Raw genomic sequence first — 72,089 nt, forward strand, 5'->3', positions numbered from 1 at the left:
GGTCTTGCATTATCCTGCTGAAATGTAGGGTTTCGCTGGGATCGAATGAAGCGTAGAGTCACGGGTCGTAACACATCTGAAATGTAACGTCCACTGTTCAAAGTGCCGTCGGTGCGAACAAGAGGTGACCGAGACGTGTAACCATTGGCACCCCATACCATCACGCCAGGTGATAACGCTTCCAATGTGCGTTCACCGCGATGTCGCCAAACACGGATGCTACCATCATGATGCTGTAAACAGAACCTGGATTCATCCGAAAAAGTGACATTTTGCCATTCGTGCACCAAGGTTCGTCGTTGAGTACACCATCGCAGACGCTCCTGTCTGTGATGTAGCGTCAAGGGTAACCGCAGCCATGTTCTCCGAGCTGATAGTCCATGCTGCTGCAAACGTCGCCGAACTGTTTGTGCAGATGGTTGTTGTCTTGCGAACGTCCTCATCTGTTGACTCAGGGATCGAGACGTGCCTGCACGATCCGTTACAGCCATGCGGATAAGATGCCTGTCATCTCGACTGCTAGTGATACGAGGCCGTTGGGATCCAGCACGGGGTTCCGTATTACCCTTCTGAACCCACCGATTCCATATTCTGCTAACAGTCATTGGATCTCGACCAACGCGAGCAGCAATGTCGCGATACGATAAACCGCAATCGCGATAGGCTACAATCCGACCTTTATCAAAGTCGGAAACGTGATGGAACGCATTTCTTCTCGTTACACGAAGCATCACAACAACGTTTCACCAGGCAACGCCGGTCAACTGCTGTTTGTGTATGAAAAATCGGTTGGAAACTTTCCTCATGTCAGCACGTTGTAATGTGTCGCCACCAGCGCCAACCTTGTGTGAATGCTCTGAAAAGCTAATCATTTTCATATCACAGCATCTTCTTCCTGTCGGTTAAATTTCGCGTCTGTAGCACGTCATCTTCGTGGTGTAGCAATTTTAATGGCCAGTAGTGTATATTTCTGGAAAACGTATTTCACACATATGAGTGTGTATAATTCTAATTTATATACGAATATAGGCTTTTCGTCATTCAAGGAGATATATGGTAAAAAGATGCCAGCGCCATTCGATGTGATTAAACAGCAATGGAACGGGAACGAAGAGTCATTGCTAGATTTTGAGAGAACTGTGTGATAAATTTGCAAGAGGGACCAAAAAGCAAACACCGAGGCATTTGAGAGTCAAGAGGAGGCAGTGAAATGCAAGCGAAATTTGTCTCAATACAGGGTGGGTCAGTTGGTGATGTCAAGACGATATACTCTGAAAGAGAAAACAAAAACGTTTGTGACACAATACCAGGGCCCATAGAAAGTGACTGAAACCACATGACCTGTAAATGTGGAGCTACAATTGCAACAATGTCAGCAACCATACATGTCTGACGCATAGACCATTCAAAGGTGCCCCAGAATCGATACCAGAGCGAATATCGGTAGAACCAAAGAAGAGAGCAAAAAATAAGGAGCGTAAGAATAAGCAACAGTAGGCAGATGACCACACCTATCGTATACTGCACCCCTTAAGGCCAGTGAGGCAGTTAATATGTTGTATGTTTTATTATTCGTAAGACTTTTGTTGTGTTGATTGTTAAAGTAATTTTGGGTAGGATCACATGTATTTCTTATGGAAAGAATTATCAGAATTATCTTTAATTATTGTGAGGGAGATGCTGATATCACAGGCAGTACGCTTTGGGGGGAGGGGGGGGGGGAGATGATGATGATGGACCCTTTCCTCAGGTTGCTATTCAGCGAGGATGCAGAATAAAGGCTACTCAAGACAACATTTGCGACAGAAGATTCAAACGATGTGAGTGATATGAACAGGATAACGCAAGTCACAAGAGAGTTTCCCGGAGGAAATAGGGCAATTGTAGAGTAGCATGCCTCATGAATTATGAGTCTGGAGAGGACTGTGATGAACAACACGCACTAGCCCTCTAAAACAAACTTTTAGAGCAGTTCAATCACGATGATTGGATATGAGAAGACTTTTACAGTCAGTACAAGATAGTAATTGAGACGTAAGAGTGGATTTATGAGCTTGCAAGAATCCGTTCGTCAGCTACTGCATGGGCAATTGAGTCTCATTCTATCGTCATCCAAGCAGTATACTAAAGGACTGACAAAGGTACACAATGATCTGCCAAGCGAACTGCAGTTAATACCAGAGCCTAATAGTCAGACCCTGCCTTTCTGTTATAACGGAGCAGCAATGGAAGTGGGAACAGATAGTTCATAGTTGCATGTGTTGGTGAAGGTAACAGTGGCGGACAATCACACATTGTCTAGAGTTTACATGGAACACATCTGTTCAGTAAGGGTAGAAACAGTGGGGATGTTAGTGAAGATAAAAGAGAAAGTGTGTTACCAACAGTGGAAGATCGGTATCGGTATGAAGTAATGACAGTAAGAGAGAGAGAGCTACAAACAAAGCTAAAATGGGGTGGTCACCAAGTGTCCTACTCACGAGATCCAAATGAGAGGAACTGCATGTGTCATGCAATTGTTCAGAGGCAAGAGGGTCAGCCATGACAAAAGGAGGTGACAGGACTAAAGCCGTACTTCCAGTGTGTGGGTCTACACTAGGTATACGCAGTGTACGATGAGATGATAGTAGTGGCAAGTGGTTATAAACAAGAGAAGCTCATGGGAGTGAGACAGAGATAAGAGGCAGTGGGTTGTCAATTAAAGAATCCATATGTGATCTTATGGGATCAACATTTGGTTTACCAGCTACAGTGATGGGAGTTACTGTTTTAAATATAACATGACTCCACCTGTATCGGTTGGATAAACCATTGGAGATGTTTCCTGAACAAAATCTCACCTTCCTAAATTATACCTGGAAATCAAGTCCAGTTCATTCACTGACATGAGTCAGATGATATCTACCCGCTAAGTTGGCTGTGCGGTCTAATGCACGGCTTTCCGGGCGGCAAGGAGCACCTGGTCCCCATCACGAATCCGTCCGGCGGATTTGTGTCGAGGTCCGGTGAACCGGCCAGTCTGTGGATGGTTTTTAGGTGGTTTTCCATCTGCCATTGACGAATGCGGGCTGGTTCCCCTTATTCCGCCTCAGTTAAACTATGTCGGCGATTGCTGCGCAAACAAGTTATCCGCGTACGTGTACACGACCATTACTCTACCACACAAACATGGGGTTTACACTCGTCTGGTGTGAGACGTTCCCTGGGGGGGTCTACCGGGGGCCAAACCACACAATAAACCTGGGTTCGGTGTGGGGCGGCGGAGGGGTGAAGTGGACTGCGGTAGTCGTCGTGGGGTTGTGGACCACTGCGGCTGCGGCGGGGACGGAGCTTCTCCGTCGTTTCTAGGTCCCCGGTTAACAAACAACACATACATACAAAAACTTCCTGGCAGATTAAAACTGTGTGCCGGACCGAGACTCGAATTCGGGACCTTTTGCTTTCGCGGGCAAGTGCTCTACCAACCGAGCTACCCAAGCACGTCTCACGCCCCGTCCTCACAACTTCACTTCTGCCAGTACCTCGTCTCCTGCCTTCCAAACTTTTACAGAAGCTCTCCTGCGAACCTTGCAGAACTAGCACTCCTGAAAGAAAGGATATTGCGGAGACATTGCTTAGCCACAGGGCCGAAGCCAGCTATCCACTTACCATCGCCGGCCCACAGTGACAGTGTGTGGCGTATGTGCCTCACATTGACTACTACTAGTTGCACTTTCATTCTTCAGTTAAGTTTCCTATTTCAGCCAGTACATTAATCTCTACATCTGCATTTCTCGGATACTGGTGGCCTAACTTCCCTTTTCTGCAGTTTTTTTTAAATATTAACCAATGAGGAGCCATATTGAAACTCATTAGACAAGACAATGTTCACCCCCTGCATGACAGGAGCCACAAGAAGGAAGAACTTCTGATTCCTGTCCACAGTGCAGTGCAGCAGTTCATGAATTGCACAGATGCCAGTTTGTTACTGAGTTTCCCCGCACAGCATTCTTGGAAGGCCACATGTGACTGCAAAACAAAGTTCCTTGCCAGATGGCATTGCTTATAAAAACTAAGATTCTGAAAGGGAGGCAAGGTGACAGATTTTCGTTTCACTATGTTATACGACTTCTGTATATGTAGACCTGGACACCATATTACACAAAGCGCATTATGCGAAACACTGACAGAACGTAGCAGTCAGACCCCTGGTCAAAGCTTGGGTTGTAGCGTGCACCTGCCACTAGTACACGCTTTGTTCCATACTAATCTCTTTCTCTCTGAAAAGCAAGCGAAAACTCCCAGGTGGACCTGACCGGACACCAAGCCATTGCTCTCCACCTAATCCCAGGTGGACCTGGCCGGACACCAAGCCATTGCTCTCCACCTAAATTACAGTAAATACGAGGCGTGTTTTTTAAGTAAGTACCGTTTTGAAATTAAAAAAAGACGAGCTAATATATCTCAATAATTTTATTTTTACATGAAAGTCTGCACCTTAATCTACGCACTGACGCCATTACAGTCTGATTCTTTCTTGTTTACGCTGTGTACTGAGTGTTTAAGATGCCTCCGATAATCGTGAGTCCCGGCGACTGTGAAGTACGGGCTGTTATAAGATTTCTTAGTGCTAAAGACCTAAAAGCGATCGATATTTATCGCGAGATCTGTGCATATTACAGAGAAAACGTTATGAGTAATGGAATGGTAAGAAAGTGGGTGAGACCATTTAAAGATGGCAGCACAAATGTGCGTGATGAACAAGGAGTCGGCGTCCTTCGGTCGTTAATGAAAGTTTGGTGCAGGAAGTGGACAATAAGGTGAGAGAAAACAGAAGCTTAACGATTTCCTCCTTGCGGGATGACTTTCCTAATGTTTCTCGCAGTGTTTTGTATGACATTGTGACCGAGCACTTGAATTACAGAAAACTGTATGCACGTTGGATACCGAAAATGTTGACGGATGTGCACAAAACCAAACGTTTAGACGTTGCATTGACTTTCCTTGAGCGGTACCACAACGACGGTGATGATGTCTTAAGCCAAATTGTTACGAACGATGAAACATGGGTGGCGTACGTCACACCAGAGTCAAAGGAACTGTCCATGGAAGTTGAGCAAGGGCATCGTTTTGCTGCAACACAATGCCCGTCCGCATGTGGCTAATCAGACCAAAGATCTCATCACATGTTTTCGATGGGAAACTCTAGATCATCCTCCGTACAGCCCCGATCTTGCGCCCAGTGACTACCATCTGTTCCTGCACTTGAAGAAACATCTGGGCGGTCAGCGTCTTCAAGACGATGACGAAGTCAAAACAGTGGTGATGCAGTGGTTAACAAGTCAGGCGGCAGACTTCTATGAGGAGGGTATTCAAAACTGGTACAACGTTATGACAAGTGCCTCAATATTGACGGAAATTATGTAGGAAAGTAGATTAAGGTACAGGGTTTCATGTAAAAATAAAATTATTGAGATATCTTAGCACGTCTTTTTTTTAATTTCAAAACGCTACTTACTTAAAAAACACTCCTCGTAGCACAAGCTAAACACTCATTAGTAAAGATAAGGAAATAATATAGAAGCATACAGTTTAATCCTGGCAATCATTGCCGTTACTTGTTACAAGCATTAAATATTTTACGAATAGATGGGAACAGAATTTAGATAGTAACGATTTTATATGAATGTGTGGTGTCTGTTCTTTGGGACGCATGTTAAAGAACAGGAACCACACATTCATATAATTCGTCGTCTCGATGAGTAATAAATGAACCACCTTCAGTGTAGCTGCACACGTACATTCGACCTCCTGCGGGAATCTCAAAGCAGCGAGCATGGAGAGCATGGATGGGAACGGTGGGTAGGTGGCGCTAGTTGGGAATGTGGCTCGGACGAGAATGTGCCGAGACAGTCCGCGCAGTTGCGCTGAACACTCTCTCCGGGTGGCGCAGTTGTTAACGCATCTGCCTCGTAAGCACGAAATCCCTGTTTCGAATCCTGGTCCGGCGTACATTTTCACTTGTCGCCGCTAATTCTGCATAAAGTCCCGATGCAGCTCAGATCAATAGTCACTCTCCTCCATTTTCTCCCCTCTCCAACTCCAATTTAAATGATAGTGACTTTAAAGCAGTTATGAATGGTACATGAGCAATGGACTGACGCATATCACTAACCAAGGTAAATGATGCTGACGCATGTGTTACGTGTTAATTTCTAGTTTATGTATGTTTGAACACAATTCCTTTTTTTTATTGTAAACAAGCAGAATATTAGTTTAAGTTAGATTAAGTAGTGTTTAAGCTTATGGACGGATGACCTAAGCCATTTGGTCCCATACGACCTTACCACAAATTTACAAAAAAAAATTCCCAGCGGCCTCCGGTCTGAGTTAGTTTGTTAACTACGTAAAGCCCAATTTACGACGTAACCTCGTGCAGAGCTTGTCTGGCTGTGACGTCTCTTCGTTGCGTTGTTGCAGCTCCCTGAAGTGCACGCGCATCGCCATCCACGTGCAGCTGTTCCTGTCGTTCGCGGCCAACAACCTGGGCTGGATCGTCTGGTACCGCAGGGTGGTCGGGGACCCGGCCGTAGTCAGCGAAAACTCGGTGAGCCACGCCACGCCACGCCACGCCACGCCGCCCGCGTAAATCCCTGCCAAACTTGGTGGGGCTGCTAACTTTGCTGCTCGGCGTCGCAGGGGAACCGCAGGCGTTCCTGGTATAGTGGTTTTCCCCTAGCACAAGCCCTGATAACCACCAGCGCTTTTGCGAGCAGTAATTTCAGGCACACCCAACACCACGTAAGTCCACTGATAAAATTTGCCATTTGTATACAAATTAGGTCCTCAGAAGACTTACGCCAGAGTGCTGTACCGTTGGAGCAATCACAATGGAAGGATATCTATCGAGAGGCCAGACAAACCTGTGGTTCCTGAAGAGAGGCAGCAGTCTTTTCAGTAGTTGTAGGAGCAACAGTCTGGATGATCGACTGATCTGGCCTTGTAACACTAACCAAAATGGCCTTGCCGTGCTGGTACTGCGAACGGCTGAAAACAAGGGAAAGCTAAAGCCGCAGTTTTTCCTTAGGGCATGCAACTTATTGTTTTGCTAAATGATGATGGCGTCCTCTTGGGTAAAATATACCGGAGGTAAAATAGTCTGCCATTCGGATCTCCTGGCGAGGACTACTTAGGAGGATGCCGTCATCAGAAAAAGAAAACTGACGTTCTATAGATACGAACATGCAATTTTAGGTCCATTAATCATGCAGGTAGGTTAGAAAATTAGAAAAGGGAAGTGGCTAGATTGAACTCAAATGTAGTGGGAATTAGGGAAGATTGGTGGCACAAGGAACAGAACTCCCGGTCAGGTGAATAAGGGTTATAAATACAAAGCTCTGGCTACGACGATAATGAATCCGCACAGTTATACGAGACTTACTGCCAAGGAATGTGGAATCAACCAGACAAGTGTCATTCGCATCCTGCATCGACAAAAATACCTCAACTCTACGACTTATCTAAGAAGACAGGTTAATGGAATAAAAACCTACTTTTATAGCATTTTATAGACTAAGAGAAAACTTTGGACTCTGTTGGCTGGAATTCTCTCTTTGAAATTATGAAGGTGTTACGGGTAAAATACGGAGACTAAAACCAGCATATTCATTTGCCCTAGAAGTGCGAATCTAATTTTGTGGTGTGTCCTTTCCATGAGCATGTGACATGAAATTGCAACGTTTTCTACTCATATTGGATTACGGAATGATTGACATTTTTGAGAAAAGTAAAAGATTGTGTCGAGATGGCACTCGAATCCTGTTCGGAACAGGAGAGAGTGTATCAGCACACTGTCATTTACACTACAATAGTATCCGCCCATGAATCATAAGCAATGTTTCGCACCAGTCAGCCTAGTCCCCCCATCGAATGTTGGTTTCGAGTTTAATGATGATCGAAATCGGTATAGGTTACGTTTACGTGTTATTCACTACCCACATCATTTCGACTTCTATGTGTGCTCATTTACAGGTATTTTTGCCAGGTAGTCATAATATGTGTATCTTATTTGGTTGAAATTACTCTATGCATTCCACTATAAAGCACATCGACCAAGTATTCTACGTGACACTCAGGCGTCATCCTTTTACGTACGAATACTATCCAAACCGTGCGAGGAGTAACGCACTGACTCGTCATTTGAAGTGAAGACTGTCGTTCATCGGCGCAGTACCAATATAATGAAGTTGTTTAAATAGATTTTGGAGTTACTGACTACTGAACATTTTTAGGATATCTGTTACAAGCTCATGAGTTAAACAAGTCGTATTCATCAATGCTGCCCGTCTTCGTATATGCTCCATATCCCCTGCTAGATTGGCGTGGGGTGAGGCCAGCACACATGAAATGTATTTAAATTTTGCGTCTCATTCATTACTAATTACTCTGGTGGATCGATATCGTTCCCTATCCTGTCCCATGCGCAATGGATCTGCGTCTCTGACGGAGGCGTCGTTGAGAAACGTTAGACCTTACTCTTCATTTTCTTTTTTCTTTTTTTTCTTTGCCATCTTTACGTCTCCCAGAAAATTCTACAACTGCAAACTATGTGAACAGAGTATCAGAATGATACGGACGTTGTCATAATCCAAGAGAAAACGCAGCAGCAAAATGTAAAGAAATTAAAGAAACATTGAAAAGACCACGAGTTCGAAGGCAGTGGAAGGGAACTGAAAGTAAATGTACTCCATATACCTCAATGCACAGTTGAACAACAGTTAAGAAGGTGGAAAGCATAATACGCCGATGTTAAGTCATAAAATTATTCAAACATGTACCACATGGTACATCAGAAGCATTATTCGTTATATATCTTTAACGGGCGCATTGACTTATTTGCCTATTTTTTTTAAACGTGGCAGATATTTAAAGGAGGATAGGAACAGAGAGGGGAAGAGAAGCGTTACATTACATGATTCTAGGCGAATTACGTATCTCAGCATTTGAACAGTCCGTTTTCGTGACATCTTCTCTACCGACCAAACAAATGCTTCCATTCCCACAAGATAACTAACAGCATAGGAAATGAAGAGGTACCAGAGCACTATTCTTTAACCGTCACTAAAGGAAACGACATGTTAACGGAATATCTAACTAAAAAATCAGGGGATATGTAGACCTAAAAAGATTGTGTCGAGAAAGCACTCGAATCAGAATAAGGAAACAATGAATGGGCGAGAAATACATCTACATCTACATGGCTACTCTGCAAGTCACACTTAAGTGCCAGGCAGAGGGTTCATCGAACCAGCTTCACAATAATTCTCTATTATTCCACTCTCGAACAGCGTGCGGAAGAAACGAACACCTATGTAGTTCCGTGCGAACTCTGATTTCCCTTATTTTATTATGGTGATCGTCTCTCTCTAAGTAGGTTGGCGTCGACAAAATATTTTCGCATTCAGAGGAAAACGTTGGTGACTGAAATGTCGTGAGAAGATCCCACCGCAACGAGAAACATCTTTGTTTTAATGATATTCACCCCAAGTCTTGTATCATGTCCATGACACTCTCTCCCCTTCTTTGAACTTTCTCGATGCACTCAGTTAACCATACCTGGTAAGGATCCCATACGGGGCAGCAGTATTCTAAGCCAGGACGGACAAGCATAGTGCAGGCAGTCTCCTTAGTAGGACTGTTACATATTCTAAGTATTCTGACAATAAAACGCAGTCTTTGATTCGCCTTCCCCACATTTTCTAAGTATTCTTTCCAATTTAAGTTGTTCGTAATTGTAATTCCTAGGTATTCAGCCGAATTTAAGTTTACGGACTCTAGATGTGATTTATTTATCGTGAAATCGAACTTTAATGCATTCCTATTAGCACTCATGTGAATTACTTCACACTTTTCATTATTTAGGTCAGTTGCCAATGTTTGCATCATACAGATATCTTATCTAAATCGTTTTGCTGTTGGTTTTGAACTTCTGATGACTTTACTAGAGTGATCTTAGTAGATTATAAATGACAGTATGACCTGCAAACAACATGAGACGGCTGCTCAAATTGTCTCCTAAATCGTTTAAATAGATAAGGAACAGCAGGGGGTCTATAACACTACCTTAGGGGAACGCCAGAAATCATTTCTGTTTTAGTCAATGACTTCCATCAATTAGTATGAACAGTGACATCTGTGGCAAGGAATCACGAATCCAGTCGCATAGCTGAGACAATTTCCATAAGCACGCAGTTTGATTACAAGCAAGATTACGAAAGATGTTTCACGCAATAGGTTTGTAGAGAGGAAAGAATTTGCACAAGATACAAAGAAAGATTACGAGAGGGGACTATATCAAACTGTCTGAAGAGCCATGACTAACACAATTATTGTACCACATAGGCAGATGTGTAATATTTAAAAGTATGTGGAATGAATATCCTGTAAGCTACTTTTCTCCTGCGCGAGCTACACAGCCGTAATACCCTCCAAGGAAAGAAGGACGATAATAGAGTTTAGCGTCCGGTCGACATGGAGGTCATTAGAGACGAAGCGCCTGACCGGATTACGGAAGGACGGGGAAGGAAATTGGCCGTGCCGTAAGTCTGGCTAGCCGGACGGGGATTTGAACAGTCATCCTCCCGAATGCAGCCCAGTATGCTAACCGCTGCGCACCCTTGCCCGGTAATAACCTCCAGAGGACCACAGAGTAAAATTGTGCAGTAGTTTCCGCAGTGGCCTCGGATTCAGCAATCTGCCCTCCATGGTTTCCGTAAATACAGTAAAATTCGGGTACAAAACGGTCGGATACACATGGTATCCGGATAAAACGCGGCGTAAAAATCTTAATAAAGTGTGCGTGCAGCGCTTCTGTTGTATCATTTACCCCTGTAATCTTCAAACTCTAGGAACCCTGCAACTAAAATCAGCGTTGGGTTTGTGGTATTATCATTATATCAGGAGTTTTGCTGCACAGTAACCTGACGTCTCAAGGTTGCCAGATCCAAGAATAGAAAACCAGACTTGCCGTTCATTTTGCCCAAAACGATTTATTTTACGGGTAAATCGAAATAGAGTAAGTTGGATGTTTACAAACGTTTATTAATAACTAATTACATTCATTTTTTTTGGAAAACCAACCTCAGGCATGCTAAAACATAAGGAGCTATCAGTAAACACCCTAATAATTTGACATTTATGATAGCAAGGGGTCAGGCGAGTTATGAGCCATTTATGATTACGATCGCTGGTCGAGTCCATATGCAGAAACTTTGTTTTTATTTTCAGTTTTTGCGTTACACTGCGAATAAACTGAAATAATATTCAATTATTATGTTTATTAATATTTTCATAAAGGAGTGAAAAGAAAAGGCAAAGGAAAACTCGGGATGGCAAAGAAATTTCAGTGAAGGGGTTCTAAGGCCTACACAATAACATCTTACTAACAATTCGATACTTTCATTATTGTACCGTTGGTGACTTACATGTGCTGGGTTGATACTTATCGTAGAAACAGGGGAAGTAAATAATTCCTGAGCATCTTGCACTTGACGCATTTTTATAACTACATAGTTTTTTTTTAATTTCCATTGAAAAACGAACTTGGTTTATTTTCCTAAAAGGTTCTCTCTAACCGTACAATTTGGCAGCATACCACGCGTAACGCTTCACTTCACCGAACATTAGCGATGATAGCTGGTGATGCACAATGAACTCTATTTTTATGAAGTCTCCTCGGGAAGTTATTTCTTTTACTGTCTCTATGAGATAAGAGCAGTTCTGACGCTTTTTGATCAAATTCTCTACCTGATGATGAAAGAAGACCTCTCAGGGCTGCAGTAGCGGAGTGTATTTGGGAGGAATCACTTTAGTACTCCAAGGTGACAATCATCGTTCTTTGTCTTGAAAAATCTCGTCTTATAACAGTGGATTTGTTTCTCCTCCTCACAAGTCAATCAACAGAATAAAATTGTTCTCCTGCACGTAGGGCTGCATCAAATTAGTAAAAAAAAATTGTGTAAGGCTGTTGTAAGCTTCCCAGGTTTTGATGAAATAATGGCGACATTCTAATATTTTGCTGCATTCTCATCGACCGTTTTTGAATCCTCAGTCGAAAATTTTCGTTTGCCTTCTATGAAATTCTAACAGATACAATATACTGAGCATTACTGCAGTTTATTTGCATTATAAGCAACGCAAAAATTTAAAATCAAAAGGTTTGCACCTGGGGATCTTATCTAAAAACATTCAGTTTACCTTTATGGTATTCTTTCCGTTGTGTCAACCGCTGCCTTGGAAGCTGCGCTCATGCCGGCCCCAAACCGCACCAAAAATGTTAATTTTTCCAAACTCTGGTCTATCTGGCGCTCTTACCTCAGTCGCTTTCATTTTTCGAGATGTCTTGCACATACCGACACCACAAATTTGGGCAAAGTCAGTGATGACGAATAGGCACGGAAGTCTGGTAAGCGCTCAGTTTGCGTGATTGCTCAGTCTCCTTCTTAAAACAATCGTAAGTCAAAATAAGCCAAACGTTCTTCATGATTTAAATAATGAAAACTGCACCAGTTCATTATTCTTTTTCTGCTTAACACAACGCGTTTCGAGAATTTATTTCCATTTTCAAGTGCATTTGCGCATTTATTTACAAGAGTGTATTTGGTGATGTTTGTATGGGTGATTTTAGACCTCTCTACCGTCTTTTTGAGGCTATACTGCAATCGAAAAATCTGACAAAATGAGTCCTTAAGTGTTTTTAAATGTTAGTTTCAGAAATGATATTTTTCTTTGTCTATTTACACCTGTTGTGTCTCTTCCGTTTTATAGACTATCGCACACACGCAAATCATCACTTACACTGTTTGTTTTAGTAATCAAAACATTCTGTAAAAATATTACGGCAGTATGGTTTTACCAAGAGTTCAGAGGCGTTACAGTGTTTTTTAATTACTTTATATACATGTGAAAAGTTGTCAATTATTAAATGTATTTTTACCTCTGTTGGCTACTGAATTATCGATTATATTTTTTGTGATGAGTAAACGTGCAAATTTGTGAAAATTGATACAATTTTCAATGCAGGAAAGATATTTCATAAAATTAACTGATTCACCCCAAAAAATATTAGAAAAAATTCCCACTGACAAAGTAGACAGTCAATCAGTTAATTGTTTTCAAATATTTATCCTGCTTATGGTAACTATAACAATTTTAATAAACTTGTACATTTCCTCATCACAAAAAAATGTAATCTATAGTTCAGTAGACAAACAGACATTTTGCTGTTGACAGCTTTTTATGTGTATATAAAGTAATCAAAAAACACTGTAACACGTCTGATTGTGTTCAGCCTCTTTGTAAAACCATAGTGTCGTAATGTTTGTAGCATGTTTTGAATACTAAAACAAACACTGTAAGTGATAATTTGCGTGTGTGTGATATTATATATATCATTTCTAACAATTATCATTTAAAAACTCTCGATGTTTAATTTTTTCCGATTTTTCGATTGCAGTGTAACCTCAAAAAGACGCAAGAGAGGCATAAAATCAAACATGCAAACATCGCCAAAAATATTCTTGCAAACAAATACATAACTGCACTTAAAAATGAGAATAAATTCTCGAAACGATCCGTGCTAAGCAAGAAAAAATAATTAACTGGTGCAGTTTTGATTACTTAAGTTGCAAGCTTTCCTGAAACATCGGATACGATGAATAAAATTAGAAGTTCTTCACTGAACAAAATAAAAAATTATCTGTCTATCTGTAAGGTCTGCCGTTCACTGGTAAAGTGAACGCTGTCTCGAGCGAAAGCACGCGCCACACTTATAACCTCCCCCCCCCCCCCCCTCCATCTAATCGGTTAACCGGCAATTTTGACGATGATCGGGAGCACCTAATAGATATAATGAATTTTGACAATGTAATCGTTTCCGACGAAAAATTATCAGTTCGTGGGGAGAACTTATTCCACTCTTTCTCTGCTTGATTGAACTTAGAATAATGAATGTAAAGTAGTGCAATAACGTACACAGCGCGAAACGAAAAGGGGCAACACGTAACTCGAATAATCCACAACAAAAGCAAATGAAACAATTTAGATACAATTAATACAATTGCCAGTCCATTTGGACAATATTTTCTCGATACCTGAAAAGTAATGACAACGGCAGTGATTATGTGTGTGATTAGCTGAACGTACAGTAACAGAAGGTTCGCACACACTTTTCCAACACAACACCTTACAAACTAATAATGGGAAAATCTTATCAATAGTTTTGAATTGTTAACAAATTCTGCATCTACATCATACTTCAGGTACCATTAACTGTTCCTTCTTCCCTGCTCTACTCGCGAATGGGGAATGGGAAGAACGATTGTCGGTAAGTCTCTGCATTAGCTCTAATTTCTCGAATCTTCTCGTCGTTGTCATTTCGCAAAATGTATGTGTGGTGAAGTAATATCTTTTCCAACTCTTTCTGTAACGTGCTCTCTCAAAATTTCAATAGTAATCCTCTCCTTGATGCACAACGCCTCTCTTGTAACGTTTGGCACTGTAACACTATCGTGCCGACTAAACGATCCAGATATGACACGCACCGCTCTGCGTTGAATCTTCTCCACCTATTCTATCACTACTGCCTGGTAAGGATTCGCGCCTTATGCGCCTCTTCCTTCGTGGATGAGTTACATTTACCTAAGATTCTTCCTATGAATCTCAGCCGGGCATCTCCTTTACCTACTATTTGTTTTATGTGATCATTCCGCTTACGGTCGCTCTGTATAGTTAAACCTGGATATTTTACGGTATTTACTGTTTCGAACAGTTGGTCGTCAGTAGTGCAATCGTACTGTAGCGGATTTCTTTACTTATGTACGTGCATTATGTTACATTTATTTACGTTCAGGGTCAGCTGCCACAGCCTGCACCATTCATCAATCCTCTGCAGGTCGATTTGCAAATCGATACCGCCATCTGGCGTTGCTATTTTCCTACAGACAACCGCATCATCTGCGAACAGTCTTAAAGAGTTTACGACGCTTTCTGCTAGATCATGTATGTACATTGTTAACAGTAACGCTCCTATCACAATTGCTCTGTGTATTTCGGAAATTACCTTTACATACGTTTGTCGATTTTATTCCGTCAAGGGCGACATATTGAGTTCTATCCGCAAAGAAGTCACGGAGTGGAACAATTAACTTACTGACGCATGATTCAATCACAAATCTGTTCCGATAGTCGATAAGCTCGTATTTTTTCTATAACCGGCAATGCGGGACGGTGTCAAATATCTTCCTGAAGCCAAGGAATACGGTATCATCCTGAAACCGTTGTCGAAAGCGCTATAAATGTCATGGAAGACCAAAGCGATCTGAGTTCCGCAAGACCTCTGTTTGTAGAATCCATACTGAATTTTATAGAGGAATGTTTCGTTCTCAAAAAAGTCATAACTTTTAGAATAAAAACTAATAATTTGTAATGTATAATAAACACTCGTTACTGAAAACGACTGACTACTGAAAGCTTCTTTTGCTACGGTAGAAATCACATAACATCGCAGTAATATTTACTTAACTGGACAATATTTCTGGAATTTGCAAGGTAAACACGTTGAAATATTGTTACTAATTTGAAAATTCCTCAAATGAATAAAACATGCAAAGTTTGTAGCTTTACTTATAATGTGAATTTCCGATAATATAGTTTTTAAATTAACTTTGCTTTCATTTCAGTTTACATTTCAATAATAAACAGTGCCGCTAATTATTATCACAGAGTGGAACAATTAACTTACTGACGCATGATTCAGTCAGAATACAAACTGGTGTAATTATTCTTCCTTAGTAATGTTCTTTTAGCTTTAACCAACGACACTGGGGTATCTAAGAAAAGCCAGTTTTCAGACCCTATGTAGGTGATACTGACATAGGATACTAAACAGACAGGGGGTCAAAAATTTTAACATATAGTTCTTATTACAGAAATATAGTTCACTGAAAATATCCATGGGTGATGCCCCACAGTGTTTCAAAACCTGAGAAGAAATAAAACGATCTTACAGCTCGTCGTAGATACTGAGGTGCCGCTTTTACAGACGTCGACCATGCTCATTTAGCTCCGTGTATAGCAGGCACACTTTGGTTATCAATGACTAATCATGGGGCAGGATCCTGTTGTTCTTGGAGCCTCGTGCATATGCTCATACTTCTCAATCCCTTGAGCCACACAGTTAACAACTACATCTATCATAGGCAAATCGCACGTCCATTGACTTTTAAGAGTCACACACTGCAGTCCTCCTTGAGCCCGCTCGCTCTGACGTCACACCTGCCGTGTCTAGAGGCAGTGCAAGCTTCCTAACATCAGTCTCTGACAAACAGTATTACATTCTCTAAAATTCCCTAACGACGTTAACCCACTAAAATTATATCATATTACAGAAATAATTTAGACAGGTGTCACAGTATTTATACAGATAATAAAAACATATTTCATTTTATATTTATAAATGATATTTTGAGTCATCATCATCATTTAAGACTGATTATGCCTTTCAGCGTTAAGTCTGGAGCATAGCCCCCCTTATAAAATTCCTCCATGATCCCCTATTCAGTGCTAACATTGGTGCCTCTTCTGATGTTAAACCTATTACTTCAAAATCATTCTTAACCGAATCCAGGTACTTTCTCCTTGGTCTGCCCCGACTCCTCCTACCCTCTACAGCTGAACCCATGAGTCTCTTGGGTAACCTTGCTTCTCCCATGCGTGTAACATGACCCCACCATCTAAGCCTGTTCGCCCTGACTGCTGCATCTATAGAGTTCATTCCCAGTTTTTCTTTGATTTCTTCATTGTGCACACCCTCCTGCCATTGTTCCCATCTAGTAGTACCTGCAATCATCCTAGCTACTTTCATATCCGTAACCTCAACCTTGTTGATAAGGTAACCTGAATTCACCCAGCTTTCGCTCCCATACAACAAAGTTGGTCGAAAGATTGAATGGTGCACAGATAACTTAGTCTTGGTACTGACTTCTTTCTTGCAGAAGAGAGTAGATCGTAGCTGAGCGATCACTGCATTAGCTTTGCTACACCTCGCTTCCAGTTCTTTCACTATGTTGCCATCCTGTGAGAATATGCATCCTAAGTACTTGAAACCATCCACCTGTTCTAGCTTTGTTCCTCCTATTTGGCACTCAATCCGTTTATATCTCTTTCCCACTGACATTACTTTCGTTTTGGAGATTCTAATCTTCATACCATAGTCCTTACGTTTCTGATCTAGCTCTGAAATATTACTTTGCAAACTTCCAATCGAATCTGCCATCACAACTAAGTCATCGGCATATGCAAGACTGCTTATTTTGTGTTCACATATCTTAACCTCACCCAGCCAGTCTATTGTTTTCAACATATGATCCATAAATAATATGAACAACAGTGGAGACAGGTTGCAGCCTTGTGTTACCCCTGAAACTACTCTGAACCATGAACTCAATTTACCGTCAACTCTAACTGCTGCCTGACTATCGATGTAAAGACTTTTAATTGCTTGCACAAGTTTGCCTCCTATTCCATAATCTCGTAGAACAGACAATAACTTCCTCCTAGGAACCCGGTCATATGCCTTTTCTAGATCTATAAAGCGTAGATACAATTCCCTGTTCCACTCATAACACTTCTCCATTATTTGCCGAAAGGTAATGATATGGTCCTGACAACCTCTAAGAGGCCTAAACCCACACTGATTTTCATCCAATTGGTCCTCAACTAATACTCGCACTTTCCTTTCAACAATACCTGAGAAGATTTTACCCACAAAGCTGATTAAAGAAATACCTCTGTAGTTGTTACAATCTTTTCTGTTTCCATGTTTAAAGATTGGTGTGATTACTGCTTTTGTCCTGTCTGATGGAACCTGTCCCGACTCCCAGGCCATTTCAATTATCCTGTGTAGCCATTTAAGACCTGACATTCCACTGTATTTGATGAGTTCCGACTTAATTTCATCCACCCCAGCTGCTTTATTGCACTGCAACCTATTGACCATTTTCTCCACTTCCTCAAATGTTATCCTATTTCCATCATCATTCCTATCCCATTGTACCTCGAAATCTGAAACATTACTGATCGTATTTTCACCTACATCGAGCAACTCTTCAAAATATTCCCTCCATCTGGCCAAGCAATCCACAGGATTCACATATAAATTATTCCAATAATATTTAAAATTTACAAAATTCGCAAAACATTTAAGTGGCACTTCAGTGTTATAGTTTCACATACACTTTCCTAAGAAAGTCTTCGGACACTCGATCACACTTTCGTGGCTCGGCACGACTAGAAGCGACACACCGAGCATGGCAGGGCTGGATGGCTTCGGCTTATCTGCAAATCCTACTTTTAGTCCAGCCGAATGAGGAAAATTAGGTGAAAAATCGAGTAGTCACAAAATTTTTTACTGGGACAGGAGGGAGTGCTACGAACAAAATACTAAAAATCCCCAGCGGTGGGGTGTGATTGTGGAGGTGGAGTGGGAGTTTAAGGTCACTTCTTTTACGTTTTCCTTGAATGACACGAAAACAGCGAAAATGTTTCCGTATAAAAACTCGATCACACTTTCGTGGCTCGGCACGACTAGAAGCGACACACCGAGCATGGCAGGGCTGGATGTCTTCGGCTTATCTGCAAATCCTACTTTTAGTCCAGCCGAATGAGGAAAATTAGGTGAAAAATCGAGTAGTCACAAAATTTTTTACTGGGACAGGAGGGAGTGCTACGAACAAAATACTAAAAATCCCCAGCGGTGGGGTGTGATTGTGGAGGTGGAGTGGGAGTTTAAGGTCACTTCTTTTACGTTTTCCTTGAATGACACGAAAACAGCGAAAATGTTTCCGTATAAAAAATTGTCCCGCTGTCTTTTAATAACAAGTTCACTGTCTAGAGTGCAAACATTTTCCAGTTATTAATGTATTATATTTTGCACATCCCACACATTATCTTTGTTCTGTTCACATCCCTGATGATTTTTAAATGAATGATATCTCTGTGTCTTTACTTAATTATAGTCTTTGCATTGTAAACAAAAACATCGAGCGTATAACGCATGTGTGATGCTGAACACTCATTTTAAGAATATTGTGAAGTGTGCCACAATTATTTGGCCCTATTTACAATATCTTTTCTGCGTGTAATTCAAGAATGTATACATCGAGCTAGACAACACGGACCGCAATAAAACAAATCGCTATCTACTGGAATGTATGTAAGTGAACACAACTACACTCCTGGAAATTGAAATAAGAACACCGTGAATTCATTGTCCCAGGAAGGGGAAACTTTATTGACACATTCCTGGGGTCAGATACATCACATGATCACACTGACAGAACCACAGGCACATAGACACAGGCAACAGAGCATGCACAATGTCGGCACTAGTACAGTGTATATCCACCTTTCGCAGCAATGCAGGCTGCTTTTCTCCCATGGAGACGATCGTAGAGATGCTGGATGTAGTCCTGTGGAACGGCTTGCCATGCCATTTCCACCTGGCGCCTCAGTTTGACCAGCGTTCGTGCTGGACGTGCAGACCGCGTGAGACGACGCTTCATCCAGTCCCAAACATGCTCAATGGGGGACAGATCCGGAGATCTTGCTGGCCAGGGTAGTTGACTTACACCTTCTAGAGCACGTTGGGTGGCACGGGATACATGCGGACGTGCATTGTCCTGTTGGAACAGCAAGTTCCCTTGCCGGTCTGGGAATGGTAGAACGATGGGTTCGATGACGGTTTGGATGTACCGTGCACTATTCAGTGTCCCCTCGACGATCACCAGTGGTGTACGGCCAGTGTAGGAGATCGCTCCCCACACCATGATGCTGGGTGTTGGCCCTGTGTGCCTCGGTCGTATGCAGTCCTGATTGTGGCGCTCACCTGCACGGCGCCAAACACGCATACGACCATCATTGGCACCAAGGCAGAAGCGACTCTCATCGCTGAAGACGACACGTCTCCATTCGTCCCTCCATTCACGCCTGTCGCGACACCACTGGAGGCGGGCTGCACGATGTTGGGGCGTGAGCGGAAGACGGCCTAATGGTGTGCGGGACCATAGCCCAGCTTCATGGAGACGGTTGTGAATGGTCCTCGCCGATACCCCAGGAGCAACAGTGTCCCTAATTTGCTGGGAAGTGGCGGTGCGGTCCCCTACGGCACTGCGTAGGATCCTACGGTCTTGGCGTGCATCCGTGCTTCGCTGCGGTCCGGTCCCAGGACGACGGGCACGTGCACCTTCCGCCGACCACTGGCGACAACATCGATGTACTGTGGAGACCTCACGCCCCACGTGTTGAGCAATTCGGCGGTACGTCCACCCGGCCTCCCGCATACCCACTATACGCCCTCGCTCAAAGTCCGTCAACTGCACATACGGTTCACGTCCACGCTGTCGCGGCATGCTACCAGTGTTAAAGACTGCGATGGAGCTCCGTATGCCACGGCAAACTGGCTGACACTGACGGCGGCGGTGCACAAATGCTGCGCAGCTAGCGCCATTCGACGGCCAACACCGCGGTTCCTGGTGTGTCCGCTGTGCCGTGCGTGTGATCATTGATTATACAGCCCTCTCGCAGTGTCCGGAGCAAGTATGGTGGGTCTGACACACCGGTGTCAATGTGTTCTTTTTTCCATTTCCAGGAGTGTATTTTGCGTCATATATAAAAAATATAAGCACTTCAGCGTATTTTTATTAATAAAACAATTGATAACGTGGCACTAAATTCTCAAATATTATTGTGCAGTGTGGAGCAGACGACAAGCTGTTAATCAAAATATCTGTGTTACGAAAATTTTTAGCCAAGAAGGAGGGCATGCTGACCGTAATCCGATTAAGGTACTAAAATAAAACATGTAGAAAGTATCTGTGGCTGGTTGCATCATTCACTAACTATTAAAACTAGTGTTTTAATTATATAAAATTACTGTTTATTATTAAACGAGGTGAGTTAAGAACAAATATTAAATGTATGTATTCTAAGTGTAATAGATCCGTATTAAGAGATTAACTGTGTTCTGGAAGGGTAACATAATGGGGGCCGGGGGGGGGGGGGGGGTGCGAGGGAAGGCCGGAGTGTGGTCATGCAATTCCTTCATTCATAGGTCTGCATACTGGAGAGCGAGTAGGTAATTCCCCACTCTGTACACCCCACTATGTCAGAAGAACCAACTACGGGTGTTTCACAAAGTTATACCGACCCTCAGCACTAGGCCTTACGAGTCACTGGCGACGCAGTCTGAAAATATGCCCGGTGTGGCAGGGGGACATGGAGGAGAGGAATAATTTTACACGAAGTGCATTAGCACTACATGGAATATAGATATGAATTATTAATAATACTAATGCAGCACACGTGTATGGACAGAAACTGTGCAGATCTTTGCACACTGTTCTGCACTAGTGTGGAAATTGATTCTTGGCCGTCCCATATAGCAGCTGTAGCATTTTTTTGGGAATGGCAACTTTCCATACTGTGAGCGCTGCTTGCTTTTCATTTTGCAGGCAGACTATACCTCCCTAGCATTTCCTGTCCAGTTCTCTTATTCTCTTACATGGTCAGTCAAAGTAACTTAAGCCATCTTGTGTTTAGGTAGTCGAGTTATTTTCAGTTTATTAAGTGGGTTCTTAAATGCAGCTCTTGTTCCTATGTTCCTATAAACAACGGCTGAAACCTGCATAATTTTTGAGTGTGGTGTTGTCAGTGACTTTTGTAATGTTAGTGAGAGGGAGATTCGATTGGTAAATGTGACATTTTGCTGCTGTCTGTCGTTAACGGCGTATTGTAAGGCTTTGTGATTGTGTTGTAGTTACTTGGCGGTGAATTAATGAGTGCCTAGGAAGTTACTGCATTTCTCTCAGCATTAATTGTGTTACTGGTAGACAGCGTAAATCTCTTCCATTCGGGAATTGCTGGCACTTGTAGAGTAGGCTGCACTGACTGGCGCCACTTACCGTTCTTTCACAGTATGTCTTCCAAGGTGCACGCGAATATATATGATGAAAGGTGGCTGATCATTTTCGAGACTAGAACAGTATTCTACTGTAATGCGTTGCGTCACTTGGATTGAAATATCTGAAGTTACATCATACCAAGGTGACCTACTTCTGTTGCAGAGGAGGACAATTTAAGCTTCTGGGTCTCTTCAGATACTGGTATATCTGACGCTGGGGTGATGGCTTGATATCCCTCATCGTGTGAGAAAGTATTGCAGGCGGTTTTGGTGGAGAAAATGAAATCTATGTTATCGAGTATACAGGGTGAGTCACCTAACGTTACAGCTGGTTATATTTCTTAAACCACATCAAATACTGACGAATCGATTCCACAGACCGAACGTGAGGAGAGGGGCTAGTGTAACTGGTTAATACAAACCATAAAAAAATGCACGGAAGTATGTTTTTTAACACAAACCTACGTTTTTTTTAATGGAACCCCGTTAGTTTTGTTAGCACATCTGAACATATAAACAAATACGTAGTCAGTGCCGTTTGTTCCATTGTAAAATGTTAATTACATCCGGAGATATTGTAACCTAAAGTTGAAGCTTGAGTACCACTCCTCCGCTGCTCGATCGTGTGTATCGGAGAGCACCGAATTACGTAGGGATCCAAATGGAACGGTGATGGACCTTAGGTACAGAAGAGACTGGAACAGCACATTACGTCCACATGCTAACACCTTTTTATTGGTCTGTTTCACTGACGCACATGTACATTACCATGAGGGGTGAGGTACACGTACACACGTGGTTTCCGTTTTCAATTACGGAGTGGAATAGAGTGTGTCCCGACATGTCAGGCCAATAGATGTTCAATGTGGTGCCCATCATTTGCTGCACACAATAGCAACCTCTGGCGTAATGAATGTCGTACACGCCGCAGTACATCTGGTGTAATGTCGCCGCAGGCTGCCACAATACGTTGTTTCATATCCTCTGGGGTTGTAGGCACATCACGGTACACATTCTCGTTTAACGTACCCCACAGAAAGAAATCCAGCGGTGTAAGATCAGGAGAACGGGCTGGCCAATTTATGCGTCCTCCACGTCCTATGAAACGCCCGTCGAACGTGTACCTCACACCTCATGGTAATGTACATGTGCGTCAGTGAAAAAGACCAATAAAAAGGTGTTAGCATGTGGACGTAATGTGCTGTTCCAGTCTCTTCTGCACCTAAGGTCCATCTCCGTTCCCTTTGGATCCCTACGTAATTCGGTGCTCTCCGATACACACGATCGAACAGCGGAAGAGTGGTACTCAAGCGTCAACTTTAGGTTACAATATCTCCGGATGTAATTAAGATTTTACAATGCAACAAACGGCACTGATTACATATTTGTTTATATGTTCAAATGTGCTAACAAAACTAACGGGGTTCCATTTAAAAAAACGTAGGTTTGTGTTAAAAAACATACTTCCGTGCATTTTTTTATGGTTTGTATTAACCAATTACACTAGCCCCTCTCCTCACGTTCGGTCTGTGGAATCGATTCGTCAGTATTTGATGTGGTTTACGAAATATATCCAGCGGTAATGTTAGGTGACTCACCCTGTATAATAAGAGCATGCTGTACTTCGGACAGGCTCTTCAGTGTGGCAGACAGCTGATAGTAACAGCTGCTACACTTTTTTACGCAATTGTTCACTTAACTACAAACAGTACTCATTTTATAAAATGAAAATAGCTGCACTATATAAACACGATCTCACTGAATAATAAGAGAAATGAACAGGAAATTAGGGGAAGGTAGGGTCTGTCTACAAAAAGAAATGCGAGCAGCGCTCATGGAGGGAAAGTTGCTTTTCCTGGAAGAATGCTGCAGCTACGACATGACTAAGATTACATTCCAACTCCAGAAGTATAGAACCGTGAGCAAAAATTTACGTTTACACGAGGTGACAAAAGTCATGGAATAGCGGTATGCACATATACACATGGAGGTAATATCGCGTACACAAGGTATAAAAGGGCAGAACCTCCGCGGAGAGGTTATTTGCATTCAGGTGATTCATATGAAAAGTGTCCGACATGATTATGGCCGCACGAAGAGAGTTAACATAGTTTGAACGCAGAGTGGTATTTGGAGCTAGATGCATAGAATACTGTTGTTGTTGTTGATGTGGTCTTCAGTCCTGAGACTGGTTTGATGCAGCTCTCCATGCTACTCTATTCTGCGCAAGCTTCTTCATCTCCCAGTACCTACTGCAACCTACATCCTTCTGAATCTGCTTAGTGTATTGATCTCTTGGTCTCCCTCTACGATTTTTACCCTCCACGCTGCCCTCCAATGCTAAATTTGTGATCCCTTGATGCCTCAAAACATGTCCTACCAACCGATCCCTTCTTCTAGTCAAGTTGTGCCACAAACTTCTCTTCTCCCCAATCCTATTCAATACCTTCTCATTAGTTACGTCATCTACCCACCTTATCTTCAGCATTCTTCTGTAGCACCACATTTCGAAAGCTTCTATTCTCTTCTTGTACAAGCTATTTACCGTCCATGTTTCACTTCCATACATGGCTACACTCCATACAAATACTTTCAGAAACGACTTCCCGACACTCAAATCTATACTCGATGTTAACAAATTTCTCTTCTTCATAAACGATTTCCTTGCCATTGCCAGTCTACATTTTATATCCTCCCTACTTCGACCATCATCGGTTATTTTGCTCCCTAAATAGCAAAACTCCTTTACTATATTTCGGAAATCGTTAGGGAATTCTGTTTTCCGACATCCACAATATCAAGAGTGTGCTGAGAATGCCAAATTTCAGGCATTACCTCTCACAACGGAACACGCAGTGGCCGACAGTCTTCGCTTAACGACCGAGAGCAGCACTATCATCTTAGAGTTGTTCAGATGATTCAAATGGCTCTGAGCACTATGGGACTTAACTGCTGTGGTCATGAGTCCCCTAGAACTTAGAACTACTTAAAGCTAACCAACCTAAGGACATCACACACATCCATGCCCGAGGCAGGATTCGAACCTGCGACCGTAGCCTTAGAGTTGTCAGTGCTAACAGACAAGCAGCACTGCGTGAAATATCCGCAGTAATCAATGTGGGACGTACGAAGAACATATCTGTTAGGATCGTGCGGCGAAATTCGGTGTTAGTGCGCTGTGGCAGCAGACGACTGACGCTAGTGCCTTTACTAACGCCTGCAGCGTCTCGCCTGTGCTCGTGATCATATCGGTTGGATCCTAGACGACTGGAAAACCGTGGCCTGGTCAGAGTAGTCCCTAGTTCAGTTGGTAGGAGCTGAGGGTAGGTTTCGAGTGGGGCGCAGACCCTAGGAAGCCATGGATACTCTGCAAATCACATCTAAGTGCCTGGCAGAGAGTTCATCGAACCGCCTTTACAATAATTCTCTATTATTCCAATCTCGCACAGAGCACGGAAAAAACTAGCACCTATATCTTTCGGTGCGAGCTCTGATTTTCCTTATTTTATTATGATGATCGTTTCACCCTATATAGGTCGGCGTCAACAAAATATTTTCCCATTCGGAACAGAAAATTGGTGATTGAAATTTCGTGGGAAGATTCCGCCTCAACGAAAAACGCCTTTGTTTTAATTATGTCCACCCTAAATCCTGCATCATTTCAGTGACATTCTCTCCCCTGATTCACGACAATACAAAACGTGCTATCCTTCTTTGAACTTTCTCGATGTACCCCGTCTGACCTATGTGGTAAGGATCCCAAACCACGAAACAGTATCCTAAACGAGGACGGACATACATAGTGTAGGCAGTCTCTTTACATTTCCTAAGTGTCCCGCCAATAGAACGTAGTCTTTGGTTTGCCGTCCCCACAACATTTTCTATGTGTTCCTTCCAATTTAAGTTGTTCTTAATTATAATTCCTACGTATTTAGTTAAATTTACGATCTTTAGATTTGACTGAGTCATCGTGTAACAGAAGTTTAACGGATTCCTTTTAGCACTCATGTGGATGACCTCACATTTTTCGATATTTGAGGTCAATTGACAATTTTTGCCCTAAATCGTTTGTGTAGATAAGAAATCAGCAAAGGACCTATAACACTACCTTGGGGAACGCCAGAAATCACTTCTGACGGACTCGATGACTTTCCGTCAGTTATTGTACTGTGACGTCTCTGACAGAAAATCACTGAATAATAACTGAGACGGTATTCCATAAGCACGCAATTTCACTACAAGCCGCTGGTTTGGTACAGTGTCAAAAGCCTTCTGGAAATCTAGAAATACGGAATCAGTTTGAAGTCCCTTGTCAGTAGCACTCAACACTTCGTAGGAGTAAAGATTAGTTGTGTTTCACATAAACAATGTTTTTTAAATCTGTGTTGACAGTGTGGCAATAGACCGTTCTCTTCAAGATAATGTATAATGTTAGAATATAGTATCTGTTCCAGAATCCTGCTGCATATCGACGTTAACGATATGGGCCTGTAATTTATTGTGTTACTCCTACTACCTTTCTTGAATATTGGTGTGACCTGTGATACTTTCCAGTCTTTGGGTACGGATCTTTCGTATAGCGAAAGGTTGTATATGGTTGTTAAGTACGGACCTATTGTATCAGCATACTCTAAAAGAAACCTAAGTGGTATATAATCTGGACCGGAAGACTTGCTTTTGTTAAGTGATTGAAGTTGCTTACCTACTCTATTTCTACGTCACTCATGTTTGCAGTCGTTCTTGATTCGAATTCTGGAACATGTACTTCGCCTTCTTTGGTGAAGGAATTTCGGAAGGCTGTGTTCAGTAACTCGGCTTTGGCAGCACTGTTGTCGATAGTATTTCCATTGCTATCGCGCAGAGAAGGCATTGATTGTGTCTTGCCACTAGCATACTTCACATACGAACAGAATGTCTTTGGATTTTCTGCCAGCTTTCGAGACAAAGTTTCGTTGTGGAAACTATTATAAGCATCTCATATTGAAATCCGCGCTAAATTTCGAACTGCTGTAAAAGATCGGCAATCTTCGAGATTTTGCGTCCAGCTGAACGAACTGAGACTGCCTGTTATCACTCATGGCCTTCATGAAACCAAACAAAAATGAAATTTTAATGGATAACAGTGCACTATGTATGGGCCACAGCTGTTCGCAACTGTTTTGATGAACATTCTGGACAATTCTAGCGAATGATTTGGCCACCCGGACCACCCGACATGGATCCCATCGACCATTTATGATACATAACCGACAGGTCAGTTCGTGCACAGAATGCTGCACCGGCAATACTTCCGCAATTGTCGACAGCTATACAGGCAACATGGCTCAATACTCCTGCCGCGGACTTCTAACGATCTGTTGAGTCCATGAAACGTCAAAATGCTGCTCTACCCGGGTAAAAGCAGGTCCGTCACGATATTAGGTGGTACCCCGTGACGTTTGACGTTTGTTACCTCCGTGTATTTTGTCAATATGCGTTTCTTGCGTTAGTATGATTAGTAGCTCATCTCTGCATTCCATGTAGCATTAATGCGCTTTATGGAAAATGGATACCCTCCACGCATGTCAGCACAGCGCATCGCCAGTGAATCATAAAACGCGCTGTATCGGGTGGTATAATAACTTTGTGAAAAACTCATTCATTTGGCCTTGTGACGTAGTGGGGTCGATAGAGTGGCGAATCCCCTGGTAGCTCTTCCGTTTGCAGCCCTACAAAGGACGTAAGTGCTTGACCAAAGTCCGGCGACTTACACTATGTGACCAAAAGTATCCGGACACCTCCAAAAACATACGTTTTTCATATTAGGTGCATTGTGCTGACACCTATTGCTAGATACTCTATATCAGCGACATCGTGAGAGGCCAGAATGGGGAGCTCCGCGGAACTCAGGGACTTCGAACGTGGTCAGGTGATTGGGTGTCACTTGTGTCATACGTCTGTACGCCAGATTTCCACACTCCTAAACACCCCTATGTCCACTGTTTCCGATGTGATAGTGAAGTGGAAACGTGAAGGGCCACGTACAGCACAAAAGCGTACAGACCGACCTCGTCTGTCGACTGACAGAGACCGCCGACAGTTGAGGAGGGTTGTAATGTTTAATAGGCAGACATCTATCCAGACCAACAAACAGGAATTCCAAGCTGCATCAGGATCCACTGCAAGTACTATGACAGTTAGGCGGGAGGTGAGGCAACTTGGATTTCATGGTCGAGCGGCTGCTCATAAGCCACACACCACGCCCGTAAATGCCAAACGACGCCTCTTTTGGTGTAAGGAGCGTAAACATTGGACGATTGAACGGTGGAAAAACATTGTGCGGAGTTACGAATCACGGTTCACAATGTGGCGATCCGATGGCAGGGTACGGTTATGGCGAATGCCCGGTGAACGTCATCTGTCAGCGTGTGTAGTGCCAACAGTAAAATTCGGAGGCGGTGGTGTTATGGTGTGGTCGTGTTTTTTATGGAGGGGGCTTGCATCCCTTGTTGTTTTGCGTGGCACTATCACAGCACAGGCCTACATTGATGTTTTAAGCACCTTCTTGCTTCCCACTGTGGAAGAGCAATTCGGGGAAGGCGATCGCATCTTTCAACACCATCGAGCGTCTTTCATCATGCACCGCCTGTGGCGGGTGGTTACACGACAATAACATCCCTGTAATGGACTGGCCTGCACAGAGTCCTGACCTGGATCCTATAGAACTCCTTTGGGATGTTTTGGAACGCCGACTTCGTGCCAGGCCTCACCGACCGTCACCGATACCTCTCCTCAATGCAGCACTCCATGAAGAATAGGCTACTATTCCCCAACAAACCTTCCAGTAACTGACTGAACGTATGCCTGCGAGAGTGGAAACTGTCATCAAGGCTAAGGGTGGGCCAACACCATACTGAATTCCACCATTACCGATGGAGGGAGCCACGAACTTGTAAGTCATTTACTGCCAGGCGTCCGGATACTTTTGATCATATAATCTTCCTTCCTTCACCCTCCTGCCCTCCAACACTCCCCACAAGCCCCCCACCTTCACCCTTATTTAACCTCCAGAACACAGTTTATCTCTTAATACGGCTCTACTGCACTTAGACGTGTTACACAGACTTGTTATTTGTTCTTAACCTACTTTATTCAACTGCAATAGTAACTTTATACCATTAAAATACTGTTTTATTTTTAATAATGTGCGATTTTACATCCACTGCAACGACCAACTATTATTAGTTCTAGGATAAACATGAATATAATCTTTTTTACAATATTTAACATAGTTTAATTTTATATCGGGAAATATTTTTTGTAGCAGCCACGGTTTTCAAGTTATTCAAGAAAAACTTTAAAAAATGGCCTCTAAACTTCCCCACATCCATTTTTAGTATGTTGTGCATGACCTTACATCCTGTTACTGCACAAAAACTTTCGACTAAAAAGTTTTTGCCCCTATTCGACCTATTTTGGTGTTAGTTGACTGAACTATTTGCTTCGCTCGCTTTGCCTGTAGCGTGAAAGGCGTTGTGTGTTAGGTCCGTTCGACCCACGAAGGAAAACGTGGTACATGAACATAGGAACCACGCTGGTTGTTATACCTGTATAATGTAGTATCTCTCCTTTTTCCTCGCACTGACATTAGCTTAGACTGTGCGTTCTCTACTTCATCACTAAAAAGCGTGTCAAGGTCGGACTTGTCTATATATATCTCTGGACGACATCGTAAAAAGCCGAATATGTCCGGCTATGGCTGGACACCTAGGAACCCTAGACGGAATCAGTAGCGTGGCTATATAACAACGCTTGACAATATTCGAAATGAGCGCAGTCAAAATGCACATCATCCTTTACTAATTCAGAGTCTAGATTTCTGTGTAATTTTTACCACGTCATAGAAACAAAAAATATTTTTCATGAGTGGTATAGTAAAAATTAATGCTCGTATGAAGAATGGTGGTACATAAAGAAGTTAAGCACATGGGTATGGTTTACCTGAAGGAATAATGAAGGGTTAGATGAAAGAAGAGCATAACTGCAAAATTTCATTTTGCTTTAGATGACAATAAAGATTTTATTGTTGAATCTCCTTTAGAATTTCCTGAAGTTCTAAACAAAGTAAAATGAGTGATTATGAGGTGTATAATCGTGATGAAACAACCGTTTATCATCGACTGCTTCGAACTAGTACACTCGATATTCAAAATTCAAACAATAAAGCAGGATTCATAACTAATAAAGACAGAATTACTCTGATTCCCCGAGCGTACAGTTGACGAAATTATCTTTAGCTTTCTTCGGGGTGGCTACGTTGAAGTTGTTCTACGCCAGAAGATGATGGGAGTGACATCGAAACGTCGCGGAATTTCAACGCAGCCACCTGGAGGGAATCTAGAGAAGATTTCGACAGAATTACTCTCCTCTTTGCCACAAATAAATCGGGTAGCCACAAAGTGAAGCCCTTTTATTGGCAAAATTAAAAGCTCTAAATGTTTCACACATGAAAATATGTCATAATTACAGTTCACTTACACACATTCAGAGAATGTTTGTATGACATGTGAAATATTCATAAATTTATTTCGAGAAGAGTTTTTTGCACCATTGGAATGCACTTGTAATGCAATAATGATTATCAAGACTTGAACGCAAGTAAGTCGTCGACGACGTGGAACCAATTTCAGAGGTCGTAGACAGCAAAGACATTACCGATGCTATACGAAATGAGAGTGAAGAAGCGATGATGATGAAGAAGAAGAACAAGAATGTATAGAAGATGTTCCCAGTACACGTAGCCGGCCTGGGTGGCCGAGCGGTTCTAGGCGCTACAGTCTGGAAGCGCACGACCGCTACGGTCGCAGGTTCGAATCCTGCCTCGGGCATGGGTGTGTGTGATGTCCTTAGGTTAGTTAGGTTTAAGTAGTTCTAAGTTCTAGGGGACTGATGACCTCAGAAGTTAAGTCCCATAGTGCTCAGAACCATTTGAACCATTTTGAACCCAGTACACGTGAAATGCTGAACAGAGTTATTTCGTGGATGGAGAGGCAAAGTGAACCACGCCATATCCAGTATTTGCACCAAACGTAAATAAAACAATACGCTCAATAGCTATAGGTGAAATGATCCGTCAGATAAAGCTGAGTTTTTTAAAGCAGTAGGAAATGAATCTACGGTAGTTTGCAGATAGTTTTGCAAACAGCCGTGTATTTTTTAGTGTATTTTACATTCTGTAGTACAGTACAATATTCTACTTTATTGTTATTGTTTGGTCGCCGTTTCAGTGAAGTTTATGTGGCTGCTGTATTTTGTAAGTTTTTAGAATATTTCCCTCCTAATGTTTCTTAAATCTGATTACTATATATGGTTGAATAACACACAACATCATGTGCTTTTCCAATCTTCCCATGTGTAGTTTCTCCATTCCACAGCTGACTCTCGATCCACGGCGACTACGCCGTGATACGGGGGTGAAGCATGTCATCAGCGTTATATCAGGCTGCTACTGTACTTTAAGTCTAATACTAGGATGGTTCCTTTGAAAAGGATGTGGTACATTTGATTCACCTTCCTTGCGTTATTCTAGTTTGTGGTGCGTATCTAAATAACCTAATTATTCAGTGGATATGAAACTAAAATCTTTCGTCCCTCTTTCCAAGAGTCAGTCTGACTCAATTCACCCACACGTTTCGAACCGTTAAGGTGGAACTCATTAGGCAGCTGCCACCTTTCTGGATGATTCGCGCTGTGCCTGTCGTTATCTGGAGCACACTACGCGATACCGTTAGGAACAGCCAGCGTTCGTGCTGTGAGCCACTGTGGGTGAAAGTCATGCATGCCTGCGAGGCGAGACAACGGGGGACCGAGATAGCGAGCACGGGGGATGAAGGCCGTAGGCAGTTTCACGTCTGATGACGAACCACACACTCGCACTAGCAACATCGGCCACAACCTTTCCGCAGCGTGCGGCAGACCTACGGTGCGACGTTTCACATTACTTTCCTTTCTGGTTCCAGCACAACAGTATTTTCATTCTGTATAACATAAGATTTGAAATTAATGTACTATCATTATTAAATAAGGTTAAGTGGGTCATTTAAGAGAGTAGTGCTAGGATTATAAAAGACGTAAGGCGAGTGTCTTCTTTGTCCTCTGTCGTTCAAAACATGTACATCGAAGAAGCAATGATGGAAACAAAAGAAAGGCTCAGTAATGGAATTAAAATTGAAGCTGAAATGATATCAATGACAGGAATCATCGACGATATTGGTGTCCTCAATGAAAAGGAAGAACAATTACTGTACGAAATTTAACAGAATGAATAGTCTAATGAGAACAGAATATGGGTCGTGTAAATCAAAGACAGGCGACAGTAATCAGGTCTAACGAAAATGTGATTACCGATTTGCGCTGAACTTAACATCAAAACAGAGGACCACCCAGTACACAAAATGAAGGCCTTCGACTACCTTGGAAGCAAAATATCGCATGAAAGGCGAAACAATTAATTGAAAAATTCGCATTTTGAATCTCCTAAATTGACTAGGTTCAGCAACTTTTGCAATCAGAATAATTGCCAATTTTGAGGATATAGAAATTAGTAAGCTAACATACTTTGCATACTTTCACCCTCTTATGTCATACGGAATAAAATTTTGAGGTAACTCAAAACTTAGGCAAAAAGTATTCACTGCTCAAAATAAAGTGGTTAGATTAACGTGTGGGGCTCACAGTCGCATATCTTGTAGGCATCTGTTTAAAAGGTTAGGAATTCTTACAACACCCTCACAGTACATTCACTCAGTAAAGAAATTTGTTCTCAGCAACATGGACCAGTTTAAAAACGACAGTGACATTCGCGATTATAATACCAGAAGAAAGAAAGACTTACACTATCCTCTAGTTAACCTTTCTTTGACACAAAAAGGGGTAAAATATGCTGCTGTAAAACTTTTCGATAAATTTCCAGATGTAACAAAATGTCTGACAGACAGCAGTAACAGTTTTAAAATAAATTGAAATCACGTCTCCTGGACAACTCCTTCTATACCACAGATGAATTCTTGAATAGGAATAAATAAATCTATAGGTGTAATGGATGCATTTAGTGCCATTTAAGAGAATGGGATAGGTAATAAAAATTTTAAGTAAAAAAACCTTGATTCATGTGTACATTCTTATACATTTGACACGTTTCACGTCATAACTGTTACTGTGAGACTGATCAACGGAGCGCATAACGAACTAAGAAGAAGGATATAAGACGCACACAAGAACAATCAAATAGAGAATTCCAGGCTGAAATAAGTATACTTTCCATTCAGTCTAATGTTTTCTCGGTGTAGTCCTAACTTTTAAAATTCTCGGAAACCACCTTAGATTAGCAACAAGTCTGTCTGCCGAAAGATCGTGGAAATTTTATTGGACAAGGGCGGACATCCGAAAATTCTACAAGTGTGCATGGTGTTTATAAATTACTTGTACAAAAGAATCCTTTAATTTTGAAAAGGGTGAATAACTTATTGAAATGTTTGATACAGCACTGGATGCATAGTACATCTTCAAGTTTTATTCCCACCTAGCACTGTTGGTTCCCGACCTTCCCCCTAGATGGCAAGCGCAAACGAGTTATTCCAACTGTCACCATGCAGTTGTATAAAGGTGCAGAGCGTGCCCAGTGTGGTTTATGGTTTTATCAAACCAAATCCGCTACTACAGTTCAAAGAGAATTCAGGACTAAATGTCGCAAGCCACCACCTCAAGGACAAACTTTTATTAATTGGTACAATAGTTTCACCAAAACTGGCTGTGAGTCACATAGGACGCCAAGTCAGGGTCAGCCAGCAGTCTCTGACGCAGCGATTGAACGAGTTATTCAATCTTACATTCGTAGTCCGGGTACGTCAACGAGACGAGTCAGCTTAGAATTGAATGTGCCTAGTGTTACAGTGTGGAAGGTATTACAGAAACGTATGTCATTTAGACCCTAACAACTGAAAATTTGGCAAGCTTTAAAAGAAAGCGACAAAGAAAAACGAGCTGAGTTTTGTGTAGAAATGTTTGACAAAATGCAGAATGATGTTGATTTTCTCAATAACATTGTGTAAAGTGAATTGGCAGAGTGAATCCGTGTAATATTCGGATATGGGGTAAGCAGAAGCTACGTCACTTAAACGAGCTTGTACGGTACTCGCCTAAGATAAAGCAGTAACAAGATCTACAATACTTTCTTTTTCGCCAAGTCAACTGTCACTAGCATATCGTACCTGGACATGCTTGAACATTATCTTATGCCTTAATTACAACATGATACGGGCAAAGAATTTGTTTTCCAGCAAGATGGCGCTCCACCACAGATCATCGTGAAATTGTCGCGTATCTCCGTAGGAATGTGCCGACTTGGATTGGACGTGTTGGAAAAATATCCTGGCCACCACCATCACCTGATTGAACTACTGTGGGCTTGGGTTACACTAAAGACAGAGTATTTGTTCCTTCGCATCCGGGAAATGTCGCCGTGCTGCGACAACGAATAACACAAGCAGTCGCCACCATACATGAACACTTGCTTTCAAGTATTTGGCAGATAAGTGAGTACAGATGGGGATTTGTCGTGTTACTAAATGTAGTCACACTGAACATTTGTAAATAAAACTTGAAGATACACTGCATCCTGTGCCGTATCAGACGTTTCTCAACGGTATTTACTTTTTTCGCAATTAAAGGATACTTTTGTGTAAGTAATTTATAAACACCCTGTACTTGTGTCAAACAATCAAATATGGATCTTAATTTGAGGAAGAAATGTCTTAGAATGTAAGTCTAGGGCACAGCATTATATGGAAATGAAACAGAGGCTGTGAGAAATTCGGTAAAGAAGAGAATCGAAGCGTTTGAGATGCGGCGCTACATAAAGGTTTTGGAAATTACGTTTACTAATCAGATACAAAATTAATGTATTTTCCGCAGACTCCGCATAGACAGAAAATGTGGTAAACATTGACTAGAAGAAGGGACAAAATGGTGATTGAGAACGTTGGGTGCAAGTGGTACTCCGAGGTAAGAAAGTTCGCGCGGGAAAGATGCATCGCATCAGACTAGACAGGAAATTTATGCCGTCCGCCTAATTTCACTATTCGTTTTCTTTTTCATCCAAAAAATTATATGTCTTATTTTGGCACTGATGTATTTGGCGTTCTCAGATGTGACATAATTGGCATTGTCTAGATTTAGCTACTTTGTGCTATGGGAACGCATTCATAAAATTTGAAGTAGCGACTGGTGTACACTATGGTGACGAAAGTCATGGGCTACCTCCTCTTGCCCTACGCAGTGCAGAATCACAACTTGGCATCGACTCAACAAGTCGTTGGAAGTCCACTATAGAGATATTGAGCCATGCTGCGTCTACAGCTTTCCATAATTGCGAAACTGTTGCCGGTGCAGGATGTTGTTCACGAACTGATCTCTTGTTTATGTCCCATACATTTCGATGAGATCTATGTCGGGTGTTCTGGGGAGCCAGATGACTCGTTCCAGTTGTCCAGAATGTTCTTCAAACCAAACATCTATGGCCGGGTGACAAGGTACATTCCCACCCATAACAATTCCATCGTTGTTTGGGAACATAAAGTCCGTGAATGGCTGCAAATGGTCTCCAAGTAGCTGAAAGAAACCATTTCCGAGTAATGATCACTTGGACCAATGGATCCAATCTATTCCATGTAAACACGGCTTTCACCATTATGGAGCCACCACCAGCTTTCACACTACCTTATTGACAGCTTCGGTCCATGTCTTCGTGGGGTCTGCGCCACAACCTAATCCAGCCCCTTACCAACTGAAATCGGGATTTTTCTGGTCTCCAACCGATATGGTCACAAGCCCAGGAGAGGCGCTGCCATATCCCACTGAAGGCGAATTTCGCCGCTCTATTCTAACCGATACTTTCGTCGTACTACCCACATTGATCTCCACGATTAGTTCATGCTTGTCTGTTGGCACTGACAACTCTACCAAAACGTCGTTGCTCTCGGTCGGTATGAGGAGGCCATCGGCCACTGCATTGTCTGTGGTGAGAAGTAACGCCTTAAATGTGATATTCTAAGCACACTCTTGACACTGTGGATCTCAGAATATAAAATTCCCCAAGCAATTTCCGAAATGGAATTCCCATACCTATAGCTCGAATTATCATTCCGCACTCAAAGCCTGTTAATTTTTGTCGTGCGACCATAATCAAGTCTGAACCTTTATTACATGAATCATCTGCTACAAATGACTGTTCCGTCAATGCATTTCCCTTTTATACCTTGTGTACGCGATATTACCGCCATCTGTATATGTGCATATCGCTATGCCACGACTCTTGTCACCTCAGTGTACAAATAGATCGATAATATTGAGAGAAAGTTTTAAAGTTGCCTGAAAAATGAACGTCAGGATAACGCAATGGCATAAAATATAGATAATGCTATTCTGACAAGTAACTGTATCGTGTAGCCCTTTCCGTCAAAAATTAAACGAAATCCTTCAGCGATTAATTATCAGACATACATACACTCTGTGTTTTTTAGAGTTTTCAGTGCGTTGTAGTCGTTTAGTAAATTTCGTGCGATAGTTTTCAGCTGACGTTTATTATTGTTTCTAGTGAAATATTTCAGTAAAATTTTCATTCACTGTTTTAACTTCGTTGAGTGTTCCAGTGGCCGATTGAATTTTTGGTTTTAGCTAATAAATTTTGTAAAGTTTTGTTGGTATTGGTATTCGTTGTCATTTAGCATTATTAATAAAAGTTGTTGATTTATTAGTAGAGAGAGAATTTCGAGACCACTATTGTTAGTTCTATAAATATATCTACTGGTGTAACTGAACGGTAACGTAGGCGTTTAGTTTTTTTCAGTAAATGTAAAATTTTACCACGTGTGAGAAATGTAGGCTCTGTCGTAGGTTTGTCAGTAGTGGGTTACGATGTGGGATTTGTTCAAAGTAATTTCATTGGGGCGAATGCAGTGGGAAAACCAGTTGGCACTCTAGCGAGATCCTCTCCTGGGAATGCAGACTGTGTAGTAGAAACAAGTTGATAGAGGAGCAGGAGCGTAAGATCTGTGCCCTTCAGGTGCAATTACAATAAGCAAAGTAGGAACTAGATAGGTTGAGGAGGGTGAAGGGTGGTGGGGAATGCGAACTGGCATTGGCAAGAAGGCAGCTAGGAGGAGGAGGTATTCAGACTGTTGTACTTTGCGTATATGCAATAGATTTGACCAACTGTCAGAGTTGAGTGGAGAGGAGCCTCTTGTAGCTGTAGATGCAGGAAACATGCCTAAGGAGGCCTAAGTCAGTTGCAAAGTCTAACAGAAAGAAGAAGGTTCTGCTTCTAGGTAGTTCCGGTAGTTCACACGGTAGAGGTGTGGGCCAGCAGTAGCAGGAAGTACTGGGGAGTGAGTACCAAATTACTAGCATTATGAAGCCTAGTGCAGGGTTGGCTCTGGTAACTGACAGCATAGGGGAGTTATGTGGTAATTTTACGAAGGAGGGTCAGGTAGTGATAGTGGGTGGAGCAGGGCATAGTCTTAACAGGCATGCAGAATATGATGTAAGTGGTGACCTGGTATAGATGGGTACTCAAACTGGTGGCACTAATGTGCATTTCGTGCAACTCTTTCAGCATCATGATCGGCCTCATCTTACTGCGGCTATTAGGCGTGTTTATGTAGGCCTGGGGAGGGCGCTGGTGGCAGAGGGCATGGGTCACATTGCAGTGGTGCCAGCTGAGTCTATCAGTAGATCGGGTTTCACTAGGCATTGCCTGCACGTCAATAGGTATAGGAAGGGGAGGGTAGCAAATCTTATAGGTGATAGTGTAGTGGGTTGTGGTGGCATCACTCACGGAAAAATTCCTGTAGTAGTTGGTGTTAGGGCTGCACCTTTTTTTAGATTGAGGTCAGCTGATAGGCTTATCTGCTTAAAGAAAGTTCCTCTAACTAAGGAATCACCTTCAGAGGACGTCATGTCTCCAAGGAGAGAAGGAATTAGCACATTTCATCAAAATATAAGAGGTATTAGAGATGAAGTTAGTGAAACGCTTGTTGATATTGACTCTGTAGTTGTTGGTGCAGTATATCAGAGCACCACTTAAATAATTTAACAATTCAGAGACTTCCTTTACCAGGGTACAGATTAGCTGGCTGTTTTCCAAGAAGTTCCCTGCGTAGTGGGGGAGTGGCCATGTCCATAAAAAACAGGATTTCGTTTGAGTCCATAAATGTATCACAGCACTGCGCTGAACAGATATTTGAATGTTGTGCAGGGCAGTTGAATTTAGTGTTTATAGGTCCCTTAACTTCAGAGTATTTCTGTTCAAGCTAGAGAGGGTTCTTGATTCACTTTATAGGAATTACCAGAAATTAGTTATATGTGGTGACTTCAGTATTAATTTTGTGTATGATTGTGCAAGAAAAAGGATGCTGGTACATCTCCTAAATTCATATGACCAGGGTTTTTTCCAACTAAGGTGAAGGGGGACAGTAGCACAGCCATAGACAATAGTTTTATTCATTCGTCATTATTAGATGGGCATTCTGTTAGTAAAAGGGTGAATCGCCTTTCAGACCGCGATGCAAAAACTTTAATACTGAATGTCACAAGTAATTACAAACTATGTGGGAAAGCTAATCCAACGGCAATAGAGAGCTTTACAGACGCCATCGAGGAACAAGAATGATAGGAAGTTTATAGTTCCAATAACACAGATGACAAATATAATGCTTTCCTTAACACATTTCTCATGCTCTTTGACAGTCGTTTTCCAGTAGAACGTTCTAAACGGGGTACCAGCAGTAAAAGGCAGCCTGGGTGGCTAACTAGTGGGATAAGGATGTTGTGCAGAAAAAAGCAGGAATTACATCAAAATGTTAGGTCACAATCAAGCTACCATAGCGCATAACAAACAGTATTTTAAGGAGCTTAAAAATGTTATTAGGAAGGCAAAAAGTATGTGGTACGCAAATAGAATAGCTAATCTACAGGACAAAATTAAAACCATATGGTCAGTTTTGAAGGAAGTGTCTGGTCAGCAGCATAATGTCGACGATATAAAGCCAGTTCATAGTAAAAATATTTCTGTTGTGGATAAATCAGATATATGTACAGTATTCAACAATCATTTTCTAAGCATTGCTGGTGAATTAAATAAAAATTTAGTTTCTACAGGGAATCATATAACTCTCTTGGCAAGTGCGTTTCGGAGATTGATGTCTGAAATACTACTCTGTGCTACAGAGAAGGGGGCGATGAGTCAATAATTAAATCACTGAAGACTAAAGACTCTCATTGATATGATGGAGAGCCTAACAGAATGTTAAAGTATTGTGTTGCACGTGTTACCCTATAGTTAGCCATATTTGTAATTTTTCCTTTACGAATGGTCAGTTTCCTGAACGATTAAAGTACTCACTAGTGCAGAAGATTTATAAAAAGGGAGAAAGAGATAATGACGACAATTTTAGACTTATTTCTATGCCATCAATGTTTGCTAAAGTTATTAAAAAAACTGTGTATGTAAGGACAACTGATCATTTTATGTCACATAATTTTCTATCAAATGTACAGTTCGGCTTTAGAAGTCGTTTAACAACTGAAAATCCTACATTCTCTTTACTCTGTAAGGTGCTGGATGGATTAAACAAAAGGTTTCGAACGCTAGGCATATTTTTTGATTTAACTAATGTGTTTGATTGTGTTGATCACAAAATATTGCTCCAGAAGTTGGACCCTTACAGAATACAGGGAGAAGCTCACAATTGGTTCACCTCTTACTTTAACAGCAGACAGCAAAAGATCATTGGTCACAGTGTTGAGAATGGCTGTGATGTGGGGACTGAGTGGGGTATGGTCAAGTGTGGGGTGCCCCAGGGATCAGTGTTGGGGCCACTCCTGTTCCTTATTTATATAAATGATATGCCCTCTAACATTACAGGTAACTCTAAAATATTTCTGTTTGTTGATGACACTAGCTTGGTAGTAAAGGATGTTGAGTACGACATTGCCGCGCGGGATTAGCCGAGCAGTCTAGGGCACTGCAGTCATGGACTGTGCAGCTGGTCCCAGCGGAGTTTCGAGTCCTCCCTCCGGCATGGGTGTGTGTGTTTGTCCTTAGGATAATTTAGGTTAAGTAGTGTGTAAGCTTAGGGACTGATGACCTTAGCAGCTAAGTCCCATAAGATTTCACACACATTTGAACAGTTTTTGAATACGAAATTGGCTCGGTTTCAAATAGTGCAGTTCATGACATAAGTTCATGGCATGTAGAAAATAAACTAAAGCTAAATCACAGTAAGAATCATGTTTTACAGTTTCTAACATACAGTTCAACCAAACCCGAGGTTTTAATTTCACAGAATGGGCATATGATTAGTGCAACTGAACAGTGCAAATTTCTAGGTGTTCAGATAGAAAGTAGACTGTCATGGAAAGCGCACGTTCAGGATCTTGTTCAGAGACGTAATACTGCTATATTTACTATTCGAACGGTATCTGAAGTAAGTGATCGTTCGACACTAAGTCTACTTTGCTTATTTTCATTCGCTTATGTCGTATAGTATTATATTTGGGAGTAACTCTTCCCATTCTAGAAGGATATTTTTGACTCAGAAACGGTCTGTTCTGACAATAAGTGGTGTAAGTTCGCGAACCTCTTGTCGATTCCTGTTCACTAGTCTGGGTATTTTGACATTGGCCTATATATATACAGGGTTATTACAAATTATTGAAGCGATTTCACAGCTATACAATAACTTTATTATTTGAGATATTTTCACAATGCTTTGCACACACATACAAAAACTCAAAAAAATTTTTAGGCATTCACAAATGTTCGATATGTGCACCTTTAGTGATTCGGCAGACATCAAGCCGATAATCAAGTTCCTCCCACACTCGGCGCAGCATGTCCACATCAATAAGCATCGTTGATGCGAGCTCGCAGTTCTGGCACGTTTCTTGGTAGAGGAGGTTTAAACACTGAATCTTTCACATAACCACACAGAAAGAAATCGCATGGGGTTAAGTCAGGAGAGCGTGGAGGCCATGACATGAATTGCTGATCATGATCTCCACCACGGCCGATCCATCGGTTTTCCAATCTCCTGTTTAAGAAATGCCGAACATCATGATGGAAGTGCGGTGGAGTACCATCCTGTTGAAAGATGAAGTCGGCGCTGTCGGTCTCCAGTTGTGGCATGAGCCAATTTTCCAGCATGTCCAGATACACGTGTTCAACTGTTTCTTCGCTCACTGCAGGCCGACCCGTTGATTTCCCATTACAGAGGCATCCATCGCCGAATGGAGTTAGCAGTTGGTTGATCTTTGTTGAACTTCGTCCTGAAGTGTCGTTGCACTGTTATGACTGACTGATGTGAGTGCATTTCAAGCACGACAACGCTTTCTCGGCTCCTGTCGCCATTTTGTCTCACTGCGCTCTTGAGCGCTCTGGCGGCAGAAACCTGAAGTGCGGCTTCAGCCGAACAAAACTTTATGAGTTTTTCTACGTATCTGTAGTGTGTCGTGACCATATGTCAATGAATGGAGCTACAGTGAATTTATGAAATCGCTTCAATCATTTGTAATAGCCCTGTATATATATATTCTTTACTTTTGTTTCTTGTTAACATAAGCAGCTTATTCCCAAGAGTTAGCAGCTTTCACTCAGTTAATACTCGGCAGGAATCCAACCAGCATTTGGATCCGACTTCCTTAACTCTTGAACAGAAAGGTGTGCAGTATACTGCTGTATCCATTTTCAATAAGCTACCACAAGAATTCAAAACTCTTAACAGTAATCGAAACTGAAGAGTTTCCTCACGGGTCATTCCCTTTATTCTGTTGAGGAGTTCCTTGAAAACTTAAGCTGATTCTTATGTTATATTGTTGATTCCGTTTACTTAAACTTATGGCTTGACTTGTTTTGGGTTCATAAACATTTTATTTTTATCTGTTGTTACTTTTATGTTGTAATTTATGTACTGATTCGTTCCATGAACTTGGAGATTTGATCCTCAATTTGGTCCTAGGGAACAAAGAAAAGGACGACTCACCACGAAGGAATTATGCAAATAGGAGAGACAGACAAACAAATAATTACAATTTGAGAAAAAGCTGATGATTTATTCAAGAGAAAGAGCTCCACAAATCTGTTGTTACTTTTATATTATAATTTCATGTACTGACCCGTTCCATAACCTTGGAGATTTGATCCTCAATTTGGTCCTAGGGAACAAAAAAAGGACGACTCACCACGAAGGAATAATTCAAATGGGAGGGACAGACAAAAAAATGATTACAATCTCAGAAAAATCTGATGAGTTATTCAAGAGAAAGAGCTCCACAAATTGAGCAAGTCAATAAAGCGTTGGTCCACTTGCGGCCCTCATGCAAGCAGTTGTTCAGCTTGACACTGATTGACAGAGTTATTGGATGTCCTCCGGAGGGATCCCGTGCCAGATTCTGTCCAACTGGCGCTTTAGGTCGTCAAAATCCCGAGCCGGTTGGAAGACTCTGCCCATTATACTCCAAATTTATCAAATATGAAGTGATCCAGCGGCCCTGCTGGCCAAGGCGGGTTCTGACACGCACTAGGACAAGCATTTGAAACTCTCGCAGTGTGCGGTCTGGCGTTATCTCGCTGGAATGTAAGCCCAGGATGGCTTTCCACGTACGGCAACAAAATGGCACCTAGAACATCGTCGACGTATCGCTATGCTGTAAGGGTGCCGCGGATGACAAACAAGTGGGTCCTGCTATGGAAAGATATGGCTCCCCAGACCGTCAATCCTGGTTTTCCGGCCACATGTCGGGTGACATTCAGGTTGGTATCCCACCACTGTTGAAACAAGTCTTCGTTGGTCATCTGGACTCAGTTCGAAGCGGTATTCATCACTGAAGACATTTCTACTTCAGTGAATGAGAATGCAGGCCGAAGACGTGTCTCGAGATGCGCCGGACAGTGATGGAACACCAACCTGAATGTCGCCCGCCATATGGCGCGACAACCAGGAGTGACGGTTTGGGATCCCATTTCTTTTCGTAGCAGGAACCCTTACAGCTCTGCGGTTCCTTGGCGATATTCTAAGCCGCGAATTGTTGCTCTGCATGGCCATCCATCCTGGGTTTACATTTCTACAAAATAATACTCACCCGCACACAGCGAGAGTTTCTCCTGCTTGTTTTCGCCAGCAAGGTCGCCGGATCTCTCCCCAATCGAGAACGTTTGTAGCATAATGGGCAGGACTCTCAAACCAGCTCGGAATTTTGACGACCTGAAGCGTCGGTTGGACAGAATTTGGCACGATGTCGCTGGAGTGGACATCCAAAAGCTCTATCAGTCAATGCCAAAACGAAGATCTACTTGCATAAGAACCAGAGGTGGACCAACTCCCAACTGACTTGTTTAGTTTGTGAATCTCGTTATCTTGAATAAATCATCAAATTCTTCTGGAATTGTAATCATTTGTTTGTCTTACATGTACATCACATATACCGATTTCAGTCACATTAGGATGATTTCTTCGTGGTGCGTCCGCTTTTTTCCCCTCAGAATGTATGTAGCTTGGAAGCATAGAGATATCAATAATGCAAAAGACACGACGCTTCAAATTGTGCAATAGATCTTAATGTATAAGAGAACCAGATATTTACAACAGTAGAAACAAATTTATATTTAAACCTAACAATTTTTGAAGGTTATATGTATGCACCACAACTGATCGTTATGTGTGATTGTTAACCCTATGCATTAATTTAGTGAGTGCTAGTACTCATCATCAGGCATCAAGTCGTACATATCATTCAAATACTGCCCACGTTTCTATTACTGTTATCTAGAGTTCCGCTAATTTGTTGAGTTGCAAGATTGTTAATCAGTTCCAGAAGATATACTTCACGACATATAAATGGAAAAAATAATGGTGCATTTCTTGACAAAAAGCACATCATTGAATTATTATGTATTAATACACTGTGCACTTTCAAAACATTTCAGAAAGTTAAAAATTATATAAAACAGAGCGGGAAAGTACTACGAAAACGAGGACAGATGCTAGACCAACCCAGCAGTCAGTGGACATACATGCAGCAAGTCATAAGTATAGCAATGCCAAAACATTTACATGGGAGCACGTCTTGTGACAAGAAATACACCACACCAATTTTCCGTTTACATGTAGGGAGGCATACGTTCTGGGCCTAAAGAAGAACCTCGCAGTTCAACAAATTAGCGATTATCTAGTTACTAATATTAGTAGTGTAAGTAATTTTTGAGTGATTTTTATTCCTCTGTGCCTGGTGATAAGCACTAGTGTCGTCAGTAAATTAAATCATAAAATTAACAATCCTGAAACACTGAGACTAGTAGTGATACATATATATAATTTTTATTATAAAACACACCGGAACCTCATCTGCCAATATGGTACAATTTATTTTCGTGTGAAACCTATGTTGAAGACCAGCGTGACAGTTTTAGATCTCATAACTTCTGTATGACCTAATATCTCTGCGTAGTCAAAGTTATTACATCGTCGGTTGTGGCATTAGTTTCCGACCAGATGAGGGCCTAAGGAAAGAGATTAGAGAGTAAATAAGAAATTACAGAGGTCGTGAGTAAGACATTTAGTTTCTCTTTTCTCTCAGCGTACAAAGTACCCGAGTCGTCTCTACTTCCAGGAAACTTTCCGCCTTGTCCGCTAATATGGTCCATGTTCGTGGAAAGGCCGAACACCCAAACAACACAATAAAATATCAAATTTGAAAGAAAAGAAAAATTAAGGGTGACAGTACTCACTGATTACCTACAAAGTTTCACAATCTTTTAAGACAATGTGAAACTCATTTAAAAGTCATGATTAAACTGATGGCCAACTGTCACAATTTGTTCAATAATCAATTTATTTCTCACTTCAGCAAGTGACAACATATATACGTCTTTTCATTTCTTACGAACTCATTGCTATATGGATTTGTTGTACATGCTATCGTTTCTACGCACGTGTTCTGTCACAACCTTGTGAACCAAAATGATTAATCCATCGCAGCGATTGAATGTTGTGAATGTGAAAACAGAATCAACCATTTCAGTGAAAAAAAATTAACCTGTGAATGGAAGTTCTAACCTGACACAGTGCATTGACTGTTATGTCTCAGAAGAGCGAGTCTCTATTTTCTCGCGCTAGTAGCCTCAAGTACGATGATACGTAACGTGGCGTGTTGTTGTTATTGCTGCCAGTGGTGGTGAAACAGAGCGACAGCTTCTGTGATTAACGGCGTTGAGTAATATCTGTGTCCGTTGCGTAATTCAGCGCAGAATTTATTGCCCATTCAAGTGATCTGTACTCATCTAAGCATTCGGGGTGAACCGACGGATATTTGTCCCGACGAGCATCAACCTGATCAAATGCAGTAGGTGTCCGTTGTTATGTTGAAGCAGGACGTTACCATATGAAAAGCAAGAGAAGCCGCAGCTAAACTACAAGACACAAGAAGTGCAGAAAACTGAATTTTATGCGCGTAAAGCAAAGCTAAATCAGCGAAATACATCTCTCCTCAAAACCATTCGATTTAAAACTCCGAAACGTTAATGAGAGGACATTTAACAGTACTCGGTCAAACCGAAATGAAGAGTCCAATTACATGTCACGGAGAATTGTGTACTGTAGTTGAACCGTAATCGTGCGTATACTCTGCAAGAGAACATACACAAAAAGCAATGTCCTGACTGTCTAACTCATCATCGTCCAACACAAACCGCTAAGGCCAGAAACTTGAAGGTTGGAGGAGGTGTTGATCTTATACTGTAGGCGACGTTTAAGAATAGATTTTTCGAAATTCCAACCCTAAGCGGGTGAAATAGAGGATGAAAGGTTTTATCAAAAAATGTCGCTAGTAAGGCAATTTTGAAGCTAGACCTATGAAAATTGATATTTGGTTTCTAGATCAGAAATAAAGAAATACAAGTTTCAGCATTTTTCGAAATTTAGCCCTATGGTGATCGAATAGTGGGTGAAAGTCTTTTTTAAGTATATCATAATTAAAGAACTACTAAAATATTTTAAAACCACAGCTTGGTATTTCAGTTCTCGGTTACCAATTAAAAAATAGCTGTTTCAATGCTTTTGGAAATTGAACCCCTAAGGCAATGAATAGGAGATGAGATTTTTTATGAAAATATTTTATTATGAAAGCATTTTTTGTATAAATCTTTGAAAATTTAAATTTGGCATGTCAGTTGTAAATACAAAAAACATGCGATTCACTATTTTTGGAAATTCAACTCCTAATGGGGTGAAATAGGAGGTTAAACGTTTTATGAAAATATTTAATTGCGAGAGCATTTTTATAGCTAAATCTGGTTTCCCGATTAGAGATGAAAACGCACGTGTTTCAATGTTTTTGAAAATTCAATCCCTAAGGGGGTGAAATAGGGTCAGACTGATTCGCTGACTGCCCAAACCGCTAAGATAGAAACTTGAAGTTTGGAGAAGGAGTGGATTCACTGCAGGCATCGCTTAAAAAGGGAGTGTCCTAAATTCCACTTCTAAGGGATTGAAACAGGAAATGAAAGCCTTCTTGAAACTATCACTCTTACTACAATTTTGAAGCTAGAACTACGAAAATTGGTATCTGATGTCTCAGTCAGAAAATAAAAAAACAGGTGTTTCAGCATTTTTTGGAAATCAGTCACTAAGGGGGTAAAATAGTGGGTTTTAATATTTTGAAAATAACTAATTAATAAAGAATTACTAAAGGATTTTTGTGGCTACATCTATGAGAGTTAGTATTTGACTTCTCGGTTGGATATAAAAGTGTTTCAGTGTTTCCGCAAATTCAAACCCAAAGGGCGTGCAATAGGGGATGAAAATTTTTAAGAAAATGTTTCGTTACAACAAAAAACTTTAAAGCTAAATTTATGAAACTTTGCTATTTTACTTCTCGGTTAGCTATAAAGAAATATTTGTTTGGGGATGAAAGTTGCTATAGAACTATCTCCACAGGAACGCAAAAGGCGTGATTAACCAAAATTTTGGACTCCAAACACCAGAATCGCATCTTGGTCAGAACTACATTCGGAGTAGCATTAATTAGCGTGAAAATTTTAGAAGGTGTTACAGTTTATGAATGTGATGTTGTGGTCTTCAGTCCAGAGACTGGTTTGATAAGCTCTGCATGCTACTGTATCCTGTGCAAGCATCTTCATCTCCGAATAACTACTGCAACCTACATCCTTCTGAATTTGCTTAGTGTATTCATCTCTTGGTCTCCCTCTACGATTTTTAGCCTCCACGCTTCCCTCCAATACTAAATTGGTGATCCCTTGATGCCTCAGAACGTTTCCAGCCAAACAGTCCCTTCTTCTAGTCAAGTTGTGCCTCAAATTCCTCATCTCCCCGATTCTGTTCAGTATCTCCTCATTAGTTATGTGATCTACCCATCTAATCTTCAGCATTCTTCTGTAGCACCACATTTCGAAAGCTTCTGTTCTCTTCTTGTCTACACCGTTTATTGTCCATGTTTCACTTCCATACATGGCTACTCTCCATACAAATACTTTCAGAAAAGACGTCCTAACATTTAAACCTATATTTGCTGTTAACAAATTTCTTTTGTTTCGAAATGCTTTTCTTGCCGTAGCCAGTGTACATTTCATATCCTCTGTACATCGATCATTATCAGTTATTTTGCTCTCCAAATATCAAAACTCGTTTACTACTTTAAGTGTCTCATTTCCTAATCTAATAGCATCAGCATCACATGATTTAATTTGACTACAATCCATTACCCTCGTTTTGCTTTTGTTGGTGTTCATCTTAAATCCACCTTTCAAGACACTGTCCATTCCGCTCAACTGCTCTTCCAGGTGTCGGCAAAGCTCAAGTTTTTATTTCTTTTCCATGGATTTTAATTCCCATACTAAATTTTGCTTTTGGTTCCTGTACTGTTTGCGCAATATACATACTGAATAACTTCGGGGATAGGCTACAACCTTCTCTCCCCCCCCCCCCCTTCTCAATCACAGCTTTCCTTTCATGCCCCTCGACTCTTATAACTGCCGTCTGGTTTCGGTGCAAATTGTAAATAGCCTTTCGCTGCCTGTATTTTACCCCTGCCACCTTCAGAATTTGAAAGAGAGTATTCCAATCAAAAGCTTTTTGTAAGTATACAAATGCTATAAACGTTGGTTTGCCTTTCCTTAATCTGTTTTCTAAGATAACTGGTAGGGTCAGTATTGCCTCACGTGTTCCAACATTTCTACGGAATCCAAACTGATCTCGCCCGAGGTCGGCTTCTACAAGTTGTTCCATTCGTTTGTAAAGAATTCGTGTTAGTATTTTGCAACCATGACCTATTAAACTGATAGTTCGATTATTTTCACACCTGTCAACATCTGCTTTGTTTGGGATTGGAACTATTATATTGTTCTTGAAGTCTTATGGTATTTCGCCTGTCTTATATATCTTGCTAACCAGATGGAAGATTTTTGTCGTGGCTGGCTCTCCCAAGGCTATCAGAAGTTCTAAAGGAATGTTGTCTACTCCCAGGGTCTTGTTTCGAGTTAGGTCTTTCATTTTTCACGCAGTATCATATCTCCCATTTCATCTTCATCTACGTCCTCTTCCATTTCCATAACATTGCCCTCAAATACTGTACATTGCCCTTCCATGGACCTTATATGTTCTCCTTCCACCTTTCTGCTTTCCCTTCTTTGCTTAGAGCTGGGGTTCCATCTGAGCTCTTGATATTCATACAAGTGGTTCTCTTGTCTCCTAAGGTCTCTCTTACTTTCCTGTAGGCAGTATCTCTCTTATCCCTAGTGATATATAACAAAAATCTCTGCGGACTAAATAATTTACGCGAGCGAAGCAGCGGACTGTAATCTAGTCCCAGATATATACAATAATAGTTTTGTAACTGACTCCTCTCTGACGATGGTGCCAAACTTAGCATTTTAAGCAACTCATATGTAGTGACAACTGAAAATTTATAACAGAATGGCATTCCAGTCTGTATTTCCTGTGTATTCCGAGGAGTTTACTTTTCCACAGAAGCACGTACAAACCATGCGCTGATACTGCTGACGCTTGCTCTCTCTCCTAGCACACGTTTCGTTTACAGGTAAGAGCTTTTTCAATCTAAAATGTTGTCGGGGCATTTCTTTCTCATTTGGAATGATAAAAAAGTAAACTTAACTTGTAAAGAAAATGGTCTTTGCTGAAATACGTTGCTTTTTAATTTAAAGGAAGATCCCCCCCCCCCCTCCCCTTTTAGTTGGTGTTTAGTATATGTTTAGTATCACAGATTGGAAGTAGCTGAGACCTGCCGCGTCGTCCATATTCTGATAGAAGTTGGGCTTAGAGGCAGTGCTCTGAAGAACGGCCTGTGCAACATTTAGTGTAAGTAAGGACATGAAGCTGTGAATCTCACCCACATATCACTGTAAGAAGTGGAGCTGAGATACAGAATAACATGTAATAAATTACACATAATTTGCATAAAGTGGAGGACGACGGTTCAGACCCGCGTCCGGCCATCCTGATTTAGGTTTTCCGTGATCTCCCTAAATCGCTTAACGCAAGTGCCGGGATGGTTCCTTCGAAAGGGCACGAACAACTTCCTTCCCCAACCTTCCCTAATCCGGTGGGACCTATTACCTCGCTATTTGGTCCTCTCCCCCGAGTTAACCAACCAACCATGAAGTGGAGGAAAGGAACAGTTCCCTGGCTATAGTCGACGTCCTCGTAGGGCAAGAACCCAACGTGCGAAGTTTCTCCCTGCAGGGAGCGTCCGCTGAAATGAACCGTTTGTGGGAGACAAATACGGGTATGATCGATACTTGAGCTCAATTCCGTACTTTCACTAGCTCTACATGCTTCATTTGTCCAGTGCCGCTCAGCTTATCTATGCAGATAATGGCGCAATGGTTACGGCAGTGCACGCGTGTTTGGGAGGAACGGCTGGTGTCACGCGAGTTTCGTTTAAACGACAACCCAACGAACAACGATAAATCGGCAGTTTTCAAAGAAATGATGAAAAACCTGAGATTTTTAGCGACGTGATGCAGAATCGGTTGTTTTTACGAAATTTTGCTACAAGTAGCAAATTTGCTGTTTCCAGGTAAAAAACATCGTACATCGGAGGACATCATTGACAAATGATAGCTATGAAATGTTTAAATTAGATACTCACTTTTTTAGTGAGGAATGATAGTTTAAAGTAATCGGTCGTTTCCCGTGTTAAAAAATGAGACCGGATATGTTTTGTGTCCGCTCGCTGCCTGCCAGCCTCAAACAATATTTCGCGTAATAGCATTGTGATAACCATGGTGAAAAGTAGTGTTTCATCAAATCTAAAGCGCATTTTTGTGACAAAAGTACACTTAATGAACATGTAATTACACTGTGCGATCTAAATTTCGATTAGACACAGAATTTTATCATTCATCTTATGGGTAAAAACTCTGCATCTGTCACAGTGTAAATTCAGCTTGTAGCTCGCACTAACTTACAAAAATTTTCATTATGCCACCATAACTGTTTGGATATTGTGTCGAAAAGTCGTTTGATGAGCACCCGCATTCAGGGAAAAATCTGTACAACTGTTTATAGAGTCGTAATATTAGTTTTGCTACTCGTTTTTTGGCCGTGTAGGTGTTTCACATGGATGTTCGAAATTTCCTGCAGTACAGCGCTATTGGTATTTTCTCCAAAATAACTGTGAAATCTCGAGTGAGAAGAAATTGTGTCTCTTTTCATTCTCCCCTAAGCTCGGCGACGGACACTTCCGCTAAAGCAACTAAGACTGGCAAAACACAGAAGTCTCCAGTGACTCCTAACGACAGGGCACAGGAACTTCAAGCCCTAGGATTTTATGCTTCCGATAATCCGGCGGAATTTCATGGAGGCATAGAACTGGTTTTTTTTTTCAAACACGTGCAGAGTGAATAGCATACTGGCAACAAAATTCATTAGTCCACTTTGCCAGTAAAGCAGCAGTCTTCAGTTGGTAGCACCTCTGAAGCTGCGAGAAATAACAAAAAGTGACAGTGAATATTTAGCCCAAATGATTGTGGAAACATTTTTAAAGGCCAATATTGCAGTCCACAGACTGTAAAAGGAAATTGTCGGCAGCGGATGGGCGAATTCTTTGAAGGTGAGCAGCGTTTTGTTAACAGTATGAATACAGTTTGAACTTCACGCTATTAAAAGTTAAAGCACAAAATTTAACAAAGTGTTATTATAATATCAAATTATTTCTAAAAAAATCAGACAACTAATAGAACAATCGTTCCTTTTTGGATGCTCATAACATCCCAAACGTAAAAATTGGAAGGGAGACTCTCAACCTTCACTACAACGACGACAAAAAATGATGTAGCTGAGCAGTTATCAGGAAAACATGTCGTTATATTAACCAATGAGGTCATTGACAGAGGAGGCCATTCCATTTTTGCTTTGTTGTTGAGAGTCGTTGAAGCGTGGATTAAGCAGAAACTTCTTGTGACAAGTATACAGGATCCCGAGACCGCAAAAGTATCGCACTGTGCTCGCAAAATTCTTCATAAATATAATACACACTACGATCATGTGAAAGCAGCAGTGAGGGACGGTACTAGACACAGGAAAAAGTTTTTGACTCTTTTATCATGTAAACCTTGTTCACTGCTGGGCATGTAAACTGGATCTGGCTGCGAATGTTTTTCCGAACACTGCGACAATTAGTTTAAAGGGTGTTTTCTTGAACATCAGGAAAAGGAAAAATTTGTAATTGCAGTTTCTGGAGCAAAGGATGAGAGGCGCAAAAGCTTATCCTCTTCCAGTTTTAACACGATGGAACCCATAGCTGTCCACAGCCGCTTACGTTATAGAATATTTTGAAGACATGAAGACTGTGATAACATGTGCGAGCTGCCAAATGCTGGCACTGCCAAAGGAAATTCCCCATCGCACCCTCCTCAGATTTAGTGTTGGGATGGCCAAGCGGATAGCGCGACAAAAACTAAACTCAGATCAAGCATGAAAACAGAAAGAAAAGTGTAATTAACTGTGAAAAAAGAAACAAAATAGAAACAGTGAATGGCCCAAGCTCAAGAAGTGCACCATCGAGCATCTTTGCATCGCCAAAGTGTCGTGTTTATATGGTAACAGTGTTGGGCTGGGAATGGGAAGTTCCGTGTTCAAATTTCCAAATCTCCCTTGTGCCACCCCCTCTCCCTCCCTCTTTTTTTACACAAAATTATGGTCATTGATGAGTCTGTTCACTGTATTCAAATTTTTGTCTGTGTCATGGACTTCTAAATGTACGTACCTCCTATTTGTTCTACACAAGTACCACATGTTATGACTCTTTTTCCGGCTTTGACCCTTGAATTTCTTTGTTGATACATAGTTCACAACCATTTATATCTTGTTTTCTTTTCTGTGACAGGCCTATGTGGCATTTCGCCTGCTCTCACTATTCATCACATATACTTACGACGTTAATGTATTCTTATCACATGACTCATATTCTGTAATCAACAAATAGTTCGATAATTGTCAAGACTACAGAAGGAGAACAGACACGTCAATGAAAGGACGGGAAGTTCATAATTTTGTAAAAAAATGGGAGATTTGAACACGTATCTTCCTCTTTGCCGTCCAACACCGCGTCCACGCTACCACGACGCCGGGGTTCTTGCAGTTCGCTCATGTTGCACATCTTGAGCTTTGACCGCCCACTGTTTCTTTTTTCGCGGATCAGTCCATCTTGTTCCTGTTTTCATGTTTGATCGGCCATCTTATAATTCACTCGTATGTCAATTCTTGTGCAGGCGAATTTCGTTGGACGACAGACCAGACAGTGAATTAATACTATTGTGTTCCTAGAGACTTCAAACTTCGAAATATCCCACTTCGCACGAACTTTATTCAAAGTTAAACACCTTGAAGAATATTTCGGTATTGGGGGCGAAGGCATTTTTGGTAATGAAACAAATAAGATTTTTAAAAAATAAAGAGGCAAGTGCTTCGTGTAGAAGTTGAGGAAGGATTTTAGCGCCCTGAGTTGCATCTGTAGTCGAGTTTGTCAACTTCCGTAGCCACAGATCCAAACAAGTCAGTCTTCAAAAAGCTTGAACCCCATTAATGTAGACAGGGGAAGAATCTTGCAGTCTGCCCCTGGAATGACTGGTATCAATACTGCAGAATTTTGCTGAAAAGCAAATGTCCACGCAATAGGGAAATGTTGACATAAACAAATGTTTACAGACTACAGGAGTTAAAGACCAGCAGTTTGCATTTGTGGCACTGAAGGATATTTCAATTCCGGGTTCCCATGTAGACAGTGAGAAGGTATTTTCTAACTACAGAGATCGGCCGCACAATTTTTGAAATATAACCCAGAAATGATGATAGCGCTGTCATTTGGAAAACATTTTGTAATGTTTGGCTGCAAACCTACTTGCCTCAAAGTGTTTTTTCTTTATTTATCAAGCACAATATAAATGCATATTTCCTCTTTTCTCCTCCAGTCACTCTAATGTAAACAAATGGTATGCGTCTCGTGTAGCATATTTTACGGATTATGAGACGCTCTCTTTTCTTCGGAAAATTGCCTCTAAAATTCAGGTGCGTCTTATTCTCGTAATCAACATAAAAATTTCCAGTGTTTGATTTAAAATTCCCGCCAGTCTTAAAAGCCATATATTCGACGCAACACTGGATTCAACTGGCAGCAGCGGAGCTTGCTAACACTGTCTCCCTCGCGCCCAGCTATCACAAACCCAGAACCCTGTCTAGCCGATGAAGCGTCAATGCAGTCTACGGTGACACTGAACTTGAACTGAAATTGATTTCTAACAGTAACAGTAAGAGTACACTATTTTTGTTCGTACCTAGTTTCGTAATGGAGAAAAATAAAAGGTGTTCATATGATGTGAGCTATAAATTGAAAGTAATAGTATATGCAGAAGAACATGGAAACGGAGCAGCTGACCAGCATTTCGGCCCTCCACCAGCAGAAAAAACCGTACGCGATTGGCGGGCGAGTGAAGAAGAACTGAAAAAAATGAAGACTAAGTCTGCTGATAGAGAACTGCATGCAAAATGGCATTGCAATTAATACAAACATGATGCAAATAGACGCTCGTAAGCTAAAGCTGCAGTGGAACTTAACAGACTTGATTTATTCTACAGGTTTATGAAGCGTTATGGACTCAGCATGCGAACCAAAACCAAAATATTTCAGAAAATGCCACAAGAGCATGAAGAAAAAATGTTATCTTTCCGTCGCATTATTATTCAACACCGAAAGAAAAGCAGTGTGGAACTAAGCCAAAGAACTAAGCCAAATAGCGAATATGGCCGAAACTCCTCTGATATTTGCTGTGCCAAGTGACAGAACCGTTGCCATGAAAGGTGCTAAAACTGTAACTACAGAAATAAGTGGATGTAAAAAACGCACTGATTATTTTCAAGCGCAAAACAATGCCAAACCCTTCTGCACTACCGCCAAGTATTTTTGTTCACGTACATGACAAGGGATGGATGGACGAGGTTGGTATGAAATTAAGGATTGACAAAGTGTGGAAGAGAAGGAAAGGTACTTTATCGAAGATGTGTTCTCTTCTTGTGCTAGGTAAGTTTAGTAGTCATTTGAAAAATTATGTGGAAGAGCAACTGAGACATGGAAATAATGAGCTTGCTGTTACTCCGGGAGGACTCTCGACTACTGCAACATCTTATTATCTTGGTAATCACCATTTAAAGTGTATACGAGAGAGGAACAAGTGCAGCCGGCCGGAGTGTCCGATCGGTTCTAGGCGCTACAGTCTGGAACCGCGCGACCTCGGGCATGGATGTGTGTGATGTCCTTAGGTTATGGCTCTGAGCACTATGGGACTTAACATCTATGGTCATCAGTCCCCTAGAACTTAGAACTACTTAAACCTAACTAACCTAAGGACAGCACACAACACCCAGTCATCACGAGGCAGAGAAAATCCCTGACCCCGCCGGGAATCGAACCCGGGAACCCGGGCGTGGGTGTCCTTAGGTTAGTTAGGTTTAACTAGTTCTAAGTTCTAGGGGACTGATGACCTCAGAAGTTAAGTCCCATAGCGCTCAGAGCCATTTGAACCATTTTGAGCAAGTGCATGATGGAGGAAACGCAACATGAATTTGTTACGGCGTAAAGTCAAGCCCGGCACGCCAATCGGGAACGAGAGAGCAGAGAGAATTGTGAAGAAGACGTCAGTTAATTACACGCTGACCGAACACTCTCCAGGACGACAACGCGACAGCAGCGGCCTCTATGCGAAGAGAACATAAGCGCCGCGACCGATTGGCCGCGGCCCATTTCTACAGAAGCTTCAAGACCTGAACAGAAGCATCAAAGCTCGTTACTTCCTTCTACAGTCTATGTAGCTCAATCTTGGAGTTGTTATACTGAAGAACATTGATCATTTTGCATGTCGCCCTTAGCTTGCGACACGTCTATGTAATTCTCAAAGAAAAGTACTGTCATTTTCTTTTCGTAATAAAACTCATTAATACGATTTGTTTGAATTGCTGTCTGGCAACCCGTAAAAGCAGGGTTCCTAGATACCCCACAATTGGACGACGACTAGGCAGGACTCAACAGAATTGACGCCGAAGGAAGCTTTAAAACGGCCTACAATCAAAAACGTGTGTCAGTGGATAAAACAGTCGTGGTCTAGAATTAGAGAAATTATTATTAAATCTTTCGTGAAGTGCGGCATAAGTAACGCTCTCGATGGCAATGAAGACAATCTTATATATAAAAGAGGACAACGATGAAGACGAAGAGGAAGGAGAAGAAGAAGAAGAAGAAGAAGAAGAAGAAGGAAGTTCAGGAATTTTAAAGGTCAGCTAAGTTTTATAAACTAAGAATATTTTTTATTCTGGCTTTGCGATGTATTAATAGAAATGATAAAAATGTTACATTTTAAAAAATGTTTAAAAATTAAGGCGCGTCTTTTAGTCCGTAGTGTCTTATAGTCCGTAAAATACGCTAATAAAAACATAGTAGGCTAAATGGTAGGCACGATTTCATATTCAGCATAATATTGAAAAATGTTTAAATAGCGAAAATTAATAACCGAAAAAAGAAACAAGAAATTTGGTTTTTCCTTGATCTCCCCAAAACACGTAAAGCGAATGGCGGATATTTCCTTCGAAAAAGCCGCACCAGATTTCTTTCGCCGTCATTTCCAAACTGAACCAGTGCACAAACCAGTGGCTTACAGATGCTTATTTGTAACTGGGTACACTGTCCCACTGATACAGGCTATCATCGTCCCCGAATAGCGCACAACGCCTGCAGAATGTGTTCACATCCTTCCACATTTAGTGTTTTATTAAGCGCCATGAGGGGGCCACACCCTAATTACGAAAAAATCCCCATATCGCAGCATCACCACCTTCGTACTTCACTGTTGGCACTACACATGATAGGATACCTCAAGCGCTGCTTAGCATCGGGTACAGAAGTCTGTGGCTTATGAGAAGCTGCTCTACCATTGCACCCCATTCTTTGTAACCCCTTGCGCACAGTCATTGTGCTAGGTGGGCTGCTGGGATCACTTTTGAAATCACGAGTGACTCCTTTTGCTGATTTCATGCGATTCTTACAACCATCCTCCACAATAAACGATTGTACCTGTCCATACATGAAGTTTGCCTAGAAGTGATATAGTTGCACGTTCCTTCGAGTTACCACTTCACCATCACATTGTCAAGGTTCGACTTGGTCAGCTTTAGAAGGGTTGAAACGTCCCTGATGTATTTCTTACTCAGGTGATGTCCAAGTGTAGTTCACCTTCGAAGTCAAACGTGTAGTTCACCTTCTAAGACAGTGAACTCTCCTGACCGACCAATTACGGTTTCTCTACTGACAACACAATCCTCCGTGCCTCCTGTTTTACTGGCGGGTTCGCTTCTCGTAACGTCTAATGATTAATTCGTTTTTACATAGGGATGTCCGGATAGTTGTAATGTACATACATTACATGTTCCTCGGCGTTAGTACTAAAACTGGCTATTTCAGTCTGTGCGTAATGAAAGGGTTGACCCTGAAATGGTTTCATTTATCAAAACTATCTTACCATCAGAATACGCATCCCATTGTATGCACTAGTTTTATCCTCCATGAAATAACCTTATATCTTTTCGTTAGTTGTTAGTTTCCTGAACAAAAGTTGCAGTATGTTGTTCACATATCTGACATAAGTTACAGTTTGGCGGAAACAGATCTGTGAAAACCTTCGTCTTGCACTAGCTGCACCCATCAACCCTGTTGTCAAGCATGCAGAAGTTTTTAATGTAACTGATGGTGATTTTCGAAGCTCCAACATCGACTGCTCCGCCAGTTCACGTATCCCCGTAACCCGATAAATGCAGCCATGCTTAATCACGGTGGAAGATTATCTCACGATCAGTATTTTCCAAATGAACAGACTGCAATAACCAGTTGCAGCACCGCCGCCGCGCAACAATATCTTCATAGGCCAGACGATGCCATTCCGTCACTTTGTAAAGTTTCAGTTTTAGTTTGTGCACAGCCCTGTGACCAGATGCTGGTGACACATGAATCTAAAGAACAAGGAGAAGCGAATATCTTCTCAGAATTGAATCCAAAGCTGCTTCAAACACGTCTAGTTCCTTTTCAATACCGATAGCTGCACGGTACAGCTTCCAAACGTCTGCCCTGGACGTCACGCGGTGATCGGTGCCTCACCACGTGAGTATTGTCCCACCCCAACATGTGAGACAGCGCTTATGTACTACGTGAAATTCCCTGCTCATTGCTACAGTACTTTATTCAGTTTATCAGTACGGATTAGGAAAGGAAAGAAAGAAGATTGCAATGTAACATCTGGTTTACATTGTCACAGCAGACGCAGGACTACCACAGTTGGATGAAGATTGGGAAGTAAATTGACCATTGCCTTTTTAAGAAACTGTACCAGTTTTTCGTAATAATGGGTTAGGAAACCCATGAGATATCTACAACTTTTCCTCACACCTGTCAAATACATATCCATTGTTTCATCCCTCCGCCACGCAACATGCAGTAAGGTCGCAACAGATATGGCATAGGAATCCTAGTTACAGCATAGAATACATTTCCGCAACACAACTGGCGTAACGTGGCAAGAGATTGGCTTAGGAGATCTGGTTACAGTATAGAATACATTTCAGTTTTAAAGCAAAAATAGACTGACTGCAATTAGTTTGATGTCGTCAGCGATCTTTCCCAAACTTTTCCAACTATATTCAACTCTGCGAAACTGCTAGACTCAGTACTGACTATCTACTTTTTGCATACTTCGATAATTTTTCTCTCTACTGCTACAAATTAACTATTCCTGGTTGGCGTAGCAGATATTCGATTGTTGTTGTTGTGGTCTTCAATCCTGAACTGGTTTGATGCAGCTCTCCATGCTACTCTATCCTGTGCAAGCTTCTTCATCTCCCAGTACCTACGGCAACCTACATACTTCTGAATCTGCTTCGTGTATTCATCTCTTGGTCTCCCCCTACGATTTTTGCCATCCACGCTGCCCTCCAATACTAAATTGGTGATCCTTTGATGCCTCAGAACATGTCCTAGCAACCGATCCCTTCTTATAGTCAAATTGTGCCACAAACTTCTCTTCTCCCCAATCCTATTCAATACCTCCTCATTAGGTATGTGATCAACCCATCTAATCTTCAGCATTCTTCTGTAGCACCACATTTCGAAAGCTTCTATTCTCTTCTTGTCCAAACTATTTATCGTCCATGTTTCACTTCCATACATGGCTACACTACATAAAAATGCTTTCAGAAACGACTTCCTGACACTCAAATCTATACTCGATGTTAACAAATTTCTCTTCTTCAGAAACAGTCTGCATTTTATATCCCATCTACTTCGACCATCATCAGTTATTTTGCTCCCCAAATAACAAAACTCCTTTGCTACTTTAAGTGTCTCATTTCCTAATCTAATTCCCTCAGCATCACCCGACTTAATTCGACTACATTCCATTATCCTCGTTTTGTTTTTGTTGATGTTCATCTTATATCCTCCTTTCCATTCCGTTCAACTGCTCTTCCAAGTCCTTTGCTGTCTCTGACAAACCTCAAAGTTTTTATTTCTTCTCCATGTATTTTAATACCTACTCCGAATTTTTCTTTTGTTTCCGTCACTGCTTGCTCAATATACAGTTTGAATAACATCGGGGAGAGGCTACAACCCTGTCCCACTCCCTTCCCAACCACTACTTCCCTTTCTTGCCCCTCGACTCTTATAACTGCCACCTGGTTCCTGTACAAATTGTAAATAACCTTTCGCTCCCTGTATTTTACCCCTGCCACCTTCAGAATTTGAAAGAGAATATTCCAGTCAACATTGTCAAAAGCTTTCTCTATGTCTACAAATGCTAGAAACGTAGGTTTGACTTTCCTTAATCTAGCTTCTAAGATAAGTCGTAGGGTCAGTATTGTCTCACGTGTTCCAATATTTCTACGGAATCTAGCTGATCTTCCCCGAGGTCGGCTTCTACTAGTTTTTCCATTCGTCTGTAAAGAATTCGCGTTAGTATTTTGCAGCCGTGACTTATTAAACTGATAGTTCAGAAATTTTCACATCTGTCAACACCTGTTTTCTTTGGGATTGGAATTATTATATTCTTCTTGAAGTCTGAGGGTATTTCGCCTGTCTCATACATCTTGCTCACCAGATGGTAGAGTTTTGTCAGGACTGGCTTTCCCAAGGCTGTCAGTAGTTATAATGGAATGTTGTCTACTCCCGGGGCTTTGTTTCGACTCAGGTCTTTCAGTGCTCTGTCAAACTCTTCACGCAGTATCATCACTCCCATTTCATCTTCATCTACATCCTCTTCCATTTCCATAATATTGTCCCCAAGTACATCGCCCTTGTATAGACCCTCTACATGGTCCTTTCATCGTTCTGCTTTCCCTTCTTTGCTTAGAACTGGGTTTCCGTCTGCGCTCTTGATATTCATACAAGTGGTTCTCTTTTCTCAAAAGGTCTCTTTAATTTTCCTGTGGGCAGTATTTATCTTACTCCTAGTGAGTTAAGCCTCTAAATCCTCACATTAGTTCAAAAAATGGTTCAAATGGCTCTGAGCACTATGGGACTCAACTGCTGAGGTCATTAGTCCCCTAGAACTTAGAACTAGTTAAACCTAACTAACCTAAGGACATCACAAACATCCATGCCCGAGGCAGGATTCGAACCTGCGACCGTAGCGGTCCTGCGGTGCCAGACTGCAGCGCCTTTAACCGCACGGCCACTTCGGCCGGCCTCCTTACATTAGTCCTCTAGCCATCCCTGATTAGCAATTTTGCACTTCCTGTCGATCTCATTTTTCAGACGTTTGTACTCCTTTTTCCCTGCTTCATTTACTGCATTTTTATATTTTCTCCTTTCATCAATTAAATTCAATATTTCTTCTGTTACCCAAGGATTTCTACTAGCCCTCGTGTTTTTACCTACTTGATCCTCTGCTGCCTTCACTACTTCATCCCTCAAAGCTACCCATTCTTCTTCTATTGTATTTCTTTCCCCCATTCCTGTCAATTGTTCCCTTATGCTCTCCCTGAAACTCTGTACAACCTCTGGCTTAGTCAGTTTATAGAGGTCCCATCTCCTTAAATTCCCACCTTTTGCAGTTTCTTCAGTTTTAATCTGAAAATCATAACCAACAGATTGTGGCCAGAGTCCACATCTGCGCCTGGAAATGTCTTACAATTTAAAACCTGATTCCTAAATTTCTGTCTTACCATTATATAATCTATCTGAAACCTGTCAGTATCTCCAGGCTTCTGCCACGTATACAACCTTCTTTTATGATTCTTGAACCAAGTGTGAGCTATGATTAAGTCGTGCTCTGTGCAAAATTCTACCAGGTGGCTTCCTCTTTCATTTCTTACCCCCAATCCATATTCACTACGTTTCCTTCTCTCCCTTTTCCTACTACCGAATTCCAGTCACCCATGACTATTAAATTTTCGTCTCCCTTCACTATCTGAATAATTTCTTTTATTTCAGCATACATTTCATCAATTTCTACGTCATCTGCAGAGCTAGTTGGCATATAAACTTGTACTACTGTAGTAGGCGGGGGCTTCGTGTCTATCTTGGCCACCGTAATGCGTTCACTATGCTGTTTGTAGTAGCTTACCCGCTCTCCTATTTTTTTATTCATTATTAAACCTACTCCTCCAGTAGCCCTATTTGATTTTTTATTTATAACCCTGTATTCGCCTGACCGGAAATCTTGTTCCTCCTGCCACCGAACTTCACTAATTCCCACTACATCTAACTTTAAGCTATTCATTTCCCTTTTTAAATTTTCTAACCTACCTGCCCGATTAAGGTATCTGACATTCCACGCTCCGATCCGTAGAACGACAGTATTTTTTGGTTTTTTTTGTTTTTTTTTTCTCCTGATAACGACGTCCTCTTGAGTAGTCCCCGCCCGGAGATCCGAATGAGGACTATTTTACCTCCGGAATATTTTACCCGAGAGGACGCCATCATCATTTAACCATACAGTAAAGCTGCATGCCCTCGGGAAAAATTACGGCTGTAGTTTCCCCTTGCTTTCAGCCGTTCGCAGTATCAGCACAGCAAGGTCGTTTTGGTTAGTGTTACAAGGCCAGATCAGTCAATCATCCAGACTGTTGCCCCTACAACTACTGAAAAGGCTGCTGCCCCTCTTCAGGAACCACATGTTTGTCTGTCAACAGATACTCCTCCGTTGTGGTTGCACCTACGGTACGGCTATCTGTATCGTTGAGGCACGCCAGCCTCCCACCAACGGCAAGGTCTATGGTTCATTCTTATTCTTGGAAAGGACTTACAAGATTTCTTCCCTCGTCTGTGTCATATTTCAGCAGCTCTCGTTTTTAGCTCTGATCGTAAAATACCTGGCAGTTTCGACACGTGACACACCCCGTTGCAATGGTAGACTAGTTCCGTAATGATTCGTAGTTAATAGAGACCAAGGTGACTGTTCGTCTTTTCCGTTACCTTCTACACCAAAACAGATACATTCACGTAGCAGTTGTGAACTTCAGCGACGATAGGTAGTGAAACTGCATCTACTATTTAATGCAAATTCGTCTCTTCTATCTGCATGTTGCCATTTGAGCTCCTTAATCTTTCATGCAAAGAACTTTTAAAATAAAAAATGTGCTAATACTCTCAACATTTTATAAATGAGTTTCGCTTCACGGACTGAAAACAAAACAATAAAGGATAAGTGACTGCTAACGAGCTAATGAAACATACGTTCCCTGCAACAGAGTCAATTTGCTAACGTCTTTTGACGTTCAACACCGTTTGACAACGTTGGCTACTGCCGCGTACAAAACTTTAGGAGATCTAATACACAATTTTTTCGTTTTCAAAACTCATAAAGCAGTGAAATCTTCTCTGGTGATAAGCCGAGTGGCGTCGTCGTCTGGTTGCAACGTTTCAGTGTATTCCGTATTCACATTTTCGCCTGAAGATGATGAATACGGAATCCATTGAAACGTTGCGACAAGACGACGACGCAACTCAGCTGATAACCCGAGAAGATTTCATAGCTGAAATACGCCGAGAAAGCCTGCAATCACATAACTCATAAAGCTTCCCAAATGGTAACATGTTAATGTTCGTCTGCTCGTTATTTATTACAGTAACATACAAGAAAGTAGATTTAATATTGCTATTTTTATGGCTAAAATATTCTCCTCGTTGTTCCATAATAATATGAGATCAATGGAAACCTTGATCAAGAAATCTCATTTTGACGAACAGCATCTACATCATATTATTAGTGAGGAAATGAACCAACTCGTCCAATTTTAGCTACGCATTTTCTGCAGAGGCTTTGCAGTTTCTCAGACTTAGTATTACATGGTGTTGAAATTCAGATAGACAACTTAATAAAAAATATATTCATTTACAAAGATCAAAAGTGTATGCTGCGTCCAACAGCGTAAATTTTTGACTGTACCGTGCCATGTGTTTTATTAAAAAATATCGCTAAATGGGCATTCTGAAATACTGTAATACACGATCTTTTTCTATAAGACACTACACACTAATTTAAAACTGTTCACATCTTGATTCTTATGTAAAATAAAGTGGAATTAACAGGTAATCTTTGTTTCATGTCGCTTGCCAACTTTTATGTTATTTTGAAAACAAAGAACGTGAGACTGGACGTACTCTCCACTTTCGCGGATTTTCCGGGCATTCAGTTTAAAAGTCCTCCTGTTTTTCCACCAGATGTTATTTTGCGTGCATTAAAAGTTATGCTAACATTTTACCCATTAATTCACTCGTGGTTGAGAAGAACTCTTATAATTTTGAGAAAGAATCTGTTTTCTGGTTTCTGCTGTTTTAAAGTGGTGTCTACACACACATCCCCTCCTCCTCTCTACTACTATCTGAAAAGGCAGATTTAGTTTTTATAGGTGACGAGACAATTTATTTAACTACTGAGGAAAATCGCCACTCCAACTGATGCATTGTGTATGTACCATGTCGCTAGTTAATTTGTGTTTTTGTTCTGTGGTGCTAATACGGGCCGGCAGGAACGAAATGTAGTCTCCACGGAAAATAGGAGCCTACAAAATAAAATGATGTGACACATACAGTGAATTCGCTATTGATTTTCCTCTTCCGTATGCTGTGCGTTAGTAGGGCCTTCTTGCCATCATTCCCCTCCTGTCGTCAGTATACTTACTCTTTTGTTAATTTTTTTTTCTTTTACTGACAGATTTCTATTGATTCTTTGTATGTTTGTTGCGTCTCCTTCAAAACTCTTATTGGTTTTCTGGTGTCATAATTTGAGATTCGTTCTGTTAATTTATGCCGCCTGATGTTCCTTAGAAATAATATGACTATGAATATGGCGTACCTGATTCTTACGTTTAACTCTCTTTTCTCGAGTATCGGGAGAAAAATCGTATTGTGGAATTTAATTGCGTTCATGTTCCTGTTTTATTTCTTGAGTAATTGTGAATTATTGCACATATCACACGTTTACTTCCGTGGTTATACTACAGTTATAATTAAGTATACCGAAGTAACAAAGTATAATAACCGGTTATGAGGTTCTGAAATGGTATTTTTCTTGGTTTGGCGAAAGAGGTAACAGTTGTGTTGGCAAAACCCCGCGTGTGGCTTGCCAACGTAATAGAATTTTTAATGTTACTTACGAATTAGTGTTTATTGGAAAGGCTGTGATTCGTACTGGTGAATGATTGTTAGTCTCTCACTCGAGCAAAAGCGCATTCGTCACAGATATCAAAATTCAGAAACATTTTGATCAGACACAATATGTCAGTCGAAGTGTAACAGTAACAAACGTCGTGTGTCGTCACACTTAACTATCATCTTGTTCTAGAAGAATTAGAAAGAGAAAATTAGAAAGAGAACTGGGCAGAAAGGTATATCGAAGTGGAAACCACCAACACAATAATTAATTCATCCTCCCCAATCTCCCTGAAAACGTCAGTCTTAGAAAACTTACGCCGAAGTCAAGATTTTGACGTTTTGGAATTTCATGGAGTGGTCACTAGTGATGTAATGTTCAGAAACTGCAGATTTTCTCTGTTCTACAACGCACCTACATCGCTTGCCTCATATATGGTGCATAAAGTTTGTCCTACACAGAACTTGTCGTATTGAACAGGCCAAACTGTAGACTTTTTCTTACTTTTGACAGCGTAGAGAACGACTAAACCGTTACAAATATGAGAAATACTTGCGTCTTTTCCGATCACGCTTCCTTTTCTAACAGGATAGTTTGTCAATTACTGCTGATGCTCTGGTATGTAGGCCGAGAGCAGATGTTATGATTGACGACACAAGTATTGTTCAGGAAACCTTCACTTGCCGCTAATGGCGTTGTATTCCGCTTGTATGTCGGAATGGCCGTAGCTTGTAGCAGAGGAATCCACACCCCAACTGTCCTCGCGTAACTGGACGACCCGCCGTGTTATATCCGGCAGGGGTTACTTACACTAATGAGCAGTTGGATTAGGGACAGCTCCCTAGCGGCGCACAGTCCTGCGACGATAGCCACAAATCATTCTAGCAAGAGCTTTGGGAAGCCATAGCGATACGTAACCCCTTTGGACAGGCCAAGAACCTACAGATATTAACTGTAGCACTATCCAAATACTTATGAACAGAATTCAGTGTGTGCTCTGTAGGACTTCATTCACGTGATGTTGCAATTTACACAAGTACTCTCACGTCCGTTAAAGCTTCGCCGAATAGAAAGTTCCCTAACATACTGAAAGACCTAACGCGGATTCGAAAAAAAATCCGAAATGAGATTAATGAAGAACTTAACATCAAAACTGGGATCACATAGCAGACGAAGTGAAAGAATTACGCTACCTTGGAAGCAAAATAATTTACGGGAGAAGAATGTAGGATATAATAAGCAAACTAGCATTTGCAAAGATTCCATTTCTAGCTGAAGATAGGCTACCAGTGACAAATATAAGCCTCAATTTGATGAATAAATTCGTGTGAATGCACGTCTGGACCACAGTGCTGAATGGAAGTGAATCATGGACTCTGGGAAAAAATGAGAAAGAAGAGAACTTAAATATTTATTTGTTTCAGGAGGATGTTGAAAATTAAGTGCAAACGAGGTGGTCCTCAGCGGGATGAGCGATGAAAGGAATATGCTCAAAACACTGACTGCAAGAAAGGAAGGGATGAATATAGACTGGAATACGTTCAGCAAATAATCTAGATCGCTGGGTGTAAGTGATGTTTTGATATAGAGAGTTTAGCACAGAATTGGAAGTCATCGTGGACCGCATCGAACTAGTTAGACAACTGAGGGAAAAAATACTGAATAATCGCTAAAATGTCATACCCTTTTTCGTGTGAGGCAGACTTGTTCTTGTAAATTCCTTCCTGCCAGTCCCTATGGTGTTTTAGACGTCATTATTTTTTAGACACCGACGTGTCACTGTCTCAACTAATCCGCAAAGTTTATGTATATAACAAACGGTGATAAATTGCGAATTTGAAAGGTGACACAGAGGTATTTAAACATCTGCTATCGTTCGTGACGCTAAAAGTATTCAATTGAAATTACGCCGCATTTTTTACAAAAAAAGATCAGATAAAGTGATCGATTTCCAAACGAAAAAAGGTCTACAGATTCATTGTGACAAGTTCAGTATAGGGCAAACCTCGACCACGGTACATGAACGGAGTATCAGAAATAAACCACGCTACATTTAGAACCTAGTACATCTGATGGTTCTCAACCCTTCGTTGTTAGCGGTATTTGTATGAACTTCGATATCGTCGTGGTAATGTGTTGCGTTTTTGGTGCTTCCATACTTTGGTCCATCTTCCTGTCACAGAATGTGGCGAAATGAGCTTTGCCTGGAACCAATAAATAATCAAATAATAACATTGCCGAAAAGCAACCTCGAGAGAGAACCTAGCATTACTGGATGCAATCTTGAAGGCGAAGAGTAAAGTGAGCATTACTGCTGTCAACATTAGATACTGTGAGTGGACTGAAGAAATGAACATCTGCGCTATTGTGCAGATATTTTCAGTGCAATACAGTTACGAAGGTAATTGGGGTAAGAAATCAAACGGAATGTAACAACTCAGAAATGACGTTCGGGTGGATTCTATCCATCTACATCTACGTCTACACTTACATGATTACTCTGCAGTTCACAATTAAGTTTATGGCAGAGTGTTCATCGAACAAAACATTCTGCCCTTCTTTGAACTTTTTTGACGTCCTGCAACAGTCCCATCTGATGCGGATCCCACACTGCACAGCAATACTCCAGAAGAGGACGGACAAGCGTAGTGTAGGCAGTCTCTTTAGACAACCAGTTGCATGCTTTACATTTATGGAGAATATAGATTAGGAGAACAGTAATTCAAATGGTTCAAATGGCTCTGAGCACTATGGGACTCAACTGCTGAGGTCATTAGTCCCCTAGAACTTAGAACTAGTTAAACCTAACTAACCTAAGGACATCACAAACATCCATGCCCGAGGCAGGATTCGAACCTGCGACCGTAGCGGTCTTGCGGTTCCAGACTGCAGCGCCTTTAACCGCACGGCCACTTCGGCCGGCCAGAACAGTAATTGCAATTGTGTTTTCTTATTCACAATGTGGGAACATGTAGTACAATAGCGTAGTATTTTCAAACGATATGTAGCACTTCTACCTTTTTCTGTTCTTAGGTGTGCATTCTACTCACACAGGAGGTCTCGAGGAGAGAAAATGGAATACTTGAAAGTAGTCTGCTATTCGACACTTTTCATGCCACCTACTCACTTGCCCATCCATAAGCACTTGCCTGTCTCAAAGAACCTATAGTCGCTTATCCATCTGCTAGAGTAGCTTACCTTTGGGTGTAAACTGTAAGACATGTCTTAGCAAGTCGCCTAAACTGTGAGGATAATGAGTCAGTAGGGAGGCTTGGTGGCTTTGTCAGCATACAAGAGGACACCCTTTGTTGTTCTGCTTGGACGACGTACCGACCCGTTTAGTCAAGACGCTTAGTCTTGTGATAATGAAATGGGCACACTTAAGCAACATTGTTCTGGATTATTGTGAGATGATTCCTGGCTAGCTTGCTTACGCTGCATTAGTGTGAAGTATATTACGTGCTTCCTACGATTTACTCGAGATGCACAATCGTATGTAACGTGGGCAACATTAGGTCTTGTTCAAGTTCACAACTTGGTTAGAACACGTAGGAATCAATATTCCATTTCTATTCAGTCACTCAGGCCCACAAAGTGCTAATCTCATTAACTTTCCACTCATTAAATAATATGATGGGCGTTAATTCGAATATGGGGCGATTTTCTTCGTCTTGCGCAAATGAATGATCATGTAAAGGCACTGTTGCATTTCCTCGTGCACTTGGATTTTATACACACAACACTAAAAGATTTCCTGCTGTGAATGTATGAACTTTAATTTGCAAGACTATGTTCTCATGATTCTGATCTGACTTGTTAGAAATGGAACACTGTATCATTACTGTAACTGATTACGAAATTAAACATGACTTTCTCTACTTTAGTCTCTGAAATGCACTGAAAATACTCTTAGTACACGCACAAAAGTTACAGTATGCAGTGTTTGCAAAACATAAAAGCTGCAGTGGATTTTTTTATATTTGAACACTATTGATGGCCACGGCTAACATGAGAGCATGAAATTAAAAAAGAAAATTGATTTTTATATGATTAGCCAGAGCAGATTTCAACACAGCAGTCTTTGATCTCACGTAAGTAAAGTTTTCTCTGATTTACGTAAATTATTTACGTAAGTGATATTGTACTAGCAGTTGCCCATGTCCATCTGAAAATAACAGAATAAAATCTACAGTTCTCCTCTGGGGTCTCCGGGAAGCTGAAAGAAATAATTTTAATGTACCATTACCTGCCCTCTTAGTTGCGGGAAAACTGTTTTCATTCAATTATAGTTTGAATTTGCCGCAGCAGCGGCTCCAGCGATCGTGGCGCAGCAGTGCGTCAGGGAAAATTCTAAATTCCCTAAAAACGGCTAAAAATGTGGAATGAAATACTGAGCAAGCTAGCTACAAATTATAACCAGCATTTTTAACAATTTCTATATTCAAAATTAACATCAAATTCAAAGTACACACCTTTTTTATACATCAGTATCCAATGGCGTCTTTCTCGATAAGAAAACAAAATAAATCTAACTAAGCGTTAGAGAGAGCGTCACAAGCTCTTACAACATTCACGGCTACAAGAAGACAGAGATAATAATGTCCAAACCTCCACTATTGATAAGAAATTTGATATGCTAATGTATATCTTCGTTATATTTTTAATTATCATTGTCTGCTTCGGTTTCTACACTCGCCGACCACAGACGTTATTTGCGAAATGGGTATACATAATATCACACAAACATAAAAATGAAAAATAATTATTTCCTATTTCACGGTATCCACATAATCAAAAACTATTCATACAGAAATGAAATATAATAACACAGATAAATGTTCTTTTTTCATATATATTACACCGATTTTACAAATGTCTTGCCGGGGTACGTCACGACACATAGTTCATTGAACTTGAATGTGAAACATGAGATTCAAGATTCAGTTTCTGAACAATGTGTTGATTGTTCGTATAATTTCAAATTCTCACGAACTTGTTTTCCACTCCTCTGATCTTTATTTATTCCATACACTGAGTTGGCAAAAGTCATGACATAGCGCTATATATATATATATATATATATATATATATATATATGTGTGTGTGTGTGTGTGTGTGTGTGTGTGTGTGTGTGTGTGTGTGTGTGGATGAAATGTCACGTACACAAGATACAAAAGTGCAGTACATTGGCGGAGCTGTCATTTGTACTCAGGGGAATTAACGGGAATTAACAGACTTTGCACGCGGAGTGGTAGTTGGACCTAAACGCACGGGACGTTCCATTTCGGAAGTCGTTACGGGATTCAGTATTACGAGATCCGTTGTGTCAAGAGTGTGCTGAGAATACCATACTTCAGGCAATACCTCTCACAACGGACAATGCAGTGTCCGACAGCTTTGACTTAACGACCGAGAGCAGCGGCGTTTGTGTAGAGTTGTCAGTGTCAACAGACAAGCAGCACTGAGTGGGACGTATGATGAACATATCCGATAGGACAGTGCGGTGAAATTTGGCGTTGGTGGGCTGTGGCAGTAGATGACCGACGCAAGTGCAGCACGACATAGCCTGCAACGCCTCTCTTGGGCTCGTGACCATACCGGTTGGACCCTAAACGACAGAAAAACCGTTGCCTTTTCAGATGATTCCCGATTTCAGTTGGTAAGAGCTGACGGTATGGTTCGAGTGTGACCAAGACTCCACGAAACCATGGACCCAAGTTGTCAACTAGGCTCTGTACAAGCTGGTGGTGGCTTCATTATGGTGTGGGCTGTGCTTACATGGAATGGAATAGGTCGTCTGGTCCAACTGCACCGATCATTGACTGGAAACGGCTGTTTTCGTCTACTTGGAGACCATTTGCAGCATTCATGGACTTCTTGTTCCCAAACAACGATGGATTTTTGTGGATGACAATGCGCCATGTCATTGGCCGCTATTGTTAGCGATTGGTTTGAAGAACATTCTGGCCAGTTAGGGCGAATGGTTTGGCATGTATCACATGTATCACATCGAACATTATGAGACATAATTGAGGCGTCAGTTCGTGCACAAAATTTGCACCGGCAATACTTTCGCAATTATGGACGACTATAGAGGCAACATAGTTCAATATTTTTGCAGGGACTTCCATCGACTTGTTGAGTACATTCCACCTCGAGCTGCTGGTCTAAGCCGGACAAAAAGAGGTCCGACGCGATATTAGGAGGCTTCCCATGGCTCGTTGTCACCTCAGTGTACAAATACAGATAACTGCAACCAGTCACGTTTTGAATACTTGTTCATTTTATAAACCTGGTGATGGTTCACATGGGGTTTAAATGACTATTTCAGAGCCTAATGCTGAATATGGGCTCTCTTACAAGAAGATACAAAGTGATTTAGTGTACCGCCGTGAGTAATGTTTATTTGGCGATTTGTACGCAAAAATGAATTTTGTACTTACTGCGAGAGTATGGATGGCTTTGTACTTGATATCCACGCAGTAGTTTCCACTGTGATTGGTTGCAGATCATTCACTTTTCACTGGATGTGATTATATACACTGTTTGTCAGATTTAGTGTATTGCCGTGAGTAATGTTTATTTGGCGATTTGTACCCATAAATGAATTATGTACTGCTGCGAGCGTATGGTTGGCTTTGTAATTGGTATCCACCCAATAATTTCCACTGTGATTGTCAGTTGGTTGCAGATCACTCACTTTTCACTGGATACGATTATGTACACCATTTGTCAGGAAACATGCAAGCATCCAGCATGTACAGTACACTAATGCTTCTTCATACAAAGATCTAACATACTTATTTACATTATCTGTTGTTTTTTTTCTGTGTACAATGCAGTTGATGTGTGGACAAATACTTTCACCGGGTCTGACGTTATCGTGAGTGCCCAAAATAAAATAAGTCATAATAGTTCCAGAGAACTGCAGAATTTTATTTGCACATGAACTTTACATTTAAAATTTATTTTTCAAAATTGGCTGCTGTTTTATTGTTCTTCTTTCACTAACGTGACCTGGAAATTTGTGAAACCATACTCTGTTTATTGCAGATTATTGACACTGACATGAATTAATTAAGATCTAAAAACAAGGATAGAGAGGGGGCATGGGGGTGGAAGGGGGAAAGGTGTTGATAGGAAGATTAGCTATTCTGAGCGATTAAGTCCTTGAAATTCTGAAGAAAAAATTTTTTTCTGAATTCAATGTGGTGATTGAGTAGGCAGTCTTACGCTGTGTTTTTGTTGATAAACATCTACATCTGTACTCCGCAATTGACCTTACAGTTCGCGACGGAGGGTATTTTGTGTACCAATGTCATTTGCCCCTTTTCCTGTTTCAGTCGCGTGTGGTTGGCGGGAACAACGGTTGCTGGCTAGCCTCCATCTGGTCTCAAATCTAACATTATCTTCATGGTCTTTTCACGAGATATACATAGGAGGAAGAAATATGGCGGTTGACTGTGCTAGGAACCTACGGTCTAGGAATTTTAAAAGTAGACCATAACGTGATGCAGAACGCCTCTCTTGCAGTGTTTGCCATTAGAGTTGGATGAGCATCTCCGTGACGCGTTCGCGCTTACTAAACAAGCCTGTAAGGAAACGTGTTGCTCTTCTTGCGACTTTTGCGACGTCTCTGTTTGCTCTATCAGTTCTATCCGGTAAAGATCCCATACTGATAAGTAGTATTTAATTACAGGTCGAGTTTGTGTTTTGTAAGCTACTTCCTTCGTTGATGGACTACATTTCCTGCGGATTCTTCCAATGAATCTCAGTCTGGCATCCGCCTTACTCGCGATTAATTTTAAGCGGTCGTTCCACTTCCAGTCCCTCCGTATCCATACT

This window comes from Schistocerca nitens, chromosome 2, assembly GCF_023898315.1.
Source record: "Schistocerca nitens isolate TAMUIC-IGC-003100 chromosome 2, iqSchNite1.1, whole genome shotgun sequence".
Classification (NCBI taxonomy): domain Eukaryota; kingdom Metazoa; phylum Arthropoda; class Insecta; order Orthoptera; family Acrididae; genus Schistocerca; species Schistocerca nitens.